This window comes from Rissa tridactyla (genome assembly GCF_028500815.1).
Source record: "Rissa tridactyla isolate bRisTri1 chromosome 24 unlocalized genomic scaffold, bRisTri1.patW.cur.20221130 SUPER_24_unloc_1, whole genome shotgun sequence".
Lineage (NCBI taxonomy): Eukaryota > Metazoa > Chordata > Aves > Charadriiformes > Laridae > Rissa > Rissa tridactyla.
Window position 1 is genome coordinate 414655 of NW_026529338.1, and position 68533 is coordinate 483187.

A 68533-nucleotide genomic window follows, 5' to 3' on the forward strand; every position below is an offset into this window, starting at 1 on the left:
TGGCGCCCCCCAGTGCCGTACAGCCGTACTGCGCATGCGCGGCGTCTTTTCCGTACAGCCGTACGGCTCATGGCGCCATCTGTGCCGTACAATTGTACGGCTCATGGCGTCCCCCAGTGCCGTACAGCCGTACTGCGCATGCGCGGCGTCTTTTCCGTACAGCCGTACGGCTCATGGCGCCCCCCAGTGCCGTACAGCCGTACTGCGCATGCGCGGCCTCTTTTCCGTACAGCCGTACGGCTCATGGCGCCCTCTGTGCCGCACAGCCGTACGGCTCATGGCGCCCCCCAGTGCCGTACAGCCGTACTGCGCATGCGCGGCGTCTTTTCCGTACAGCCGTACGGCTCATGGCGCCCTCTGTGCCGCACAGCCGTACGGCTCATGGCGCCCCCCAGTGCCGTACAGCCGTACTGCGCATGCGCGGCGTCTTTTCCGCACAGCCGTACGGCTCATGGCGCCCCCCAGTGCCGTACAGCCGTACTGCGCATGCGCGGCGTCTTTTCCGTACAGCCGTACGGCTCATGGCGCCCTCTGTGCCGCGCAGCCGTACGGCTCATGGCGCCCCCCAGTGCCGTACAGCCGTACTGCGCATGCGCGGCGTCTTTTCCGCACAGCCGTACGGCTCATGGCACCCCCCAGTGCCGTACAGCCGTACTGCGCATGCGCGGCCTCTTTTCCGTACAGCCGTACGGCTCATGGCGCCCTCTGTGCCGTACAGCCGTACGGCTCATGGCGCCCCCCAGTGCCGTACAGCCGTACTGCGCATGCGCGGCCTCTTTTCCGTACAGCCGTACGGCTCATGGCGCCCTCTGTGCCGCGCAGACGTACGGCTCATGGCGCCCCCCAGTGCCGTACAGCCGTACTGCGCATGCGCGGCCTCTTTTCCGTACAGCCGTACGGCTCATGGCGCCCTCTGTGCCGTACAATTGTACGGCTCATGGCGTCCCCCAGTGCCGTACAGCCGTACTGCGCATGCGCGGCCTCTTTTCCGTACGGCTCATGGCGCCCTCTGTGCCGCACAGCCGTACGGCTTATGGCGCCCCCCAGTGCCGTACAGCCGTACTGCGCATGCGCGGCCTCTTTTCCGTATAGCCGTACGGCTCATGGCGCCCTCTGTGCCGCGCAGACGTACGGCTCATGGCGCCCCCCAGTGCCGTACAGCCGTACTGCGCATGCGCGGCGTCTTTTCCCTACAGCTGTACTGCGCATGCGCGGCGTCTTTTCCGTACGGCTCATGGCGCCCCCTTGTGCCGTACAGCTGTACGGGTCATGCCGCCCCCCAGTGCCGTACAGACGTATAGCGCATGCGTGGCGCCTTCTGCCGTAGAGGCGTATGGTGCATGCACGGCGCCTTCTGCAGTAAAGCCGTACTGCGCATGGCGCCCCCCAATGCCATAGAGCTGTACTGCGGACGCGCGGCACTTTCTGCCTTACAGCCGTTCTGCGCATGTGCGGTGCTTTCTGTTGCCGGGAGTCCGGTGAGCTCTGTGCCACCTGGGGCACGATCAGTGCCGCCCGCCCGGCCTCTAGAGCGGCCACCGGCGCTCCAGTTTCGACTCTTACTCGTTACTGCGCCCCCGTCTGTGCCGAGCAGTTTTCTGGCTGTACACCTACATGGCCCCGCCATCCTCCAGGACCCGGGAAGTGCCCCCTCCGTCCTCCAGGGCTTGTCTCTGTGGCACTTTAGTCCTCCAGGGGCCCCCTCAGATTGCAAAAATAAAGCCACCCCTGCAGAACTCTCTTCTCCACAGCAACAACTGGACAGAAATCAAACAACAGCGGTAAGAAAATCACCAGAGATGAGTCCCAAGTGGAAATAAGCAGGAGTGGTGCCTCGCCTGCTGGGAACTTAAAGCAGGAGAAAAGGGCCCGCTGCTCCTGTGGCTGCCTTCATGTCCTCTTGGCGAAGGCGGGGGAGGTGTCGGGGAGGGGTGGCCCCGCCCCTTTCCCAGGGGACTGTGGGAAGGGCAGTGGGCAGGGCCCCAGGGTACATGAGCCACAGGCTCGCAGAGGCTCTAGTTCTGCTGCTGGGCCCCTGTGGGGTCGGGGCTCTGCTGGTTCTTCAGTTTGTTGCAGCTTTGGGGCAGGCTCAGCTGTTTGGGCAGGCGTGTTTTGGCATTTAGGGAGGCAGAGCTAAGAAGGCTGAGCTAAGACCTTCAGGACCAGTAAACCTCCAGCCACCTGTATAGTAGAAAGTTGACCGGTGTGCTGCTTTTTTGTTTCCTTTTTTTCAGGTCAGTAACTTTGTGATGAGTGTTTAGGGGTGCCCAGATGGTTTAATAGTATGCTTTTATTTATTTTAGGAGTGCTGCATTTTCCTATAATTCCTGACTGTATTGAAGAGGCAACTGTGGGTTTTTTTCATCGGTTTTGCAGTATGCTGTGTGAGTTGCTGCTATTGTTTCTCTTAATTGGGTTGATGATGAGAAAATATCTTGTAAGGGTTTGGGTGAGCATTTTGTATGCATCTGCATATGGCACTTTATCATTTCTCAAAAAAGCAGCAGGGATGTAAGGCGTAGCGTCATTCAGGGTATGGCATGGCTCATCACCTTTCCCCATCTCCTGCAGAGTGCCATGGTGTCCCTAGAGTTTTTGCAGCTTGCAGCAGGCCCCCCGTAGATTGTATCAGGACATTACTTATTTTGTGGGTCTGATGCAGAGCCCAGAGTCTGTAGAAAGAGAGAAGGTGGGAGGTGCCTGCGGAACGCAGGGCACGGCTCAGAAGAGTCCTGAGGAGCAGCTGACGCAGGGGGTTCAGGTTCGCAAATACACGATAGGAACTGTCAGGAAGAAGTAGGGGTCCTCCCCTGACAGTTGCGGAGAAGGGAAGGAGTTTCTCAAGTTTTGGTGCTGGGGGTTCGCTAGGAGAGGGAGGCGGGTTCATCAGCCTTTGTCGTATCGGTTTTGCCTTTGGATTTGGGTGTCGACAGGGTCTGGTCTGCTCTAGTCTCTTGCATTTGAGGTGAGCTGGACAGTATGGAGCAGGAGCACGGGACTGGTGATTTCACAGAAATGCAATGGTAATTTTGTGTTTGTTGGTATCTTAGGTGCCGTAAATAATTGTTGCTGCAGCCTCTGACTCTGGAATCAGCACGAAGCGGGTGAGAGGATTGCTGTGGCACCTCTGAGGATGAGGGTGTTGTGGAAGAGGTTGTCATCTACCCTCATGGCAGTTGCTGCTGGAGCTGTGGTTTCTTTGTGTTTTACAGATGAATAGGAACCTGGTGACTTCAGGAACACATCAGTTAGCAGTTTGTGGTGGTTTTTTTGTCAAGGATGAATTCAGAGCCCTGGCCGTCTGAAAGCTAAGTAGAGGGACAGGCGCTGGAGGGGGGCCAAGGTTGATGGTTTCAGGGAAGAGATTTAAAGCCGGGGTAGAGCAGAGGGCTATGTGGGAGCAGTCTCCTCTGAGTAGGTAATGGGAGCGGGTTCCTCTTCAGCACAAAGCTAGTGTGTGCTGGGCAGGGCAGTTCTGGCCTGTGTCTTCGGCCTTGTGTAGTTTGTGTGCTCTGTCTTCTGTGTCTTGGACTTTCCTTAGGTTTTCATGTCCTTGTTGCTCTCTGCACTCAAGGGGCATGGCATGTGCCTCGGGCAGCCCCATAGGATCTCGAATGCCTGTGCTAATTTGCGGAGTGCCCAATGGGCACTTTTCTTGCATAACAATTTTAAAGCGCCAATCGGACTTGCCTCTCAGACGCTTCTGGACGGTTCTCTTCTGCAGTGTCGTTCACAGTTGCATGAGCAGCTCTGTTCTCTGAGCTCTAGCAGCTCTAGCCACCTACTTTTACGCACGGGGATTTCTTCCCTGCATCCTTACGTTCTCAGGTTTTGAAGCCAGGCTTCCTGCACATATGTCATCTCTGTTTTGACAGGAACTTCTTGGAATGGGCCATTACATTTGACTCTTTTATGGCTTGGCCATAGAACCTGCTCACGTCAGCGCTGCGGCCCTGTCGGTCTTCTTGCCCAACAGCATCTCTTGTCTGAAAGTTGTTCTTGTGGAGAGTTTTCTCTCATCTTGGAATCACGTTGTCTCTAGTGCTGTGTGGTGTTGGGCTGCACGTGGGTGTGTTTGGTGTGGAGCTGCCCTGCCTGGGGGTGTAGAGTCAGGGGTAGGGGGAACAGCAATAAGAGTCTATGGGTAATATGTTGATCTGCCAAGACTGTTGAGGCAAAGGTGTTACGGTCATCTGGGATCAAGCAGCCATCAGCAGGGATGGTCATTTCCATAGTGTTTTGTGGAGATGATTGGAGCCCTCTGGGAGGCCCTGTTTGGTGGTCGTGAAGCAGCTTGAAGGTGTGAAGGCTCATATGTGTGGGGATTAAGGTTGGGTCCCATTTTTTTTAATGGCAGGCTGTAGTTGGAGCCTAGATGGTATTCCTAAATGGAAGCAAAACCCCTGGAATTGTCCAGCTACTCATCAGCCTCTGGGCGACTTGTTTACTAATTTTTTTAGCTGTGGAGGGACAAGATGGGTACCAAAGAGTGACGGACGCGGCAAGTGGGGCCCCGTAAGAAGGTGGGTCAGTGCATGGTGCTGGAGGGAAGATGTGACCGGTGGCTATGCAACTATATGACGGCTTGGTGGTGGGGTGTTTTTGTTTTTGTTTTTTTTTTAATTTTGAAGGTGTGAAGTGATGAGTAAAGCAGGATATTGGCACCGGATGTGACTCGGGCAAGGCGAGCAATGACTAGTGGGCTGAAGCAGCAATTCTTTCTCAGATGTTGTATGGTGGGTGAAGTTTTAAGTGTCCTTTGGGTCTGTTTTCCAGGTGGTCTGTAAGCCTCAAAGTGGCATCCCGAAACCATAGAGGGCAGGTGGGTGGGAGGCCAGGGTAAAGGAGCAGGAGACAGGAATGGCTGTGGGCAAGCTGAGGTTTTGGGCAGTATCTCAGCCTATGCCTTTTGGTTGGCTTTTTTTTTTTTTTTCAGGTGCAGGACACAGGCTCAGAGGGGTTAAGCCGCATGCTGATGAGCGGGCTGAGAAGGTGAGGTGGTTGTGGGCCATATTGGTGACTAATAGTGAAGTATTATATGGCAACTTGGTTAAGTATTTACCTTCTGGTTTTGCAGGCGCCCTGTGAGCCATCTTTGGAAGCGGACGAGCATTAGAGGTGAGCTGAGGCAGTAGCGAGGAGGAGCTTGGGGCTGGTGACTTCTCACACGTGCAACAGTCGTTTTGTTTCTTGGTATCTCAAGCAATGATGGCAACAGCATCTGATTCTGGAAGGAGCAGGCGAGCGGAATCCCATTGTGCTTTTGAGGAAGTGGAAGTTGTGGAAGAGGTTGGTGCTGACCTCTCTGAAACTTCTTGCTGGCACTGTTTGGTTTTCTTTAATTGCAGATGATGAAGAGGAACCCGGTGACTACAGGAATATCCCAGATGGTTGAGGTGCTGGGTTTTTTTTGCCGACAAGGGATTTAAGACCTCCAGCCCTCTGAAAGCTAAGTTGAGCAGCCAGAGCTGGGGAGGGCTTGGCAGGAGGGGAGAAGTTTGGGAGTTGCAGGAAGGCATCTTAGAGAAGGGCAGAGGGCTGGAGCAGTCCCCTTTGGGCAGGTAAAGGGAGCGGGTTAGTCTTCAGCACGATGCTAGCATGAGCCGGGCAGGGCGGTTCCAGCCTGTGTCTCTTGTGTTGTTTGTGTGGTGTGTTTTGTGTCTTAAACCTTCCTTGGGTCTCAATGTCCTCTTTAGACTTGAGGAGCACGGCCTGTACTTCAGGCACCATCCCTAGAGCCTTGAATGCCTGTACTTATTGGCATTGCCCCAGTCGGGTGCTGCTTTTCTTGCATCATAAGCTTAAAGTGTGGCTGGGTCCTGCATCTCAGAAGTTTCTGGACGGTCCTCGTTTGCAGCATTGTTCCTGGCTGCAGGAGCAGCTCTGTTCTCTAGCCATCCATTTTCAGTGATTGGGACTTCTTCCCTGCATCCTTAAGTTCTTAGGTCTGGAAGCCAGGCTTCCTGCACGTACATCTTCTCCGTTTGAGAGTCACTCGTTTTCCCGGGCCGTTACGTTGTACTCATTTCCTAGGGTTTCCCTAGAGCCTTCTCATGTTGCTGTCGTGGTCCCGCAGGTCTTCTTGCCTGACGATCACTTATGTCTGGGTGTCATCCTTCTTGCTGAGAGTTTTCTCTCATTGGTGAGGGGCATTGTTTGTAGTGTTCTGTGTAGTGTTAGTCTGTGCTTGTGTGTGTTTGGCTCGGAGCTGCTCTGCCCGGTCACGTAGAGTCAGGGGTAGGTGGAACAGCAAAAGAGTTTGTGGTTAATACGTTGATCTAACGAGACTGTTGAGGCAAAGGTGGTAGAGTCAACTCCCATCAAGTAGCCATCAGCAAGTGGTGTGGGCAGCTCTTTAATTAATGGGGTGGTTTTGGGATGAGCAGAGCTATGTGGGAGGGGCTGTTCAGCAGTAGTGAAGCAGACTGCATCTCGAAGACATTAAGGCTGCTTTGTGTGGGGTGTAATGTTTGTGTATTTTTTTTTTAATGTCAGGCTGTAATTGTACTCCAGATGGTCTTTCTAAGTCAAAAGAAGACCTTTTCAGGGGGGTGTGTAGTGTCACACTGGGTTCCCCCTAAAAGAAGCAGTTCACAGCCCAAAAATGCCTGAAAATCCATGGGGGGAATGTGTGTTTAAAAAAATAATAAAACCTGTATATATGGGTATGAGGCATTGAAATAAAGAATAATTTCTCATTTTTATACATATTGAAAAATATGAGTTTATGTATATAAAAAGGAGTTCAAAATAAAAACCTCTCTCTGCTATATTATATAAATGATGTTACCGTATTAAAAGATCTGTCCCATAGCCAATTTTTGTCTTCATGGTTCTCTCTCTGTCTGGCTCCCTCTCGCTTTCTCCTGTCTGGTCTGTAGCCCATCGCTGTCTTCTTTCCCCTGTGGCTCCCTTTGCCTGTTCCCTGCCGCCCCCGCTTCTCTGCCCTGGAGCAGATGGCTGTTGTATTGGGTTTACGTGACAAGTCTTTGCAGGGGCAGGGGCTGCAGGGGTGGGTTCTGTGAGAAGACACAAGAAGCTCTCCCCACGTTGGGCACAGCCAGCTCAGAGAGGGACCTGCTGCTGGTCAAACACCACTGTGGTCGGCAACGCTGGCCGGGAGCGGAGCAGAGAGTCCCCTGCAACCTGTGGAGGCCCCGCTGTTGGAGCAGAAAAAGAGGGCGAGGAGGAGGGAGCGGCAGAGACAATGCGAGATGAACCGACCACAGCCCTGACTCCCTGTTACCCTGCGTTGTCTGGGGGTACGATGTAGACAAGTCGTGAGTGAAGATGATCCCAGAAAAAAAGAGGGGTAGTGGGAAGGTGTTTTTTAAATTCATTTTTATTTCTCATTATTTGATTGACAATCAATTAAATGAATTTCCCCAAATTGAGTCTGTTGCTCTTGTGACTATGAGTGATCTCTTTGTCCTTGTCTCAACCTATAAGCTTTTTGATTTTAATTTCTCCCCTTGTCTCGTTGAGGAAGGGCAGCGACAGAGTGGCTGGGTGGGTACCCAGGGGCCAGCCAAGGTCAATCTACCACAGATTACTTCTACTATGCTCCCTGTCCTTGTTTTTTCATGCTTGACTATGTTTCTTGTACCCGATCTCTTTTGAAACTTAATTTCTTACTTTCCATCTCTTTCTTTCTAATTCTTGCTTATGTTTCTTGATCCCAGTTAGTTTTAAATTATTCTTGCTACCTTTCCCTCTGTCTCCCCAAAATAAATTTTAATTTCTTTCCTGTGTTCTTGTACCCTGTCGCTTTTCATAATTGTCTTCCTCCATCTCTTTCTGTGCAGTCCTGCGTACCTATCTTTTAAGTCTTGCGTATGGTTCCTGTATCCTGTGCCTTTCGAAATTTTGTGTCTACATCTCCTTCTAACCATTTCCCTGTCTATAATTCCCCATTCTTCCCTCTCTGTCCTGCACCCTGTCACTTTTTTCATTTTTTTCTACAGCTCCCTGTTATTTTTTGCTAATGTATCTTGTACCCTGTTGTTTTTCGAAGTTTTCTTTCAACGTGTACTTCTGTTGGGGTCCCTGTTTCTATTTTTTATTTCTTCATGATGTTACTTTCCCCCCGCTCCTTTGTCTTGTCTCTGTTTTCTTGTCCTGCTGGTCCCTTCCGCCTCTCTCTCCTGCTCCCAGTCTCTCTTATTTATCCTTCCATCTCTCTGTCCCTGGGCATTTTTGCACAGTCTCTCCCCTCTCCTCTCTCTGCTCTTCTTGGCGGCATCCCCTTCCCTGCCTTCCTGCCCCACACCCCTTCCCTATGTCTCTCTGTTTTTCCTCCTGCTTTTTCCTTCCCTTTTCTCCTGCTGTCCTGTCGCCTTTGGGCACTGAGCCTCGTAGCCAACTCACTGCCGGGATTTCTTGGGCGCATGAAGGAAGAAACACTTCCTGCCCCCTCTGTCCCCCTGGATGCATTTGCTGCCCCCAGGGTGCAGAGCTGGCTGTCTGGGAGAGGCTGAGGGGAGGGGGTGATGTGCTGTGGGGCTTTGGCAATGGCCCCTGTTTCCAGTGGGCTCCAGCTGGGGCTGAGGCAGCCCAGGTGGGACCCATGAGGTGAGCATGGGCTGGGCCAAGGGCTTAAAAAGGCTGCAGGTGGGGATGGGCCTGCTGTGCTGAGGGTTTCTAGCTGGGGAGGGGGGTGCCTGGGCATGGCTGCCTGCTGGAGCTGGCTGAGGAATGAAATAAAGGGGGTTCCACAGGCAGGTACCTCCAGCCAGGAAAGGACGGTCCCCGCAGCGAGGAAGGATCCCTCCCAGCCATCCCTGACCGAGGGCACCACCAGCACAGAGCACCGGGAGTTCACTGCCTCCGTCGGCTGCGCGTGTGAGCCACTGTGCCTCTGGGATGCCTTGTGGGAGAAGAGCATTGAGGCGCCCACCACCTGCTCCTAGGCAGGCAAGGGTCAGGCCGCCCGCACCACAAAGGAGGAAGGGGCAGAGAGAGAAGCCTCTGGGCAGTGAAGGTCTCCCACACGTGCCAGGAGCTGCGGTGAGTCACCTGCCCTCTCATGTGTGTCCAGGCCCTTCCCTGCCACGCTTCTCCCAATCTCTGCCTGTGTCCTTGCCTGACCCAGGCTCTGGCTCCTCAAAAGTTTTTGCTCTTCTGCCAATGCCACCCTGTACTCCGTCCCCTTCTCTGTTTCCTTTCTGTGCCTCTGCCTTCCCAGCTCCCCATCCGCTATTATTTCACTCCTCCCACACTGCCTTCTTTGCTATTGCTTGTGAAAATTGCATTTGTAGGTCTCCCTCTACCCAGCGACCCGTCTCTATTTCCAGTGACTCCCTCTGCTCCACCCTGCATCCCTCTTCCATTGTCCTCTGCCTGTAGCTGTCGGTCTGACTCCATCTCCTGCTATTTAACTTCCTACCTACCTGTATGGCCAGTACCCGTTGCTTTCCAAATTTTCTTTCTGTGTCTCCATTTACCCAGATCCCCATCTATGTTTTTTAATTCTTCTTGCTTGTCCTCTGCTATGTTACTTTTAAAATTTTGTTTCATTGTCTTTATTTATTCAGTTTGCTGACCCTATTTTTTTCTCCCTCTTTTCTTAATCTGTTTGTTTTTTAAATTTTCTTTCTATCAACTTTTATCCAGTTTGCCATCCTCACCTTTTTATTTTTCTTGTCTTTCTCTTACCACCTCCCTTTAAAAATTCTCTGCCTACTTTTATGAAGCTGCCAATACCGATTTTTGTTTCTTCTGCATTGGTCTTGTACTTCATTGCCTGTAAACATTTTTATTGAGTTCGCTGTCCCTATGTTTGTTTTTTTTTCCTTTCTTTCCATAACCACTCTCGCTTTTAAAAGGTTCTTTCTGTCCACTTTTATCTCATTCGCTGTGTGTATTTTTAATTTTTTTTCCTAATTCATTAATGCAGAGGCTTTTTAAAATTTTCTTTCCACATCTCCATTGTATTTTGATGTCCATATTTCCTAATTATTTCCTTTTGTTTCGCCAGTCCCCATCACTTCTTAAATTTCTTACTTTTATCCTGTTTATTGTCTTTATTGCTTATCTTTTCTTTTAATTATTTCTTGTCTTTACTTACTACCGTTGTATTTAAAATTTTCTTTCTACATCTGTTTTTTTTCGCCATCCCTAATTTGTAATATTTCTCTTTATTTACCCTATCGGCTAGCACTTTTTAACTGTTCTTACTATGTCTACTTTTGTTCCCTTTGCTGTCATTTTAAAATTATTTATTGTCTTTCCTTAGTGCTGTTGCTTTTTAATTTTTCCTTCTACGTCTCTGATTTAGTTTGCCATTGTTATTTTGTAATTTGTTTCCTTGCTTCTTTAATCATGGATGCTCTTAAGATTTTCTGTCTACATTTATCTCCTTTGCTGTCTTTATTTTTAATTATTTCTCATCCTTCCTTAGTGCCTTTTGTTTTTAGATTTTCTTTCTACGTGTTTTAAGTTCGCTGTTTCTATTTTTTAATTTTTTCCTTATTTTCTTAATCCCTGTTACTTACATAATTTTATGTTTGAGCTCTTTACCTCAGAAACCTGTCCTCGGGTTGGTTTGTGCCTCAGAGCCCTCTTATCATCCTCTGCGCCATCTAGGATGCTTCCATTTGGTCCCCGGCCTCCTGAGGACGTCTGTACTCTGTTCCAGTACCCCCCGGACTTCCTCCTCATGTCCCTGTACCTTCTTCGGTCTCTCTGGCCCATTCAGGACCCCTCTCGTGGTGTCACGACAGCTATAGATGCCTTCAAGGTTGCCCTTAGCACATCTTCAGCTTTGTCTTGGACCTCGCACACCCCTCTCTTTCCCTCAGAAGGCTTCCCAACTCCATACCTGTGAGCTGGTGTCCAACACTGAAGTTTTGCTTAGCGTAAGTACCTAGACTGGCGAAGCCTTACCTGCGAGATGTAACCTAGCAGCATAGCAAACTTTGTCTGAACTCCTCCTTAGTTCAAGAAGGATGGATGGTAGTTGTGTTTTACTTTGATACATTGTAACTTAACTAACACAATGAAATTCCATAAGTGACGTTAATGAAGATTATATGCTTAACATTATGAATAACAGTGACCGTTATGACCAAAGGAAAGGGAACTCTAATTCTTGGAAATGAAGAAAGGGACATTTCTATCCCGACGGTCCCCCAGGTCCCCCAGGTCTTCTTGCCTGACGGTGACCTCAGTCCGGATGTCATCCTTCTTGCTGAGAGTTTTCTCTCATCTTTGTGGTGTGTTGTTTTTAGCGTTCTGTGTAGCGTCGGTCTGTGACTGTGTGTCTGGCTCGGAGCCTTGCTGCCTGGGTGTGTAGAGTCCAGGGCAGGCAGAATAGTGATGAGAGTCTGTAGTTAATATGTGGATCTGTCAAGAAGTGGGGCTCCTTCCCTGACGGCTTGGGAGAAGAGAAGGGGTTTCTAAAGTTTTGGTGCTGGGGGATGGCTAGGAAAGGGGTGTGGGTTCATGAGTCTTTCTCGGACAGGTTTTGCAGTTGGGTTTGGGTATTGATGGGGTCTGGTCTGTTCTAGCCTCTTGCATTTGAGGTGAGCCAGATAATAGCGAGGAGGAGCACAGAACTGGTGATTTCACAGAAATGCAATGGTAACGTTGTGTTTCTTGGCATCTTAGGTGCCGTGAATAATTGTCGCTGCAGCTTTGGCCTCCAGAATCGGTGTGGAGCAGACGAGCGGAACGCCACAGCGTTTGGGAGGATGCGGGTGTTGCGGAAGAGGTTGGCATCTCCTCTCAAGGTGCTTATTGCTGGTGCTGTGGCTGCTTGTGAGATTTTTTTTTTTTCCTTTTGCAGAGGAGGAGGAGGAACTTGGTGACTGCAGGCAGATATCAGATGGCTGTTTTTTTGTGGATTGCGTCAAGGATGGATTCCAACCCCCGACCCTCCAAAAGATAAGTAGAGAGACCGATGCCGGAGAGGGGCCAAGGGGACAAGGTTGACAGCTGCAAAAAGGGGTCTTTGAAGTTAGCATAGTGGTGAGGGCTGTCCCTGGGCACAGTCTCCTTTGGGCAGGTCAAGGATGTGGCTTACTGCTCAGCGTGATGCTAGCACATCCCGGGCAGTGCGGTTCCAGCCTGTGTCTGTTGTCGTGTCGTTCGTGTGGTCCGTGTTCTGCGTTGTAGACCTTTCTCGGGTCTCGAGGTCACCTTTAAGCTCCAGGAGCATGACGTGGCGCCTCGGGCACCCTCCCTAGGGTCTCGAACGCCTGCACCTGTGGGCATAGCACCAATCGGCTGCCGCTTTTCTTGCTTTAGAAGCTTAAACCATAGATTGGTCTTGTGTCTCAGAAGCTTCTGGATGGCCCACTTCGGCAACTGGGACTTCTTCCCTATGTCATTAACATTCTTAGGTCTTGAAGCCAGGCTTCCTGCACATACATCTTATCAGTCTTGACAGTCCCTTCTTATCACAGATGGTGACGTTCTACACTTTGTTTCAGGGGCTTCCACAGAGCCTCTTCACATCACCGCCACGGTCTCCAGGTCTCCTTGCCCGACGGTGACGTCCGTCCAGGACGTCATCCTTCTTGCTGAGAGTTTTCTCTCACCCTTGAGGTGCGTTGTTTTTAGCGTTCTGTGTAGTGTTGGTCTGTGCTTGTGTGTGTGTGTCTGGCTCGGAGCCCCCCCTGCCCGGGTGTGTAGAGTCCAGGGCGGGCAGAATAGTGATGAGAGTCTATAGTTAATATGCGGATCTGTTGAGACTGAGGCAAAGGCTGTGTAGTCATCTGTAATTGATTAGCTCTCAGTAGGTTATGGGGATGGGTGTTTCATTAGTGCATGTTGGCATAAGCAGAGCAAAGTTTGGAGAGGCTGTTTATGATTAGTGAAGGAGATAATATCTCAAAGATGTTTAGGCTGCTTTGTGTGGGGTGTAATGTTTGTGGGCTGGCTTTTTTTTTTGATGGCAGGCTGTAGTTGGACCTAGTTGAACCGTGTTTCTAAGTAGAAACAAGACCTTTGGAATTAAGCTGCTGCTCTGCATCAGGGTAATGTTTGATATTGTGTGGGTTTTTTTTTTTTTTTTTAGATGCAGAAAGACGAGACGGGCAGAGCAACGCAGGGGAACCGAGAGGAGCTCCGTACGAAGGTGGCTCGGCATGAGGTATTAAAGGGAAGATCTGACCGGTGGCTCCATGAATACAATTGGGCAATTCTTCTTTTTTTTTCATGTGAAAGTGAGGTTACGTAGCCATGTGCGAATGTGCTGGACTGAGGCACAACAGAACCAGTTTTCCTTTCAGTAATTCTACTTTTCAGGTAAGTCTCTTCCAACTAACTGAACTCTCTGAAAATAATGACATATTTTTCAGGCAGTATCCATTTCCAGAGTGCTATGACCTTATGTTTACACTTAATGTGAAGGGATGCTATGCAGAGAGGCTCTTGCTTATACCTATTGCTATAACAACACAGCTCAGCTAACCTTTATATATGCCCTGTCGGAGGGTTGGATCAGAAAAGGGTAGATGGGTTGCACCCATGGTGAAGAGTAGACGGGACCGGTGACCCGAATCTGACTGATGGGCTATCGCATCCCATCCTCATCACGCTCAGTATAAAAGCGGAGGCATCGAAGGGGTCAGTACCTTTCCTTCAACGGCTGGCGTCCGAGGACTCTTCTGTCTGTTTGACATCCTTCGATCCCCATCCATGCATTTGTGCTACCAGATCCAGAATCCAGTTCCAATCTGTCGCCAAGTCCAGTCTTGGACTTTGCCCGTGCCTGCCAGAGAAGCGATGGTCATCCTGGGCGCTCAATACTGGGTTGGGTATATATTTTATCTATTTTATTGTTTTCCTGTTATTGTTGTTTCTCCTCGGTATAACTTTTCTGTTTATATTTCATTATGAAAGAGTTCAGTTTCTCTTTCAGCCCCTAAGTCTCCCTCCCATTCTTTCCTTCCTCAGGAGAGAAGTTAAAAGAAAGCATCTGTCTCTTGTTTTAATGCCCAGCCTAAGCTGCAACAGCAACGATGGTTAGGGCACCGGAGCGGACTCGGCCGAGGAAAGCGGCAGGCTAGAGCATCGGCTCTTTCTCATCATGTTGTATTACAGGCGGCACACAAGCCTCTGCTTACGCTCTGTCCGTCGGTCCTATCCAGAACGTAGTTCTGGCAGAAGTCGGGTAATACGCGGGGTCTCGATAGAAGTGACGTGTGGGATTTTCTTTACAAGGAAACTGAAGGACATTGAGTCTTGATAAAAACGTGGTTATTTGGCTTAATGATCTACTTGCCTATGGAAGTTAGGATGATGTCTTTCTCTTTCTGTCTACGCCCTGCAAAAGTTTAATTAAGTTTACGTACCTACCGGGCCCCGTTGCTGACACAATTGATGTAGTTGTGTCCTGGTTCCGGCGGGGATAGGGTTAATTTTTCCTGGTATTCCATGCCATGTGAGCCATGCCCACCCTGAGCTGCCGGGGAAGGGGGCAGGAAGTCGCCGCTGGGAGCGGGCTGGGGTGTCCCGGGTCTGGTCGGTGAGCGGCAGGGAGCGGCGGTTCCGTAATCGTGTTCGTATATTCCTCTATCCGTGTTATTGTTGTTGTTTGCCTGTTCCCTTTGCTGTTCTGTTAAACTGCCTTTGTCTCAACCCAAGAGTCTTGCCTTTTCTTCCGATTCTTCCTGTATCGGGAAGGCCCGAGCGAGCGGCACGTGGTTCTTTGTTGCCGTCTGAGGCTAAACCACGACAGTCCTTTTTGGCGCCCAACGTGGGGCACGGGGGGTTGAGATAACGACAGAATCCAACTAGAACGTGGAAAAATGGTTTTGTTTGTTTTTTTTTGTATGCATTTATTTTATTAGGTAAATAGTCACTGGTCATCAGGTTACTTGGTTTGTTCTCATGGCTGTGTTATATAAATTCCTATATGGCTTATGTACTCCCTGCAATGCTGTTTACCGTGTCTGGAAGAGGGATGAGGATTATCATTCTGCTGTCCTGTGCGATATCTGTTTATGATATGATAACATCACTGTTCAGACAGCTATTTTGGGGTGTTTATGTGGTGTTGCTGTCCTGTCCGTACATTGGACACCGTCTCTCAGAATTTATTAATAATTACACCCAGTCTGTGGGGGAAACCGGGGGGGCACTTTCCCCAGCTCTTTTGCCTCCCTTTTCTCCTTCGGGTCAGGTATGACAACTTTTGAGAATTTTGAATATCCTTGGGATACTCAAACCAGCGTGTTCCTAGTGTTATGTCTCCTGAATACGTTCCAGGTCTTGTTTAGGGTTAAGCGACTATTTAAGACTACCACCCGGAGATCTGCTCCGAGGCTGGATAGTCAGGGGTGGCATGGCATGTGGGAGAGCATGGGCAGGTACCTAGAGAACTACTCACCTCCAATGGTCTGGGACTTCACCCCTGAACAATTACAGGACCCTGATAAAGTGGTAGAATATTTGAAGGGAAAATGCTGTGGCTATTCTAGAGAGGCACAACTCACTGCATTGTGCTGGGCCCTGGCCAGTATCTACCAGGCACTGCTGAGAATTATGCAGCACCCTCAGGGGGAAGAGATGGAAACCAGACCAGCAGCCACTGCGGCTACTGCAGCCACTGCGGCGGACACTGCGGCTACTGCAGCCACTGCGGCGGACACTGCGGCTACTGCAGCCACTGCGGCGGACACTGCGGCTACTGCAACCCCTGCGGCGGACACTGCGGCTACTCCAACCCCCATAGCAGCCACTGCCACTGAACCAGGGAACCAACCCGTGCCGGTATCAGTTGCCCCCATACAGAAGAAGAAGTACACAAAGAAATCAGTTCGCTTAGTAAGAGATGATGATGAACCAGGGTCATCACGAGAGCAGGAGGAAGAGGCAGAACCAGAGGTAATTACTCGATCCCTATCCTTGAGTGAGCTGCGGGATATGCGAAAAGATTTTAGCCGACTTTCAGGCGAGCACATTGTCACCTGGCTGCTCCGGTGCTGGGATAACTGGGCCAGTAGCCTGGAATTAGAGGGTAGGGAGGCCAGGCAGCTGGGATCCCTGTCTAGGGAAGGCGGCATTGGCAAGGCAATTGGGAAAAAGACCCAAGCCCTCAGCCTCTGGAAACGACTCCTGTTAGGCGTGAGGGAGAGGTACCCCTTCAGTGAGGATGTTGTATGTCAGCCAAGTAAGTGGACTACCATGGAAAGAGGTATCCAGTACCTGAGAGAATTAGCCGTGTGGGAGATGATTTATTATGACTTTGACAATGCAGACTTACCCACAGACCCTGATGAGGTGCAATGCACAAGGCCCATGTGGCAGAAGTTTGTACGGAGCGCACCATCATCATATGCCAACTCACTGGCAGTAACGGAATGGAAAGGTGAAGAGGGACCAATGGTGGATGAGGTAGCTGGCCGGCTCCGGCGATATGAAGAAAGTCTCTCTTCCCCCCTTGTCTCAGCTGTGGAGAAACTGTCACGGAAGGTCCAGCAACTTGAAGAGAATATGTCCTACTCCCCACCTGCACGGGCCAGCGTCTCAGCTATTAGAAGCAGGCATTTCCCCACTCAAGAGAGAGAGTACAGAGGGTACACACCACGAGGCACCCTGTGGTTCTACCTGCGTGACCACGGAGAGGACATGAGGAAGTGGGATGGACAACCTACTTCGATCCTGCGGACACGGGTACAGGAGTTGCAAGGAAGGACAACCACAAAAGGGGATCCCTCCAGGAAAAGTGCCGCCCCAGTTTCCAGTGGGCCGTTCCCCAGACAAAGCAGAAGGCCTGATCTTGCTTCTGATCCTCTTGAAGGAACTTCCAAGTCATTTATGCAAGAAGTGAGTAATGGATACTATGACCAGTATTAGGGGGGCCCTGCCTCCGGCCAGGTGGAGGAAAGGGACAACCGGGTTTATTGGACGGTGTGGATTCGATGGCCTGGCACATCAGACCCACAGGAGTATAAGGCTCTAGTGGACACGGGTGCACAGTATACTTTAATACCATCAAGCTATAGAGGGGCAGAACCCATTTGTATTTCTGGGGTGACAGGGGGATCCCAAGAGTTGACTGTACTGGAGGCAGAAGTGAGCCTAACTGGGAATGAGTGGCAAAAACATCCCATTGTGACTGGCCCGGAGGCTCCATGCATCCTTGGTATAGATTACCTCAGGAGAGGGTATTTTAAGGACCCAAAAGGGTACCGCTGGGCCTTTGGCATAGCTGCCTTGGAGACAGAGGAAGTTAAACAGTTGTCTACCTTGCCTGGTCTCTCGGAGGATTCTTCTGTTGTGGGGTTGTTGAGGGTCGAAGAACAACAGGTGCCGATTGCTACCACAACAGTGCATCGGCGGCAATATCGCACTAACCGAGACACTCTGATTCCCATCCATGAGCTGATTCGTCAACTAGAGGTTCAAGGAGTGATCAGCAAGACTCGCTCCCCCTTTAACAGTCCCATATGGCCGGTGCGAAAATCTAATGGAGAGTGGAGGCTAACTGTAGACTATCGTGGTCTGAATGAAGTCACGCCACCGCTGAGTGCTGCCGTGCCGGACATGCTAGAACTCCAGTACGAACTGGAGTCCAAGGCAGCCAAGTGGTATGCCACGATTGATATAGCGAATGCATTCTTCTCAATCCCTTTGGCAGCAGAGTGCAGGCCACAGTTTGCTTTCACTTGGAGGGGCGTCCAATACACCTGGAATCGACTGCCCCAGGGGTGGAAACACAGCCCCACCATTTGCCATGGACTGATCCAGACTGCACTGGAACAGGGGGAAGCTCCAGAACATCTGCAGTACATTGATGACATCATTGTATGGGGAAACACAGCAGAAGAAGTTTTTGAGAAAGGGAGTAAAATAGTCCAAATCCTTCTGAAAGCTGATTTTGCCATAAAACGAAGTAAGGTCAAGGGACCTGCGCAGGAGATCCAGTTTTTAGGAATAAAATGGCAAGATGGACGCCGTCAGATTCCAATGGATGTGATCAACAAAATAGCAGCTATGTCTCCACCAACTAGTTAAAAGGAAACACAAGCTTTCTTAGGCATTGTGGGTTTTTGGAGAATGCATATCCCAGATTACAGTCAAATTGTAAGCCCTCTATATCAAGTAACCCGGAAGAAGAATGACTTTAAATGGGGTCCTGAGCAACGACAAGCTTTTGAACAAATCAAACAGGAAATAGTCCATGCAGTGGCCCTGGGGCCAGTCCGGGCAGGACAAGATGTTAAAAATGTGCTCTACACCGCAGCCGGGGAGAACGGCCCTACCTGGAGCCTCTGGCAGAAAGCACCAGGGGAGACTCGAGGTCGACCCCTAGGGTTTTGGAGTCGGGGATACAGAGGATCCGAAGCCCACTACACTCCAACAGAAAAAGAGATATTGGCAGCATATGAAGGGGTTCGAGCTGCTTCGGAAGTAGTTGGTACAGAAGCACAGCTCCTCTTAGCACCTCGACTGCCGGTGCTGGGTTGGATGTTCAAAGAAAGGGTCCCCACCACACATCATGCAACTGATGCTACATGGAGTAAGTGGATTGCACTGATCACGCAGCGAACTCGAATGGGAAACCCCAGTCGCCCAGGAATTCTGGAAGTGATCATGGACTGGCCAGAAGGCAAGGATTTCGGAATGTCACCGGAGGAGGAGGTGACGCGTGCAGAAGAGGCCCCACCATATAATAAACTGCCAGAAAATGAGAAGAAATATGCCCTGTTCACTGATGGGTCCTGCCGTATTGTGGGAAAGCATCGAAAGTGGAAGGCTGCTGTGTGGAGTCCTACACGACGGGTTGCAGAAGCCAGTGAGGGACAGGGTGAATCGAGCCAGTTTGCAGAGGTGAAAGCCATTCAGCTGGCTTTGGACATTGCTGAGCAAGAAAAATGGCCAGTACTTTATCTCTACACTGACTCGTGGATGGTGGCAAATGCTCTGTGGGGGTGGTTACAGCAGTGGAAGCAGGGAAATTGGCAGCGCAGAGGCAAACCCATCTGGGCTGCTGACCTATGGCAAGATATTGCTGCCCGGATAGAGAATCTGGTTGTGAAAGTACGCCATGTGGACGCCCACGTACCGAAGAATCGGGCCACGGAGGAACATCAGAACAACCAGCAGGTGGATCGGGCCGCTAGGATTGAAGTGGCTCAGGTGGATCTGGACTGGCAACATAAGGGTGAACTATTCATAGCTCGGTGGGCCCATGACTCCTCAGGCCATCAAGGGAGAGATGCAACATACAGATGGGCTCGTGACCGAGGGGTGGACTTGACCATGGACACTATTGCACAGGTCATCCATGAATGTGAGACATGCGCTGCGATCAAACAAGCCAAGCGTTTGAAGCCTCTTTGGTATGGAGGGCGATGGCGGAAATATAAATATGGGGAGGCCTGGCAGATTGATTATATCACACTGCCACAAACCCGTCAAGGCAAGCGCTATGTGCTCACAATGGTGGAAGCAACCACTGGATGGCTGGAAACATACCCTGTGCCCCATGCCACTGCCCGGAACACTATCCTGGGCCTTGAAAAGCAAGTCCTGTGGTGACATGGTACCCCAGAGAGAATTGAGTTAGACAACGGGACTCATTTCCGAAACAGCCTCATAGACACCTGGGCCAAAGAGCATGGTATCGAGTGGGTATATCACATCCCCTATCACGCACCAGCCTCTGGGAAGATAGAACGATACAATGGGCTGTTAAAAACTACACTGAGAGCAATGGGTGGTGGGACTTTAAAACACTGGGATACACATTTAGCAAAAGCTACCTGGCTAGTTAACACCAGGGGATCTAACAATCGGGCTGGCCCTGCCCAATCAAAACTTCCACGTACCGTAGAAGGGGATAAAGTCCCCGTAGTGCACATGAAGAATATGCCAGGGAAGACAGTCTGGGTTAGTCCTGCCTCAGGCAAAGGCAAACCCACCCGTGGGATTGCTTTTGCCCAAGGACCTGGGTGCACTTGGTGGGTGATGCGGAAGGATGGGGAAGTCTGATGTGTACCTCATGGGGATCTGATCTTGGGCGAGAATAGCCAATGAATCAGATTGTGTGCTGTTAATTGCTAAGTAACACTGTCACTGTATGTCCTCATTGCTTTAATTGCTATCAGTTGTACTACAAGTAAGGCACAGGGATGATGGGATAAGAACTGACCTCAGCAGCTGGCGCCCAGCAGTTTCCTCAAGATCTACATCTTCAGCCCACGGACTGTGTGCATGAGCCACGCCGGGTGCACCAGTCACAAGCCCCGAAAAATACAGCATGCAACAGACCAGCACCACCCAGCATCTCACCTGCCCTGAGAGACTGTTCTAACAGATGGAGCCCAAAGCCGTGGATTAAAAGAACTCAACGGACACTTTGGAGGGATGGCCCATAAACTAAGGGCATTATATCTGCATGAATATATATGTGTGTATATATATATGACAGGGGAAAGTGGTGGCAATTCATTGGAACCTGCTGGGCATGGCATAGATGGTATGGAATAAGGGGTGGGTAATGTCCTGGTTCCGGCGGGGATAGGGTTAATTTTTCCTGGTATTCCATGCCATGTGAGCCACGCCCACCCTGAGCTGCCGGGGGAGGGGGCAGGAAGTCGCCGCTGGGAGCGGGCTGGGGCGTCCCGGGTCCGGTCGGTGAGCGGCGGGGAGCGGCGGTTCCGTAATCGTGTTCGTATATTCCTCTATCCGTGTTATTGTTGTTGTTTGCCTGTTCCCTTTGCTGTTCTGTTAAACTGCCTTTGTCTCAACCCAAGAGTCTTGCCTTTTCTTCCGATTCTTCCTGTATCAGGAAGGCCCGAGCGAGCGGCACGTGGTTCTTTGTTGCCGTCTGAGGCTAAACCACGACAAGTTGTAATAAAAGAGCATGTATTGTCATTTCCTCTAAGGGTCGCTTTCTCTGTTTTGGTGTTTTGCATGCTGTACTTCTCAGGCCTGTGAGGAAAGGAGCAGCTGCTCCTCTGGCAGGCTCTATGCCTTGTGGTGGTTAGCCTGGTCCCTTTCCCAGGGGATGGTGGGAAGGGCGGTGGGCAGGGCCCGGGGTATATAAACCACAGCCTCTGCTGGGGCAGCTCATTCTGCTGCCGGGCATCTCCAGGGTTAGAGCTCCACTGGTCCTTCAGTCGCTCGCAACTTTGGAGGCGCCTCAGCTACTTGGGCGGAGATGTTATCCCATTTAGAGAATCGCAGGTAAGAAGCTGGAGGTGGTAAGACCTTAAGGACCAGGTGAGGTCTGGCAGCACGTATAGTAGAGAGCGGTCTTGTATGCTGCTTCTCTTCCTTGTGGTTTTTCAGGTCAGTCATGTCGTAATGAGTGTTCAGAGGTGGTGAGATGGCTTAACGGTATGGTTTTCTTTATTCCAGGTGCGGTGTGTTTTCCTGGAATCCCTGTCTGTATTGAAGATGGAACTTTGGGGTTTTTTTCCACCGGTTTTGCTGAATTCCAGGTAAATAATGATAGCACTTTTCTTAATCAGGCAGATGACGAGATTACTTCACAGGGCTTGGGTGTGCATCTTGTCTGCAGTCTTAGGTGGAGTTTTTGCATTTCTCAAGAAAGCAGCAGGGACATAAGGTATAATGTCTTTCAGGGTGTGGGACGCCTCATCGCCTTCCCCCATGGTGTTCAGGGTTTCGCTGTGTCCCTGGAGCCTTTGCGGCTTGCGGCAGGCCCCTGGTGTAGGTCGGGTCAGGGCTTCGCTGACTCTGTGTGTCTTTAGCAGGGCCCAGAGTCTGTGGGAAGATGGGAGATAGGAGGTGCCTGGCGAAGGCGGGGCTCGGAAGAGCAGCTTCCAAGGAACAGCCAATGCCGGGGAGTCGGGCCGGCAAATACAGGGTGGGAGCTGTGGGGAAGAAGTGGGGCTCCTTCCCTCATGGCTCAGGGAGAAGAGAGGGGCTTTCTAAAGTTTTGGTACTGAGGGATGGTTAGGAAAGGGGTGTGCGTTCACAAGTCTCTCGGACAGGTTTTGCCGTTGGGTTTGGGTGTCGACGGAGCCTGGTCTGTTCTAGGCTCTTGCATTTGAGGCGAGCTGGATAGTATCGAGGAGAAGCATGGGACTGGTGGTTTGGCAGAAGCGCAATGGTAATGTTGTGTTTCTTAGTATCTTAAGTGCCGTGAATAACTATCACGGCAGCCTCGGACTCTGGAATCGTCACGGAGCAGGCGAGCGGAACGCCAAGGTGTTGGTGAGGCTGAGGGTGTTGTGGGAGAGGTTGGTATCTCCTCTGAGGATGCTTATGGCTGGTGCTGTGGCTACTTTTGGGATTTTTTTTTTCTTTTCCTTTTGCAGAGGAAGAGGAGGGACCTGGTGACAGCGGGAATGTATTGGATGGCTGGTTTTGCTGGACAGCACCAGGGAAGGATTCAGATGTCCGGCCCTCCGAAAGCTAAGTTGAGAGTCAGGCACTGGAGAGGGGCGGAGGTGGACAATTGCCAAATGGGAGCTTTGATGTTAGCGTAGTGAGGAGGGCTGTCCCGGGGCACGGTCTCCTTTGGGCAGGTCAAGGATGTTGTTTACTGTTCGGCATGATGTTAGCGCATCCTGGGCGGGGCAGTTCCAGCCTGTGTCTGTTGTCGTGTCGTTCATATGGTCCGTGTTTTGCATCTTAGCCCTTTTTTGGGTCTCGAGATCATCTTTAAGGTCCAGGAGCCTGACGTGGGGCATCGGGTTTCATCCTTAGGGTCTTGAACGCTCGGACCTGTGGGCGTAGCTCCATTTGGCTGCCGCTCTTCTTGCGTTAGAAACTTAAAGCGTGCATCAGTCTTGCATCTTGGAAGTTTCCGCACGGCCCACTTCCACGACTGGGACTTCTTCCCTGCATCGTTACGTTCTTAGGTCTTGAAGCCGGGCTTCCTGCACGTCTATCTTATTGGGGTTGACAGTCCCTTCTTATTATGTACTATCACGTTCTACACTTTGTTTCAGGGGGTTCCGTAGAGCATCTTCACGTTGACATTGTCACGATCCCCCAGATTTTCTTGCACGATGCTGACTTTGGTCCCGTTGTCATCTTTCTTGATGAGAGTTTTCTCTCATCTTTGAGTGGCATCATTTGCAGTGTTCTGTGTAGCATCTGTCTGCAGCTGTGAGTGTTTGGCTCGGGGCTGCCCTGCCCGGGCGCGTAGTGTCCAGGGTGGGTGGAATCGTGTGGAGAGTCTATATGTATTATATGAATCTATGTAGATCGGGTCAAAGGTGTTAGAGTTATCTCAGGGTAGCCATCAGGACGTTGTGTGGACAGCTCTTGCATTTTTGTTGTTTGGGAAGATCAGAGGCATGTTGGAAATGCAATACAGCAGTAATGAAGAGGAGTTCATGTCGAAGAGGGTATGGCTGCTTTTTGTTTGGATTTTTTTTTTTGTAATTTTCTTCATGTAAGGTTGTATTTGGATCTTAGGTGGTATTTGTAAAAGGTGCAAGACTTTGTTATTATGACCCTATTGCTCTGCCTCAAGGTGATTTCTTTGATGTTCTTGCAGATGCAGCGGGACAAGCTTGGCAGGGCAGCATAGGAGAGGGGAGCAATGTAAGAAGGTGAATCAGCACATGGTATTAGAGAGAAGATGTGGCTTTGAGTACTGTATGTATTGGTTCTTTTCAATTTGAAGTTTTGAAGCAATGAATGACACGGGATGTGGGGACGGGGATGAGTCAGTCAAGGTCAGCAGCGGCGGGTGGGCTGAAGTATCACATCTTCCTCAGATGGAGTAACTTTCAAGTTTTAAGGAACCCATGTCAGTTGGGTTTTACAGGTGGTTTGCAAGCCTTCAGGTTGCATGCCTCAGGGGAGGATGGGCGGGCAAGGTGAGGGAGCGGGAGATGGGAATTTAGTAGGGCTTTGGGCGGTATCTCAGCATGAGTTTCTTCAGTTGGCGTGACACGCAGGGTCAGAGGGGTGATGCTGCACGCCCACTGAGCAGTCCCAGCAAGTGAGGCGGTTGTGGACACGTTGGTGTCTAATAGCTCAGTACTATATTGCAGCTCACTGGAGTGTTTGTCTTTGGTTTTGCAGGTGCTGCACGCCTCTGGAGCCGGACGAGCGTTTGAGGTAAGCTGGGTAGTAGAGAGGTAACGCATGGGGGTGGTGGTTTCCTGTAAGCTCAACAGTAATATTGTGTGTCTAGCTGTCTTAGGTGCCAGAACCAGGGAGCGCCGCATCGTCCGAATCTGGAATCTGTGTGGAGCAGGTGAGCAGAAGGGTACGGTGCATCTGATGTGGGGGATATTGCAGTACAACTTAGTGTTGACGGATGCGATGGTGCCTGATGGCACCATTTTGTGGAAATTGGGGTTCCCTTGTTTGTTTTTGCAGATGATGAAGAAGAAACCCAGTGACTCCAGGATGCATCGATTTGACATATGGTAATCTTTTTTTTTTTTCTTGTCGAGCAGGTCTCCAGAGTCCTGCCCCTCAGAAAGGGAAGTTGAGGTACTGGCAGTGGAGCTTCCTGGGGGAGGGGAGGGGACAGGGTTGGAAATAGCAGTGAGGCATTTAAAAGTGAGCGCAGCGCTCCAGGCTGTCCAGGAGCGGTCCCCTTCAGGCACGCAAGCGGAGCGGTAATTGTCCTGACAGTATGTGACACTATCTTGCATTGTACTGCCTTGTATTGTGTTTTGTCTGGAATTGTATCGCTCTGTAGTTTTCCCGTCTGCTGTCTCAGACGGTTTGGCATGGTAACGCCTGTATTCCATTACGTCTTACACTGTATTGCTCATTCATTGTCTTGACTGCAATCTGAGTCTGTCACGTTGTACCGTTCGCTACGTTGTTACTTTGATGGATTGTTCTGCATCTGACTGTACTGCATTGCTGGGCTCTGTGTTGTTTTTGCATTGCTCTGTAACTGTCTTGGCTGCTGTCTGAGACTGTCTCGCATTGTCTGCTTAGGTATTTTTTGTTTTGTATTGTATTTTGTATTTGAAATAGTATTGCATTGCCCAGCTCCGTATCGGTTTTGCATCATAGCGCCCCGTAGTTGTTCTGACTGCCAGGTCGGACTGTGTTGCGTCATATAGTTCTGTATTTTGTTTGGCGTTGCATCGTTCTGTACTATAAATTGTATCACTTTGCCTACCCATATCTCGGTTTTGCGTCGTATCGCTTCGTCATTGTCTTGACTGCTATCTGAGACGATCAGGCACGGTACCCTTCCATATTTTGTTTTGAATTGCATTGTTGCATATTTGAAATCTGTTGCCTCGCCTGGCCATGTTTTGGTTTTGCAGCGTCTCGCTTGGTCATCGTCTTGACTGCAATATGATATATTGTCACCGTACCGCACAGTATGGTAGATTTTTTTATTTGGTTGTTCTTCCTTTGACCTCGCCTTGCGTTGTTCTGCCCTGTATCACGGTACGTCTCGAATCGTTTTGGTCTGTCACTGTTTTGACTGTCACGTGAGACACTCTAGCATTGTATCCTTAGGTATTTTGTTTTGTATTTGAAGGTTGTGTATTTGAAATTGTATTGCATTTTTTGGTGCTATTTAGGTTTTGCATTGCATCACTCTATTTTCCTTAATCGCCATCTGAAACCATCTCGCACGGTATTGTTCCATACGTTGTTTCTTTAACGGATTGTTTTGTATGTGACCGTATATTGTGTTGTCGGGCAGGGCGTTGTTTTTGCCTTATATTGCTCTAATTTTCCGTGATCGCCATCGGGGATGGTTTTGCAGGGTACCGCCCCATATCGTGTTTCGTCTTGCGTTGTATTGCCCTGTAATTGTCTCGACCGCCATCTGAGATCGTCTGCCATTGTAAGCACTGTATTACGGGTTTTTTGATTCATTTTTAAGTTACCCTATGTATTTTATCGTATTGCCCTGTATTGTGTTACGTCTTGCATGGTATTGCTCTGTATATGTCTTGACTGCCATCTGAGACTGTGGAGTTGTACTGTTCGATATGTTGTTTCTGGAACGGATTGTTCTGTATCTGACCACATATTGCATTGCCGGGCAGCGTGTTGTTTTTGCATTACGTTGCTCAGTAATTTCCTCGACTGCCATTTGAGATGGTCTTGCGTCGTACACTTAAGAATTCGGTTCCGTATTATGTTCTTGTGTATTTGAAGTAGTATTGCTCTGCCTGGCTCAGTTATCGGTTTCGCATCGTGTTGCCCCATCATGCTCTTGACTGCTATGTGACGTATTCTGGCATCGTACCACACTGTATTGTGTTTTTTTTAAGTGGTTGTTTTTTGACTGTGTAATGCCTTGTACCGCCCTCTATTGTGTTACATCTCACGTTATATTGCCCCATTTTAGTCTTGACTGCCTTCTGATCTATTCTAGTATTACACTTCAACATATTCTGGGTTTTTTAATCGGTTGTTCTTTATCTGGCTGTGTATTGCCTTGTTACTGCCTCGTATTGTGTTGTGTCTTGCATTGTATTGCTCTGTCACTGTCTTGACGGTCATGTTACACGTTCTGCCCTAGGACTGCACTGTATTGTGACTTCTTTAATGGGTTGTTGTTTCTTTGACTGTGTATTGCCTGGTAGCGCCCCATATCGAGTTACGTCTTGCCTTGTATCGCTCTGTCATTGTGTTGACTGACCTCTGATATATTCTACCATTGTATGGCGCTCTACTGTCAATTCCTTCATTGGCTGTTCTTTATTTGATTGTATGTTGCCTTGTACCGCCCTGTGTAATGTTAGGTCTTGCATTGTATTGCCCTGTCGTTGTCTTGCCGGTTATTTTAGACTGTCTGGCACTGTATTGTGCAATATCTAACCAGTTGTTTGTTATTTGACCACTGTTGCGATGTGACCCCCCCTTTTTCCTCCAGGCTGCTGCTCAAGCTATAACGACCAGCGAGAGTTGCTACAAGTGTCACTTGAACTTTGTGGGATGGCTGGCAACAGAGTCAAAGCACTATAAGTCAGTTAGCTTCCTATATAACTAGTGGACAGACCAAGAGCCCTTTGAGCTCTCTTGCAACGCAGCGGCCTGTTCGCCAGCATCTCCCCTTGAGCGGGGACACTCACTTAAGGTTCTGGTCTTCAAGGCTGAGAGACGACTTGCCATAACAGATTCTGGGTAAGTGACTAATAGCATGCCAAACTTCGCGATTTAGCTCAGTGATATAATGGATTGATGCCGCAGCTAAAATCCTTTAGAGGTAAATGGTTGCCCAAGTCCGGGGCAAGGATTAGATCCAGCCGCGCCTAGACTCCTCCCCGAGAAGGAGTTTAGAAAGCAAGGGGGTCCTTTCCGAGCCTTGTGACTCAACGGGAGGGTTTCCCTAACAGCTAGTGTGACCCTGGCTTCTATGCTGTAAATAATCTGGTGAAGCGCCGTCACATGCGCTGCTGCCTTTGTTGAATCACTGTGTTGATGTTCCTAAATGTTTCTCTACTTTTCTCTTAAGAGTAAAGTTAATTGCTCCGCCTGCCACAACCGTGTATTGCCTTGTCTGGCCCCATATTGTGTTATGTCTTGCATTGTATTGCCCTGTCGTCTTGACGGTCACTTGAGAGATTCTGTCCTAGGACTGGACTGTATTGTGATGTCTTTCATGGGTTGTTGTTTCGTTGCGTATTGCCTTGTAGTGCTCCATATGGTGTTACGTCTTGCGTTGTACCGCTCTGTTGTTGTCTCGACGGTCATCTGATCTATTCTGCCATTGTATGCCACCGTATTGTCACTTCCTTCATCAGCTGTTTTTTATTTGACGGTGTATTGCATTGTACTGCCATGTACACTGTTACGTCTCGCATTGTATTGTCCTGTCATTGTCGTGTTTGTGATTTTAGACTTTGTGTTTAAAAATTTCACAGTCCACTGCAGTCCTACAACTGGCTGTTGTTTATTTAACTGTGTATTCGTTGAACAATTCTCAATCCCGTGCAGTCCTATAATTGTTTGCTGTTTATTTGACTGGGTATTGGGTTGTACTGACCCGTATGGTGGCCAGTAGGTCGAGGGAGGTCATTCTCCCCCTCTACTCTGCACTGGTGAGGCCACAACTGGAGTACTGTGTCCAGTTTTGGGCTCCCCAGTTCAAGAGGGACAGGGAACTACTGGAGCGAGTCCAGCGTAGGGCAACCAAGATGATTATGGGACTGGAGCACCTCCCTTATGAGGAAAGGCTGAAAGAGCTGGGACTCTTTAGCCTGGAGAAGAGAAGGTTGAGGGGGGACCTGATTAATGTTTACAAGTATCTAAAGGGTGGGTTTAAGGAGGACGGAGCCAGGCTCTTTTCAATGGTTCCCAGCGACAGGACAAGGGGCAATGGGCACAAGCTAGAACATAGGAAGTTCCGTTCAAATACACGGAAAAACTTCTTTACGGTGAGAGTGACAGAGCACTGGAACAGGCTGCCCAGGGAGGTTGTGGAGTCCCCTTCTCTGGAGATTTTCAAGACCTGCCTGGATGCAGCCCTGAGGGATGTGCTTTAGGCAATCCTGCTCTAGCAGGGGAGTTGGACTAGATGATCTCTAGAGGTCCCTTCCAACTCTGAAGATTCCGTGATTCCGTATAGTGCTATGTCTTGTGTTGTGTTACCCTGTCATTGTTTTGATTGTCATTTCAGCCATTGTGTTAAAAAATTCTCAAGACCGTGCAGTTCTAGAGTCGTTTTCTTTTTATTTCACCGTGTATCGGATTGTACCGCCCGGTATACTGTTAGGTCTTGCAGTGTATTGCTCTGGAACCGTCTTGATTGATATATTCTCTCATTGTAGTGCACTGTCTCGTCAGTTTTGTAATGGGTTGTTCTCTGTTTGACTGCATATTGCATTCTACTGCCCCCTATAATGTTATGTCTTGGATTCTGTTGCTCAGTCATTTTATCGAGTGCCATCTGCGACCGGGATTGCAGCGCACTCGTCCGTGGGTTTTCGATCGGCGGTTCATTATTTGACTACCTATTGCCTCGTCCTGCCCCGTGTTGTGTTTTGTCTTGCATTGTATTGCCCTGTAATCACCCTGACTGCCATCTTATCCGTTCCGGCGTGTACCGCTTGGTCTTCTGTTTTTTCTAAACATTTGTTCTTTATTTGGCTGCGTATTGCCTTGTAGTGCCCTGTATGGTGTTCTATCTTGCGTTGTATTGCGCTGTTGTTCTCTTCATCGTCATTGTAGACGCTCTGGGATAGTAGCGATCTGTATTGTGGCAGTTTTACCGGGTGTTCTTTTTTTGACCGTGTATTGCCGTGCTACCGCCTTTGTGTTGGGTCTCGAGTTGTATTGCTGCATCATTGTTTTCACTGCCATCTGATGCGTCTTAGCATTATACTGTCCTCTATTGTCTTACGTTGTGCATTGTATTGCTCTGTCGTTATCTTGCCTGCTGTCTCACATCTAGTGGTGTTGTAACGCACAGTATTGTGGGTCCCTTCCTCGGTTGTTTATTTGACTGACTATTGCACTGTACTGCGCTGTCTAACGTTACGTCTCGGATTCTGTTGTCCTGTAACTGTCTCGACCGCCACCTGATGCTCCGTGGGATAGTACTGCCCTGTATGTTGGGGTTTTGACAGGTTGTTCTTTCTTTAATTCTGTTTTGCATGGTACTGCCCCGTGTTGTGTTACGTTTGGCATTGTGTTGCCATGTAATTGTCCTCAGTGACACGTGATATATTCTGGCAGGGTGCTGCACTGTATTGTGGGGTTTTTTTTAAGGGGTTGTTGTTTATCTGAGTGTGTTTTGCCTTGTAGTGCCCTGTGTTTTCTCTTGGGTTGTATTGCCCTGTCATTGTCTAGACGGTCATTTTATACGTTCTGTCATAGGACTGCACTGTATTGTGACATCTTTAATAGGTTGTTGCTTCTTTGACTGTGTAGTGTCTTGTAGCGCCCCGTATCCTGTTACATGTTGCGTTGTATTGCTCTGTCGTTGTCTCGACTGACATCTGATAGATAGTCTGCCATTGTATGGCACTGTACTGTGAATTCTTTCATTGGCTTTTATTTGATTGTGTATGGCGCTGTACTGCCCTGGATAACTTTGTCTTGCATTGTATTGCCCTGACGATGTTGTCTCGCTTGTTATTTTAGATTGTCTGGGATTGTACTGCACTGTATTGTGAGTTTCTGATTAGTTCTTTGGTTGTGTGTTCCATCGTACGGTCCTGCAGTGTGTTATGCATTGCATTGCATTGCCCCATCGTTGTTTTGACGGTCACTGTAAACATTCTGTCGTAGGACGGCACTGTATCATGGGTGTGTTGATCGGTTGTTCTTAATTTGGCTGCGTGTTGCCTTGTGCTGCCGTGTGTTGTGTTACATCTTGCATTTTATTGGTCTACTGTTGTTTTAGACTGTCTGGGGTTGTACTGCACTGTATTGTGAATTATTGAACTGGCTGTTCTTTGTTTGATCGGTGTGGTGGTGCGGTCCCCTCCTCCTGCCCTGTTTCCCACCCCCTCACCCCCCAGCCCCCTTTTCTCCCCTCCCCGCAGGCAACAGAATCAACACACCGTCTGGAGTGGGGACTGAGACATTTTTTTCCCAGGCTGATATGACTACAAGTCAATTAGCTGCCTCTATAAATAGTGGACAGGACAAGAGCCCTTGGAGCCTTCCTGCCCGGCAGCGGCCTGTTTGCCACCACCTCCGCTTGAGCGGGGACGCTCTCGTAAGGTTCCGCTCCTCGAGGCTGAGAGATGCCTTGCTGCAGCAGAATCTGGGTAAGTGACTAATAGCATGCAGAACTTTGCAATCTTAGCTGAGCGATATAAAGGGTTGATTGCACAGATATAATCCTTTAGAGGGAAATGGTTGCCCAAGTCCGGGGCTAGGAATTGGATCCAGCCGCACCTAGACTCCTCTCGGAGAAGGAGTTTAGAAAGCAAGGGGGTCCTTTCTGAGCCTCGTGACTCAAGGGGAGGGTCTCCCCGACAGCTCGTCTGACCCTGGCCCCTAGGCAATAAATAATCCGGGGTACGTGGCCGTGGAATCTGGTGAAGCGCTGTCACGTGCACTGCTACCTTTGTTGAATCACTGTGTGCGTGTTTCTAAATGCGCTCTCTTCTCTAGCCATCCATTTTCAGTGACTGGGACTTCTTCTCTGCATCCTTAAGATCTTAGGTCTTGATGCCAGGCGTCCTGTGCATTCATCTTCTCAGTTCGAGTGTTATTTTGTGTGGGGTGTAAAGTTTGTGGTTTTGTGGTTTTTTTGTGTTGTTGTTGTGTGGTGTTTTTTTTTTTTTTTTTTAACAGCAGGTTGTAGTGTTACTCTGGAAGGTATTTCTATGTCAAAACAAGACCTTGTTGTGGGGTGGGTAGTGTGTGTCACATGGCGTTCCCCCTAAAAGTGGAGGGAGAGCATCTAGGAAGAAGATGCAGAGCTGGTGGTCAGGGAGAGGCTCAGGGGAGGGGGTGATGTGCTGTGGGGCTTTGGCAATGGCCCCTCTTCCCAGCAAGCTCCAGCTGGGGCTGAGGCAGCCTAGGTGGGACCCATGAGGTGAGCATGGGCTGGGCCAAGGGCTCAAAAAGAAAGGCTGCCCTGGGGATGGGTCTGCTTTGCCAAGGGCCTCTAGCTTCCAAGGGGGCTGCCTGGGCGCAGCTGCCTGCCAGTGCTGGCTGAGGAGTCAAACGAAGGGGGTTCTGACAGGCAGGTGCCTCCAGCCAGGAAGGGACGGTCCCCGCAGCAAGGAAGGATCCCTCCCAGCCATCCCTGACCAAAGGTACCACCAGCACAGAGTGCTGGGGGCTCGCTGCCTTCGTCGGCTGCCCTCATGAGCCTCACGGGACAAGAGCATCAAGGCACCCCCTGCCCACTCCTAGGCAGGCAAGGGTCAGGCCACCAGCACCACAGAGGACGAAGGGGCAGAGAGAGAAGCCTGTGAGCAGCAAAGGTCTCCCACGCGTGCCAGGAGCTGCGGTGAGTTGTGTGCCCTCTTGTGCATGTCCAGGCCTTTCCCTGCCATGCCTCTTCTGATCTCTGCCTGCCGCCTTGCTTGTCCCGGCTTCTGGCTCCCCAAAGCTTTTTGCTCTTTTGCTTAATGCCAGCATGTTCTTTCTCCCCTTCTCCGTTTCCTTTCTGTGCCTCTGCATTTCCAGCTCCTCATCCGCTATTATTTCATTCTTCCCACACTGCCTTCTTCGCTGTTCCTTGTGAAAATTGCATTTGTAGGTCTCCCTCTACCCAGCAACCTGTCTCTATTTCCAGTGACTCCCTCTGCTCCACCCCGCATCCCTCTTCCAGTGTCCTTTCTCTGTGGCTGTCAGTCTGACTCCACCTCCTGCTATTTAAATTGCTACCTACCTGTATGGCCAGTACCCCATTGCTTTCCAAATCTTCTTTCTGTGTTTCCATTTACCCAGATCCCCATCTATGTTTTTTAATTCTTCTTGCTTGTCCTCTACTTTGTTACTTTTCCAGTTTTGTTTCTTTGTCTTTATTTATTCAGTTTGACCCTATTTTTTTTTTGCTCCCTGTTTTCTTAATCTGTTTGTCTTTTAAATTTTCTTTCTATCAACTTTTATCTAGTTTGCCATTTTCACCTTTTAATTTTTCCTGTCTTTCTCTTACCCCCTCGCTTTAAAAATTGTGTCTACTTTTATGAAGCTGCCAGTATCAATTTTTGCTTGTTCTGTATCGGTCTTGTACTCCTTTGCGTTTACACTTTTTTATTTATTTTGCTCTTGCTATGTTTTTAATTTTTTTCCTTTCTTTCTGTAATCAGTCTTGCTTTTAAAAGGTTCTTTTTGTCCATTTTTATCTGGTGCGCTGGGTATATTTTTAACTGTTTTCTTATTTCTTTAATGCAGAGGCTTTTTAAAATTTTCTTTCTACATCTCCGTTGCAGTTTGCCGTCCGTGTTTCCTAATTATTTTGTTTTGTTTCCCCAATCCCGATCACTTCTTAAATTTTGGTTTTTTTGTCTTGTGTTTGTTGTCTTTATGGCTTATCTTTTCATTGAATCATTGCTTGTCTTTCCTTTCTGCTGTTGCATTTAAAATTGTCTTTCTACATCTGTCTTTGTTCGCCGTCCCTATTTTGGAATATTTCTCTTTATTTACTCTACCAGCTACCGCTTTTTCAGTGTTCTTGCTATGTATACCTTTGTTCTCTTTGCTGTCACTTTAAAATTATTTACTGTCTTTCCTTAACGCTGTTGCTTTTTAATTTTTTTTCTACGTCTCTGATTTAGTTTGCCATTGTTATTCTGTAATTTGTTTCCTTGCTCCTTTAATCACGGACACTTTTAAGATTTTCTCTTTACACTTATCTCCTTTGCTGTCTTTATTTTTAATTGTTTCTTGTCTTTCCTTAATGCCCTCTGTTTTTTGATTTTCTTTCTGTTTTGAGTTCACCATTTCTATTCTCTAGTTTTTTCTTATTTTCTTAATTCCTGTGACTTATAAAATTTTATGTCTGAGCTCCTTCTCTCAGAAACCTGTCCTCAGCTGTGTTTGTGCCTCAGAGCCACGTTATCACCCTCTGCGCCATCTAGGATGCTTCCATTTGGTCCCCAGCCTCCTTAGGACATCTGCACTCCGTTCCACCACCCCCCTCCACTTTCCTCCTCGTGTCCCTGTACCTTCTTCCGTCCCTATGGCCCATTCAGGACCCTGAACCCACAACAGCTATAGATGCCTCCGAGGTTACCCTTAGCACATATTCAGTTTTGTCATGGACTTCGCACACCCCTCTCTTTCCCTCGGAAGGCTTCCCAAGTCCGTATACGTGACACAGTGTCACACACCGAAGTCTTGCTTAGACCTGCGGAGCCTTGGGCTGCAATATGTAACCTGGCAGCATAGCAGACTTTGGCTGAACTCCTCCTTAGTCCAAGAAGGGTGGATAGTGGTTGTGTTTGAATTTGATATACTGGAACTTAACTAACACAATGAAATTGTATAAGTAATATTAATGAAGAGCGTATGCTTAACATTACAAATTTAAGCGACCGTTATGATCAAAGGAAAGGGAACTCTAATTCTTGGAAACTAAGAAAAGGGACCTTTCTATCCTGAGTCAGCAGAAGGATGAGATACAGGTGCGAGATGGGACAAAGAGATTAGAAAACCAAGTAAGAGGGTAAAAGCCCTTGCATCAAAACTCCAGTCCTCAAAGAGGACATGTAAGGGCTGAACAATTCAATCGGAGAAGAGACACGCGCTTGTCACGTGAACACGGGCACGAATAGCTTATGTCATAGATTGTGAGACTTCACAAAGCACAGGAAAAGTATCGAGGGGGTCCCTCGGCTCGAGCCATATTAAACCAAGTCTGTGACAAACTTATTGCAGAACCGTTCTTTACAGTCGGAGGCTAAGACTGGATCCAGCCGCACCTAGACTCCTCCCTGAGAAGGAGTTCAGGAAGCAAGGCGTTCCAGTCTGAATGTCACTGGAAGGCAGGAGGGTCTTCTGGGCTGTTCTTCAACACCCAACCCTGTTCTTCTGTCCTCTCCTCCTTATAGCCATGCAGCTATTAGTTCCCTGGCCTCCAAGGCAACATTTACTCAGTCTAGATCCCCTCCAGATTTAATCATCACGTTCCTTGTCATTTTTATGTCTCTCTGGCTCCATAGGGACTCTTCTTCTCCCAGTCACGATGCCCCTCGGGAGTTTCCCGGCAACCGGCATGCATCTCATAGCATTTTAGGTGGGTCCATCTTTGAGATGTAGCACACTCATGTGTTTCTCTATGTTACCTAGGATTCCCGTATTTCGTCTCCAGCCACCCGGGAACATCCGTACTCCCCTCAGGTGATCATCCGAGTTCTTCCTAGTCCTCCCCCCAGCCTTCTTTTGTCTATCAGCACCCCTCAATGCCCCTTTTTTTCACCCTCACCAAGCCTCCTGAGACCTTTCTCGAACTCCACAGTTCCTCATAGCATTTTATCTCCCTTTCGCTCTCTTTTGTTCCATCAGAGCCTCCCGTGTTTCTTTGCTACGTGGCACCCCTTCATCTTTCTCTCTACCATCGAGGGCGTCTCCATTGAGTTCTGCTCTCACTCATTCATCTGTAGTTTGTCCATACCCGCTCCTGAGGCTCCTAAACCCTTGCTGCGTGTCCGAGCCTTTTTTCCTACCCTACCCCCTCAGAATGCCTCCGCTTCTTAAAGCCTTGTCTTCTGAGTCTTTTCTTATACTCCACAGCACTTCAGCTCCCTTTTGATTTTGGCTTTTTGTGCTCTTCAGAGCACCCTTAACTTCTTCTTTGATGTTTAGGATGTCTTTATTCTGTCCCCTGACGTCATCTGTACTTTGTCAAAATTCCCTTCAGAGTTCTGTCTCGTTATCTGTGAGGCTTATTCGGTCTCTCGGGCGGGGACTTGTCCTCTACCATCGCCGAGCTCTCGCAAGACATCCCTGTCCTGGTTTGAGGTAAAACAGAACCAATTTTCTGATTTGTCATTTTACTTTTTAGCTGGGCCTCTTCTAACTGACTAAAGTCTGAAATTAACAGCATGTTGTTCAGACACTGGTCAGTCTCAGAGTGATAAGACCTGATTATACCAAGGAATGGTGCGCACAGAGGCTCTTGCTTATACTTATTGCTATAACAACCATGGTCAGCTAACTTCGCTGCTTGCCCCATTAGAGGGTTGGAAGCCGAGAAGCATAGAGGGGTCACACCTGCAGGGAGGAGCAGAGGGGACAGGTGACCCAAAACTGACCAATAGGGTATTCCATTCCATCTGTATCACGCTCAGTATAAAAGCTGAGGGATCAAAGGGGCAATGCTGCTCTGGCTCGCTCTTTCTTCAATGGCCAACATCTGAGGAGGACCCTGTCTGTTCGTCTGCCTTTGATCCCGATTCAAGCACTCCTGACTCTAGTTGCGGAATTCATCTCCTGTCCATCGCTGACTCCAGTCTGGGACTTTCCCTGTGTCTGCTGGTGATGCGATTGTCATCCTGGGAGCTGGATACGGTTTTATATATATTGTATACTTTTTTCTTTAATTTTTATTGTTCTATTATTATTTACTATTCTCTTATTTATTATTATTTTCATTGAAGTAGGTTAGTTCTTTTTCTAAACTTGTAAATCTCCTTATCTCTTCCTCTCTTCTCTGAGGAGAGAGGGGGGAAGTGCCATCTGTTGTTCTGATTGGCCAATCCAGTCAAAACCATGACAATCCCTTACGCACCAGAATCTCATTTTAGCTCTGGAGCACACTTTGCACCCCTTTTTTCCCTTCAGAACCTTTCCCGAGTTCGCAACTGTTAACCCCATCAGTCTTTCTGTTCTTTCTTCCTTTTGGTGCACCTAAAGTCAGTTCCCTGAGGACAGTCATACTTTGCTCGATTCCCTGTTGATCTCATCGCATACTAAGATATACTTAGTTTCTCTGGCTCCTTCACGACCTCTCTAATCTATGCGATAACGCCTCTTTCTGCGAGAACTTTTTCCAAAGTCATCTATGCGCTCTTGAGCCTTGTGTTTGGTTTCTGTGTTATAATATCTTTCTACTTTGTATTGGGTTTCCTAGAGATGTCTACCGTAGTCTCAGATCTCCTCGCCTTCCTCTACTTCTATCAATATGTCCGCTATAATGATTTTTGCTGCCTTTTACTATTTGTTTTTGTTCTAGCTACTTAGATGTTAATTAGGGTGCTTTATGCAGGTTCAGGAAATACATGACTTGTATTTCCATGCTTTTTTATTGCTTTCTGTATTTTGGGACTCAAGTAGCGCTGTTGAGTAAAAAGTCAAAAAGATCATCAATATGACTTTAAATTGCCAGCAATTTACAGTAAATAACTTATTTCACAGAGGAAAATGTTTTTGAGAAGGTTTTCTTATAGATTCCATTTTGTTATTTGCTCCCATCCAAAAAGGGGTTCTGGCAGGAGTTCGGTAGTACACACGGTCTCGCTAGAAATAAGGAATGACCCCATAGTAATATATTGTGTTTGGGTTTGTATTTTTTTTTTGAAGGACACTCAAGTACATAAGTTTTAACAATAATGTTGTTATTGCATTGAATAAACTACTTTGCTATAGAGATAAGTCTGATGTTTATTTTTTTCTATCTACATTCCATAAAAAAATAATTAAATTGCTTACCTGGACACATTGTTGATGCGATAGATGTAGCTGCAAAGGAGGAACAGATAATGCTTTTTCTAGCAAGGGTTATTCTTACTCTTCACTACTTCATAGATGGTAAAATTAAAGCAAATAACACCACCTGCTGCACCTTCAGCTGCTTTTATGCCTCTGGGGTTTCGCCCCACCCTTTACCCAGGGGATTGTGGGAAAGGTGGTGGGCGGGGCCTGAGGGCCACAGGCGGGGCCTGGGGTATATGAGCCACAGCTTCAGGTCAGGAGCTCATTCTGCTGCTGGTCTTTTCCAGGGTTAGAGCTCTGGAGCTTCTTAAGTGTTGTTTTGGAGCTGGTTCAGCTGTTCGGGAAGGCTTGTTTTAGCGTTTAAACTAGTATAGGTAAGACATCAGAGGTAAGACTTTTCAATGTAAGGGTGGTTGCCATACAAAGTGTAGTTATATGTTGTTTCTCTTTTTTTTTTTTCATATTTTTAGTTTTGTAGGGAGCATTTAGTTTGTTTAAATGGTTTAATAGTATGTGTTGGGTTTTTTTGCTTATGGCAGGTGATGTGTGTTTTACTATAACTTCTGACTTCATTGAAGATAAAATTTTGTATTTTTTTCCAATTTTGAAGTACACTATGTTAGTTGGTGTTTTTATTAGTCTTAATCGGGTGTGTTACAAGATATGGGAGCAGGATTTAGGGTGAGTGTCTTATATGTATCTATATATTGAGTTTATTTGTTTTGAGAAAGCAGCAGGGATGTAACAGTAGGGATGGCTCATCATTCCCCCCCAGAGCACGCAGGGTATCACGGTGGCCCTGAACCTTTTGCAAATTGCAGGAGGCTACTGGTAGTTTCTGTAACAGTTTTCCTGGCTTTCCAGGTCTGTAGCAGAGCCCGGAGTCTCTGTGAAGGCAGAAGACAGGAGGTGCCTGCCAAACACAGGGCAGGGCTCAGAAGAGTAGGTCCCGAGGAGCAGTTGGAAAATAGGGGGCAGGAGTTGTGGGGAAGCAGTGGGCCTCCTTCCCTGACGGTTCAGGAGAAGGGAGGGAGTCTCTAAAGTTTTGGCATTAGGGGATGGCTTGGAAAGGGAGGCGGGTTCATGTGTCTTTCTCAAACAGTTTTGTAATTGGGTTTGGTTGTTGATGGTATCTAGTCTGCTCTAGGCTCTCGCATTTGAGGCAAGACAGATAGCATCGAGGAGGAGCACGGGACTGGTGGTTTGGCAGAAGCGTAGTGCAGATGTTGCGTTTCTTGGTATCTTAGGTGCTGTGAATAACTGTTGCTGCAGCATCTGACTCTAGAATCGGTGCAGAGCAGGCAATCAGGCTGTGTCAGCGTTCAGGAGGCTGAGGGGTTTTGTGGAGGAGGTCGGCATCTCCTCTCGGGATGCTTATTGCTGGTGTTGTGGCTGCTTTTGTGATTACTTTTTCTCTTCCTTTTGCAGAGGAAGAGGAGTAAGCCGGTGACCGCAGGAACGTGTCGGATGGTTGTGTTTTGTGGACTATGTCAAGGATGGAATCAGATGCTAGCCCTCCAAAAGCTAAGTTGAGAGACCAGCACCGGAGAGGGGTGGAGGCTGACAATTGTGTAATGTGGTCTTTGATGTTAGTGCAGTGGGGAGGGCTGTTCTGGGGCACAGTGTCCTTTGGGCGGGTAAATGAAGTAGCTAACTGACCAGTGTGATGTTAGCGCATCCTGGGCAGGGCAGTTCCAGCCTGTGTGTGTGGTTGTGTCGTTTGTGTTGTCTGTGTCTTGCATCCTAGACCTTTTTTTGGGTCTCGAGATCATCTTTAAGCTTCAGGAGCACGGAATGTGCATCGGGCGCCATCCTTACGGTATCGAACGCCTGCACCTGTGGGCGTAGCACCAACTGTCTGCCTCTCCTCTTGCATTAGCATCTTAAAGCGTGCATCGGTCTTGCGTCTTGGAACTTTCCGGATGGCCCACTTCAGCGACTGGGGCTTCTTCCCTGTGTCGTTACGTTCTTAGGTCTTGAAGCTAGGCTTCCTGCGCATCCATCTTGTCAGGCTCAACAGTCCCTTCTCAGGAACGGTGAAGTTCTTCACTTTGTTTCAGGGGGTTCTGTGGAGCCTCTTCACATTGTCACCATCACAGTGCCGCAGGCCGTCTTGCCCAACGGTGACTTTGGTCCCAGTGTCATCCTTCTTGCTGAGAGTTTTCTCTCATCCTTGAGGCGTGTCATTCGTAGTGTTCTGTGTAGCATCAGTCTGTGTTTGTTTGGCTTGGGGCTACCCTGCCCAGGTGTGTAGTGTCCAGGGTAGGCAGAATCACAACGGCAGTCTGTAGTGAATATGACAGTCTGTCTACAACCAGGCAAAGGTTGCTCAGTTGTCTCAAAATGATTAGCTCTCGAGAGGCTGCGTGGACGGGCGTTTCATTAGTGGGCGCTGGCATAAGCGGAGCCAAATTGGAGAGGGTGTTCGCGGCTAGTGAAGGGGACAGTATCTGAAAGATGTTCAGGCTGCTTTGTGTGGGGTATAATGTTTGCAGGCTTCTCTTTTTTGGATGACAGGCTGTAGTTGGACTTATGTGAACAGGGCTCCTAAGTAGAAAGAAGACCTTTGGAATTAAGCTACTGCTCCGCATTAGGGTAATGTTTGATGTTGGTGTGTTGCTTTTTTTTCAGGTGCAGAGAGATGAGGTGGCCAGGGATATGCAGGGGAGCTGACGGGAATGCAGGACAAAGGTGGGTCAGCCCGAGGTATTAAAGGGAAGATGTGACCGGCGGCTCCATGAATACGTTTGGCTACTTCTTTTTTTTCATGTGAATGTGAGGTTACGTAGCCATGTGTGGAAGTGCTGGTCTGATGTACGACAGAACCAGTGTTGTTCTCAGTCACTTTACTTTGCAGGTAAGTCTCTTCCAATGAACTGAACTCTCTGAAAATAATGATGTATTTTTCAGGTAGTGTCCACCTTCAGAGCGCCAAGACCTTGTATTTGCACTTAATGCGAAGGGATGCTGTGCAGAGAAGCTCTTGCTTATATTTATTGCTGTAACAGCACAGTGCAGCTAACTTTTATATATGCCCTGTCGGAGGGTCGGAAGCAGAAAAGCGTAGAGGGGTAGCACCCACGGTGAAGAGAAGACAGGACCGGTGACCCAAATCTGACCGATGGGGTATCGCATCCCATCCTCATCGCGCTCAGTATAAAAGCGGAGGGATCGAAGGGGTTGGTACCTGTCATCTGGCCTTTGAGGACTCCTCTGTCTGTTCATTGTCCTTTGACCCCAATCCGTGCACTTATGCGACCAGGTCTGGAATCTGGTTCCAGTCTGTCACCGAGTCTGGTCCCAGACTTTCCCTGTGCCAGCCAGTAATGCGGTGGTCATCCTGGGAGCTCCGTATTGGGTTGTGTATGTCCTGTATATATTTAATTGTTTTCTTGTTACTGTTGTCTTTTCTCAGTATTATTTTGCTGTTAAGATTTCATTACAGTTCAGTTTATCTTTCAGTCCCTAAGTCCCTCTCTCTTGTTCTTCTCTCTCTCAGGAGAGAAGTTAAAAGGGAGCACTTGTCACTTGTTTTACTGCATGGCCTAAGGCACAACAGCAACGACAGACAGGGCACCGGAGCGGACTCGGCCGAGGAGAGCGGCGGCCCCAAGCCTCGGTTCTTTCTCAGCCACTGCATTACAGGCAGCGTACAAGCACCTGCTTGTGCACTGTCTGTCGGTCTGATCCGGAACACAGTTCTGGCAGAAGTCGGGTTATATGCGTTGTCTTGCTAGAAATGCTGTATGACTCATGGGGTTTCTTTTACGAGGAAACTAAAGCACATTGAGTCTTGATAAAAATATTGTTGTTGTGATTAATGATCTTCTTGCCTATTTAGGTCAGGATGACATCTTTCTCTTTGTCTACACCCTGCAAAAGTTTAAGTTTACTTACCTACTGGGCCCCGTTGCTGACACAACTGATGTAGTTGTAATAAAAGAGCACGTATTGTCATTTCCTCTAAGGGTCGCTTTCTCCGTTTTGGTGTTTTGCATGCTGTACTTCTCAGGCCTGTGAGGGAAGGAGCAGCCGCTCCTCTTGCAGGTTCTATGCCTTCTGGAGGTCAGCCAGGCCCCTTTCCTAGGAGATGGTGGGAAGGACGGTGGGCAGGGCCCAGACTATATAACCCACAGCCTCTGCTGGGGAAGCTCATTCTGCTGCCAGGAGTCTCCATGGTCAGAGCTCTGCCTGTCCTTCAGTCGATTGCAGCTTTGGAGGCGGCTCAGCTCCTTGGGTGGAGATGTCATCCCATTTAGAGAATCACAAGTAAGAAGCTGGAGGTGGTACTACCTTGAGGACCAGGTGAGGTTTGGCAGCACATTGTCCTGGTTCCGGTGGGGATAGGGTTAACTTCTCCTGGTATTCCATGCCATGTGAGCCACGCCCACCCTGAGCTGCCGGGGGAGGGGGCAGGAAGTTGCTGCTTAAAAGCGGGCTGGGGCGGCCTGGGTGCGAGCGGCGAGCGGCGGGGGAGCGGCGGTTCCGTAATCGCGTTTGTATATTCCCCTATCCGTGTTGTTGTTGTTATTGTTTGCCTGTTCCCTTTGCTGTTTTGTTAAACTGCCTTTATCTCAACCCAAGAGTCTTGCCTTTTCTTACGATTCTTCCTGTGTTAGGAAGGCACGAGCGAGCGGCACGTGGTTCTTTGTTGCCGTCTGAGGCTAAACCACGACACACATATAGTAGAGAGCGGCCTTGTATGCTGCTTTTCATCCTTGTGGTTTTTCAGGTGAGTCACGTTGTAATGAGCATTTTGGGGCGGTGAGATGGTTTAAGGGTATGGTTTTCTCTCTTCCAGGCCCGGCCATTTTTCTGGAATCCCTGTTTGTATTGAAGATGGAACTTTCTTGGTGTTTTTTTTTACTGGTTTTGCTGTATCCCAGGTAAGATGCCGATAACACTTGTATCAATTGGGCAGATGAGATTACTTTGCAAGACTGGGTGTGCATCTTGTCTCAAGAAAGCAGCAGGGACCTAAGGTATAACGTCTTTCAGGGTGTGGGGCAGCTCATTGCCTTCCCCCACGGTGTGTAGTGTTCCGGCGTGTCCCTGGAGCATTCGTGGCTTGCGGCAGGCCCCTGGTGTAGGTCGGGTCAGGGCTTTGCGGACTCTGTGGGTCTGCAGCAGAGCCCACAGTCCATGGGAAGACAGAAGATAGGAGGTGGTGGTGGGACTCGGGGAGAGGCTGGGAAGAGTGGCTCCCGAGAAGTGTCCAACGCCGGGTGTTTGGGCTGGCAAATAAAGGGTGGGAGCTGTGGGGAAGAAGTGGGGCTCCTTCCCTGGCAGCTCAGGGAGAAGAGAAGGGGTTTCTAAGGTTTTGGCAAAGGGGGAGGGCTAGAAAATGGAGCTGGGTTCCTGAGTCCTTCTCAGACAGGTTTTGCAGATGGGTTCAGGTATCATCGGAGCCTGGTGTGTTCTAGGCTCTTGCATTTGAGGCAAGCTGGATAGTATTGAGGAGGAGCACGGGACTGGTGGTTTGGCAGTAGCACAATGGTAATGTTGTGTTTCTTGGTATCTTAGGTGCTGTGAATAACTGTTGCCGCAGTGTCAGACTCTGGAACTGGCGCTGAGCGCGTGAGCAGAATGCCTTGGTGTTCATGAGGCTGAGGGTGTTGTGGAAGAGGTTGGTATCTCCTCTGAGGATGATTATTGCTCGTGCTGTGGCTGCTTTTGGGATAACTTTTTTTTTTCTTTTCCTTTTGCAGAGGAAGAGGAGGAAGCTGGTGACCACAGGAACGTATTGGATGGCTGTTTTCTGTGGACTGCCTCCAGGATGGATTTGGACCCCTGGCCCTCCAAAAGCTAAGTTGAGAGACTGACGCCCGAGAGGGGACGAGGTTGAGAATTGCAAAAAGGTGTCTTTGAAGTTGGCATAGGGGAGAGGTTTGTCCTGGAGCGCAGTCTCCTTTAGGCACGTAAGGGATGCGGCTTACTGTTCGGCATTCCCGGGCAGGGCGGTTCCAGCCTGTGTGTGTTGTCGTGTCTCTCGTGTGGTCCGTGTTCTGTGTCTTAGACCTTTCTCGGGTCTCGAGGTCATCTTTAAGCTCCAGGAGCACGGCATGGCGCCTCAGGCGCCATCCCTAGGGTCTCGAACACCTGCACCCATGGGCATAGCACCATTCGGCTGCTGGTCTTCTTGCGTTAGAAGCTTAAAGCTTGCATCGGTCTTGCGTCTTGGAAGTTTCCGGATGGCCCGCTTCTACAACTGGGACTTCTTCCCTATGTCATTACGTTCTTAGGTCTTGAAGCCAGGCTTCCTGCGCATACATCTTATCAGTCTTGACAGTCCCTTCTTATCACAGACGATGATGTCCTACACTCTGTTTCAGGGGCTTCCATAGAGCTTCTTCGCATCACCACCACGGTCTCCAGGTCTTCTTGCCCGATGGTGACTTCCGTCCGGGTGTCATCCTTCTTGCTGAGAGTTTTCTCTCATCCTTGAGACGCGTTGTTTTTAACGTTCTGTGTAGTGTTGGTCTGTGCTTGTGTGTGTGTGTCTGGCTTGGAGCCCCCCTGCCCGGGTGTGTAGAGTCCAGGGCAGGCAGAATAGTGACGAGAGTCTACGGTTAATATGTGGATCTGTGGAGACCGAGGCAAAGGTTGGGTAGTCATCTGGAATTAATTTGCTCTCAGTAGGTTGGGTGCGGGGGTGTTTCATTAGTGGGTGTTGGCATAAGCAGAGCCAAGTTGGAGAGGCTGTTCACAGCCAGTGAAGGACGCAGTATCTCAAAGACGTTCAGGCTGCTTTGTGTGGGGTGTAATGTTTGTGGGCTTTTTCTGTGTTTTTTTTCTTTTTTTTGGCGACAGGCTGTAGTTGGATCTAATTGAACAGTGTTCCGAAGTAGAAACAAGACCTTTGGAATTAAGCTATCGCTCTGCCATCAGGGTAATGCTTGATTTTTTTTTTTTCTCTCTTTTTAGATGCTGAGAGACGAGATGTGCAGGGTGACGCAGGGGAGCCGAGAGGAGCGCTGTACGGAGGTGGCTTGGCATGTGGTATTAGAGGGAAGATGTGACTGGCGCCTCTATGAATACAATTGGGTGCTTTTTTTTCTCATGTGAATGAAGACAGAAGATAGGAGTCGATGGTGTGGCGGTTTGGCAGAAGCGCAGTGGTAATGTTGTGTTTCTTGGTCTCTTAGGTGCTGTGAATAACTATCACCGCAGCCTTGGACTCCGGAATCGGCGCGGAGCGGGCAAGCAGAACGCCACGGCATTCGGGAGGCTGAGGGTGTCGTGGAAGAGGTTGGCGTCTCCTCTCAGGATGCTTATTGCTGGTGCTGTGGTGGCCTCTGGGGTTATTTTTTATTTTCCTTTTGCAGAGGAAGAGGAGGAACCTGGTGACTGCGGAAATGTATCGGATGGCTGGTTTTTGCAGACGGCATCGAAGAAGGATCCAGATGCCTGGCCCTCCAAAAGCTAAGTTGACAGTCAGGTGCCGGAGAGGGGCCGAGTTGGACAATTGCAAAATGGGGTCTTTGACGTTAGCGTAGTGGCGAGGGCTGTCCCGGGGCACAGTCATATTTAGGAAGGTAAAGGATGTTGCTTACTGCTCAGTGTGATGCTAGCGCGTCCCGGGCAGGGCAGTTCCAGCCTGTGCATGTTGTCATGTCATTCATGTGGTCTGTGTTGTGTATCTTCGCCCCTTCTTGGGTCTCGAGGTCATCTTTGAGCTCCAGGAGCACGATGTGGGGCCCTGGGCGTCATCCTTAGGGTCTTGAATGCTTGGGCCTGTGGGCGTAGCATCATTCATCTGATGCTCTTCTTGCGTTAGCATCTTAAAGCGTGCATCAGTCTTGCCTCTCGGAAGTTTCTGGACGGCCCACTTCCACGTCTGGGAGTTCTTCCCTGCATCGTTACCTTCTTAGGTCTTGAAGCCAGGCTTCCTGCACGTCCATCTTATCGGGCTCAACAGTCCGTTCTTATTACGTACCATCACGTTCTACGGTTTGCTTCAGGGGGTTCCGTAGACCGTCTTCACATTGACATCATCACGATCCCACAGATTTTCTTGCACGATGGTGACTTTGGTCCCCGTGTCATCTTTCTTGCTGAGAGTTTTCTCTCGTCTTTGAGGCGCGTCGTTCATAGCATTCCGTGTAGTGTCTGTCTGTAACCGTGAGTGTTTGGCTCGGGGCTGCCCTGCCCAGGCGCGTAGTGTCCAGGGTGGGTGGAATCCTGTGGAGAGTCTGTATGTAGTACATGAATCCCTGTAGATCGGGGCAAAGGTGTTAGAGTCATCTCAGGGTAGCCATCGGGAGGCTGTGTAGACACCTCTTCTGTTTTGTTTGGGAAGAGCAGAGGCGTGTTGGGAAGGCAATACAGCAGCAGTGAAGAAGAGTTCATCTCCAAGAGGGTATGGCTGGTTTTGGTGCGGATTTTTTTTCTGCAATTTTCTTTGTGTACGGTTGTATTTGGACCTTAGATGGTATTTGTGAAAAGGTGCAAGACCTTTTGTTGTTATGACTCTATTGCTCTGCCTCAGGGTGACTTCTCTGATGTCGTTCTTGCAGATGCAGCGGGACAAGCTTGGCGGGGCAGCGTAGAGGAGGAGAGCGATGTAAGAAGGTGGGTCAGCACGTGGTGTTAGAGAGAAGATGTGGCTCTGAGTACTGTATGTATTGGCTCTTTCCAATTTGAAGTTTTGAAGCAATGAATGACATGGGATGTGGGGATGGGGATGAGTCAGTCAAGGTCAGCAGCGGCGGGTGGGCTGAAGTATCACATCTGCCTCAGAGGGAGCAACTTTCAAGTTTTAAAGCAACCCGTGTCGGTTGGGTTTTATGGGTGGTTTGTGAGCCTTCAGGTTGCACGCCTCGGGGGAGGACGGGCGGGCAAGGTGAGGGAGCGGGAGATGGGGAATTTGGTAGGGTTTTGGGCGGTATCTCGGCGTGCGTTTTTTCGGTTGGTGTGACACGCAGGGTCAGAGGGGTGATGCTGCACGCCCACTGAGTAGTCCCAGCAAGTGAGGCGGTTGTGGACACGTTGGGGAGCTCAGTGGAGTGTTTGTCTTTGGTTTTGCAGGCGCCGCAGGCATCCGGAGCCGGACGAGCGTTGGAGGTGAGCTGGGTAGCAGAGAGGTAGCGCATGGGGGTGGTGGTTTCCCGTAAGCTCAACAGTAATATTGTGTGTCTTAGGTGTTTTAGGTGCCAGAACCAGAGAGTGCCACGAAGTCCGAATCTGGAATCCATGCAGAGCAGGTGAGCAGGAGGGTACGGCGCGTGTGATGCGGGGGATATTGCAGTACAACTTAGTGTTGACCGATGCGATGGTGCCTGATGGCACCATTTTGTGCAAATCGGGATTACGTTGCTCAGGAACTTCCTTGACTGCCATTTGAGATGGTCTTGCGTCGTATGCATAAGAATTTGGTTCCGTACTGTGTTCTTGTATATTTGAAATAGTATTGCTCCGCCTCACTCAGTATCGGTTTCGTGTCGTGTTGCCCCGTCATGCTCTTGACTGCTCTGTGATCTATTCTGGCATCGTACCACACCGTGTTGCGTGTTTTTTTTAATCGGTTGTTCTTTGACTGTGTAATGCCTTGTACCACCCTCTATTGCGTTACGTCTAGTGTTATATTGCCCCGTTGTAGCCTTGACTGCCTTCTGATCTGTTCGGGCCTCGTACCACACTGTATTGCAGGTTTTTTTAATTGGCTGTTCTTCATTTGGGGTTGTTCTTCATCTGGCTTTCTAATGCCTTGTACCGCCCTGTATTGTGTAACATCTCGCATTATATTGCCCCGTCGTAGTCTCGACTGCCTTCTGATCTACTCTGGCATCGCACCGCACTGTATTGTGTGGTTTTTAGTGGGTTCTTCTTTATTTGACTGTGTAATGCCTTGTACTGCCCTGTATTGTGTTACTTCTCGCGTTATAGTGCGCTGTCATTGTCTTGACTGCCTTCTGATCTTTTCTGGTATTACAGTTGAACGTATACTGGGTTTCTTAATCGGTTGTTCTTCGTTTGGCTGCATGTTGCCTTGTTACCACCTGGTATGGTGTTGCGTCTTGCATTGTATTGCCCTGTCATTGTCTCGATGGTCATTTTACATGTTCTGTCCTAGGACCATGCTGTATTGTGAATTCTTTCATGGGTTGTTGTTTCCTTGACTGTGTTGCCTGGTAGGGCCCCGTATCGCGTTACGTCTTGCCTTGTATTGCTCTGTCATTGTGGTGACTGACATCTGATATATTCTACCGTTGTATGGCACTGTACCGTCAATTCTTTCATTGTCTGCTCTGCATTTGATTGTACGTTGCCTTGTACTGCCCTGTGTAAGGTTAGATCTTGCATGGTGTTGCCCTGTCGTTGTCTTGCCAGTTATTTTAGAGTCTCTGGCACTGTATTGTGCAATTTTTAACCGGTTGTTCTGTATTTGACCGCTGTTGCGATGTCACCCCCCTTTTTCCCCCGGGCTGCTGCTCGAGCTATAACGACCAGGAGGAGTCGCTACGAGTGGCACTTGAACTTTGTGGGATGGCTGGCACCAGAGTCAAGACACTGTGAGTCAGTTATATATATAACTAGCGGACAGACCAAGAGCCCTTGGAGCTTTCTCGCAAGGCAGCGGCCTGTTCACCAGCATTTCCTGGGGACACTCACTTAAGGTTCTGCTCCTCGAGGCTGAGAGAAGCCTTGCCGCAACAGATTCTGGGTCAGTGACTAACAGCATGCCAGACTTTGCCATCTTAGCTGAGCGATGCAAAGGGTTTGATCACGCAGATATGATCCTTTAGAGGTGAACCGTTGCCCAAGTCCGGGGCGAGGATGGGATCCAGCCGCACCTAGACTCCTCTCCGAGAAGGAGTTTAGAAAGCAAGGGGGTCCTTTCCGAGCCTCGTGACTCAAGGGGAGGGTCTCCCTGACAGCTCGTCTGACCCTGGCCCCTAGGCAGTAAATGACCCAGGGTGCGTGGCCGTGCAATCTGGTAAAGTGCCATCACGTGCGCTGCTACCTTTGGTGAATCACTGCTGTTATGTTTGTTAATGTTTCTCTGCCTCTCTCTTAGTGAATTTTATCACTGCACCCGCCACAACTGCATATGGCCTGTGTTACATCTTGCGTTGTATTGCCCTGTCGTCTTGACGGTCACGTTAGAGAATCTGTCCTAGGTCTGGACTGTAGTGTGATGTCTCTCATGCGTTCTGATGTGGCTGTGTATTGCCTTGTCCGGCCCCGTGTGGTGTTACGTCTTCTATTGTATCACTCGGTTGTTGTCTTGATTGTCATCTGATCTATTCTGCTGTTGTAGGCCACCATATTGCCACTTCCTTCATCAGCTGTTTTTTATGAGCCACGTAAAGGGTTGACGGCACAGACATAATCCTTTAGAGGTGAACCGTTGCCCAAGTCCAGGGCTAGGAATTGGATCCAGCCGCACCTAGACTCCTCTCGGAGAAGGAGTTTAGAAAGCAAGGGGGTCCTTTCCGAGCTAGGAATTGGATCCAGCCGCACCTAGACTCCTCTCCGAGAAGGAGTTTAGAAAGCAAGGGGGTCCTTTCCGAGCCTCGTGACTCAAGGGGAGGGTCTCCCTGACAGCTCGTCTGACCCTGGCCCCTAGGCAGGAAATAATCCAGGGTACGTGGCCATGGAACCTGATAAAGCGCCGTCACGTGCACTGCTGCCTTTGGAGAATCACTGTGTTGATGTTTCTGAATGTTTCTCTACTTTTCTCTTAGGAGTGAAGTGAATCGCTCCACCCGCCACAACAGCATATTGCCTTGTCCGGCCCCGTATTGGGTTACGTCTTGCCTTGTATTGCCCTGTCGTTGTCATGATTGCCGCCTGACCCATGGTGTCATAGTAGTGCACTGCACTGTGAATTTTTTGACTGTCTGTTATTTATTTGACTGAGTATTGGCTGGCAGTGGCCTGTATTGTGTTATCTTGCACTGTATTGCCCTGTATTTGCTGTGACTGCCCTCTGAGGCTTCCTGAGATTGTAGGGCGTTCTGTTGTGGGTTTTTTAATTGGCTGTTCTTTGTGTGACTGTGTATTGCCTTGTGCTGCCCTGTATTGTGTTACGGCTCGTGTTGCATTACTCTGTCGTTGTTTTGACTGTGTTTTGGGACAGTGTCATAGTGCTGCACTGGATTATGGGTATTTTAACTGTTCTTGACTTGGCTGCGCGTTGCCTTTTACTGCTCTGTATGATGTTAGGTCTTGCACTGTAGTGGTCTGTCATTGTCTTGGCTGTTACTTTAGACTGTCTGGGATTGTACTTATTTATTGTGAAAGTTCCATTGGCTGTTCCTTATTTGACTGCTGGGGTGGTGTGGGTGCCCCTTCGTTTTGGCACCCCAATCATCCATGGAGTTGTTCTGAGTGGTACTTGAAGTTGGGGGATGGTTGGCAACACAGTGGGGACCTAGATATTGTGTTCCTGTGCTGATGTGACTATAAGTCAATTGGCTTACCCCATAAATAGTGGACAGCCCAAGAGCCTTTTGACTACTTCTGCATGGCAGGGGCCTCCGTGCCAGGATCTCCCTTTGAGCAGGGACGCTCGATTAAGGTTCTGCTCCTCGAGACTGAGATATACCTTGCCGCAACAGATTCTCGGTAAGTCACTAATAGCATGCAAAACCTTGTAGCCTTAGCTCAGTGATATAAAGGGTCGATGGCGCAGATACAATCCTTTAGAGGTGAACCATTGCCTAAGTTCGGGGCTAGGAATTGGATCCAGCCGCACCTAGACTCCTCTCTGAGAAGGAGTTTAGAAAGCAAGGGGGTCCTTTCCGAGCTAGGAATTGGATCCAGCCGCACCTAGACTCCTCTCAGAGAAGGAGTTTAGAAAGCAAGGGGGTCCTTTCTGAGCCTCGTGACTCAATGGGAGGGTCTCCCAGACAGCTTGTCTGACCCTGGCCCCTAGGCAGTAAATAATCCGGGGTGCGTGGCCATATGGAATCTGGTAAAGCGCTGTCACGTGCACTGCTGCCTTTGGAGAATCACTGTGTTGATGGTTCTGAATGTTTCACCGCTTCTCTCTTAGAAGCGAAGTTAGCCGCTCGGCCTGCCACAACAGCATATTGCCTTGTCCGGCCCCGTATGGCGTCACGTTTGGCATTGTATTGCCCTCTGTTTGCCCGGACTGCCATCTGATCTGTTCCGGCATTGTACTGGTGTGTATTGTGGGTTTTTAAATCGGTTTTGTGTTATTTGAATGTGTATTGCCCTGTCTAGTGTTGTATCTTGCATTGTACTGCCCTGTCATTCCGTTCACTGTCACTTTAGACATTCTGGGATTGCAGCGATCCGTATTGTGCAGGTTTTATTCGTTGTTCTGTGTTTGACCCATGTATTGCCTTGTTACCACCTTGTATTGTGTTGCGGCTTGCGTTGTATCGCCATGTTGTTGTTCTGAGTGCCATCTGATACGTTTCGGTGTTGTACAGCCCTGCGTTATGTCTTCCATTGTATAGCTCTGTCACTGCCTCGACTGCAGTCTCACACGTTTTGGCATTGCATCGCATGGTATTGCGGGATACTTAATCAGTTATTTATTTGACCGTGTATTTCACTGTACTGCCCTGTATTGCGTTATTTCTTGCCTTGTATTGCTCTGTCATTGTCTTGACTGGCATCTCCACTTAATTTTGTTTTCTCCCGCACTGTACTGCGGTTCTTCTAATCGGTTGGTATTTAGTTGACTGCGTCTTCCGTTCTGCTCTGTCGTGTAATGTTGCATCTTGGATCGCGTCGCCCTATAGTTGTTTTGACTGCCACCCGAGACCGTGTGGGATCGTACTGCACCGTATTGTGGTGTTTTGGTCGGTTGTTTATTATTCTGTATTGCATTGTAGCAACCTGTATTGTGTTACGTTGTGCGTTGTGTTGCCATGAAATAGTCTTAACTGTCCTTTTACACTCTCTGGGGTTGTACCACACCGAACTGAGGGTGTTTTTGATTGGCTGTTCTATATTTGACCACGTATTGCTTTGTACTGCCCTGTATTTTCCTAAGTCTTGCGTCGTATTGCCCTCTCACCGTGCCGCGAGCCATCTGATGTATTCTGGCGTTGACAGGCACTGTATTGAGAGCTTCTTAGGCTGTTGTACTCTATTTGACCGTGCATCAATTCTGGGATCGGTCGTTCCCTATTTGACTGTGTATTTGCCTTGTACTGCCCTGTGTAAAGTTACGTCTTGCATTGTATTGCCCTGTCATAGTATTGCCTGTCGTAATCTGTCATAGCACCAGGATGTGCCCTTGAGCGGGGATGCTTGCTTCAGGTTCTGCTCCTCAAGGCTGAGAGATCCCTTGCCGCAACAGAGTCTCGGTAAGTGACTAATACCACGCTAAACCTCGTAGCCTTAGCACAGTGATATAAAGGGTTGATGGCGCAGACACAATCCTTTAGAGGTGAACCGTTGCCCAAGTCCAGGGCTAGGAATTGGATCCAGCCGCACTTAGACTGCCCTTCAAGAAGGAGTTTAGAAAGCAAGGGGGTTGCGGCTCAACGGGAGGGTCTGTGCAATAAATTATCCGGGGGACGTGGCCACGGAACCTGGTAAAGGGATGTTCCATTCACTGCTGCCTTTGTCGAATCACTGTGTTGATGTTTCTAAATGTTTCTCTACTTCTCTCAGGACTGAAGTGAATCGCTCCACCCGCCACAACTGCATATTGCCTTGTCCGGCCCCGTATTGGGTTACCTCTCGCCTTGTATTGCCCTGTCCTTCTTCTGGTTGCCATCTGACCCATGGAGTCATAGTAGTGCACTGCACTGTGAATTTTTTGACTGTCTGTTATTTATTTGACTGAGTATTGCCTTGTACTGCCTTGTGTACTGCGACGTAGTGCTTTGTATTGCCCTGTAATTGCCTTGACTGCCATCCGAGATGTCTTGAGATCGTACGGCAGCGTAGCGCGGGTTTTCTGGTCAGCTGTTCTTTATTTGACTGTGTACTGCCTTGTGCTGCCCTGCATGGTGTTCCGTCTCACGTTGTCATTGTCTCGACCGACATGTGTGATTGTTTGCCATTGTACTGCAGTGTGGTTTGGGTATTGTAGTTTACTGTTCTTCATTTGACTGCGTATTGCCTTGTACTGACCTGTATAATGTTATGTCTTGCACTGCGTTGCCCTGGCATTGTCTTGATCGACATCTGAGACTGTCTGGCATTGTACTGTACTGTATTGGGAATCTTCTAATTTGCTCTAATTTATTTGTCTGCAAATCGGGTTGTACTGCCCTGTATACTGTAACGTGTGGCATTGTACCGCCTGTCACTGGCTTAACGGTGGTTTGAGAGATTCTGTCGTAAGACTGCACTCCGTTGTGAATTTCTCTATTGGTGATTCTGTGACGGCATAGTGCCTGGCACTGCCCCGTACTGTGTTACGCTTCACGTTGTAGCGCTCTGTCATTGTCTTCAATGACATCTGACACTTTGTAACATACGATGCCACTGTACTGCCAATTATTCCATTGGCTGTTCTTTATTTGAGCATGTATTGATGTGTAGCGCTCTGTATAACGTAAAGTCATGCACTGTCTTGACATTAAAAAAGAAATTCTAGAGGCTGGCGGAGCACCAAGTGGGAAAGAGTGGTGGTGAGATTGTGAAAGCAGCAGGAAAGCCCGCAGCCCCACATGGTGCCGCCGCGCCAGCCTCGAAACCATTTTCGGGTAGGGCCGCGGCTCTGGCGACAGCTCCCACGCCCGAAGAGCCAGGAGGGAACGCCGTGCCTCGTTGGAAAGCTCTTTGGCAGCCGCTGGCGTGGCCCCACAGCCCGTGGGGCTGCGGGCTTTCCGGCGGCCGTCAGCCTCGGCGCCACCGGCGCCCATGTGGCGCCGCCGCACCAGCCTGTGAAGCATTTTCCGGTAGGGCCGCGGCTCTGGCGACAGCTCCCACGCCCGAAGAGCCAGGAGGGAAAGCCGTGCCTCGTTGGAAAGCTCTTTGGCAGCCGCTCGCGTGGCCCCACAGCCCGTGGGGCTGCGGGCTTTCCGGCAGCCGTCAGCCTCGGCGCCCACGTGGCGCCGCCGCGCCAGCTTGCGAAGCATTTTCCGGTAGGGCCGTGGCTCTGGCGACAGCTCCCATGCCCGAAGAGCCAGGAGGGAAAGCCATGCCTCGTTGGAAAGCTCTTTGGCAGCCGTTCGAGTGGCCCCACAGCCCCTGGGGCTGCCGGCTTTCCGGCGGCCGTCAGCCTCGGCAACACCGGCGCCCAGGTGGCGCTGCCGCGCCAGCCTGCGAAGCATTTTCCGGTAGGGCCGCGGCTGTGGCAACAGCTACCACACCCGAAGAGCCAGGAGGGAAAGCCGTGCCTCGTTGGAAAGCTCTTTGGCAGGCGCTCACGTGGCCCCACAGCCCGTGGGGCTGCGGGCATTCCGGCAGCTGTCAGACTCGGTGCCACCTGCGCCAACGTGGCGCCGCCGCGCCAGCCTGCGAAGCATTTTCCAGTAGGGCCGCGGCTCTGGCGACAGCTCCCACGCCCGAAGAGCCAGGAGGGAAAGCCGTGCCTCGTTGGAAAGCTCTTTGGCAGCCGCTCGCGTGGCCCCACAGCCCGTGGGGCTGCGGGCTTTCCGGCGGCCGTCAGCCTCGGTGACACCAGTGCCCACGTGGCGCCGCCGCGCCAGCCTGCGAAGCATTTTCCGGTAGGGCCGCGGCTCTGGCGACAGCTCCCACGCCCAAAGAGCCAGGAGGGAAAGCCGTGCCTCGTTGGAAAGCTCTTTGGCAGCCGCTCGCGTGGCCCCACAGCCCGTGGGGCTGCGGGCTTTCCGGCGGCCGTCAGCCTCGGCGACACCAGTGCCCACGTGGCGCCGCTGCGCCAGCCTGCGAAGCATTTTCCGGTAGGGCCGCGGCTCTGGCGACAGCTCCCACGCCCAAAGATCCAGGAGGGAAAGCCGTGCCTCGTTGGAAAGCTCTTTGGCAGCCGCTCGCGTGGCCCCACAGCCCGTGGGGCTGCGGGCTTTCTGGCAGCCGTCAGCCTCGGTGCCACCTGCGCCCACGTGGCGCCGCCGCGCCAGCCTGCGAAGCATTTTCCGGTAGGGCCACGTCTCTGGCGACAGCTCCCATGCCCGAAGAGCCAGGAGGGAAAGCCATGCCTCCTTGGAAAGCTCTTTGGCAGCCGCTCGCGTGGCCCCACAGCCCGTGGGGCTGCGGGCTTTCCGGCGGCCGTCAGCCTCGGCAACACCGGCGCCCACGTGTCGCCGCCGCGCCAGCCTGCGAAGCATTTTCGGGTAGGGCCGCGGCTCTGGCGACAGCTCCCACGCCCGAAGAGCCAGGAGGGAAAGCCGTGCCTCGTTGGAAAGCTCTTTGGCAGCCGCTCGCGTGGCCCCACAGCCCGTGGGGCTGCGGGCTTTCCGGCGGCCGTCAGCCTCGATGCCACCGGCGCCCACGTGGCGCCGCCGCGCCAGCCTGCAAAGCATTTTCCGGTAGGGCCGCGGCTCTGGCGACAGCTCCCACGCCCGAAGATCCAGGAGGGAAAGCCGTGCCTCGTTGGAAAGCTCTTTGGCAGCCGCTCGCGTGGCCCCACAGCCCGTGGGACTGCGGGCTTTCCGGCGGCCGTCAGTCTCGGCGACACCGGCGCCCACGTGGCGCCGCCGCGCCAGCCTGCGAAGCATTTTCCGGTAGGGCCGCGTCTCTGGTGACAGCTCCCACGCCCGAAGAGCCAGGAGGGAAAGCCGTGCCTCCTTGGAAAGCTCTTTGGCAGCCGCTCACGTGGCCCCACAGCCCGTGGGGCTGCGGGCTTTCCGGCGGCCGTCAGTCTCGGCGACACCGGCGCCCACGTGGCGCCGCCGCGCCAGCCTGCGAAGCATTTTCCGGTAGGGCCGCGGCTCTGGCGACAGCTCCCATGCCCGAAGAGCCAGGAGGGAAAGCCGTGCCTCGTTGGAAAGCTCTTTGGCAGCCGCTCGCGTGGCCCCACAGCCCGTGGGGCTGCGGGCATTCCGGCAGCCGTCAGCATCGGCGACACCGGCGCCTCCGTGGCGCCACCGCGCCAACCTGTGAAGCATTTTCCGGTAGGGGCGCGGCTCTGGCGACAGCTCCCACGCCCGAAGATCCAGGAGGGAAAGCCATGCCTCCTTGGAAAGCTCTTTAGCAGCCGCTCGCGTGGCCCCACAGCCCGTGGGGCTGCGGGCTTTCCGGCGGCCGTCAGCCTCGGTGCCACCTGCGCCCACGTGGCGCTGCCGCCCCAGCTTGCGAAGCATTTTCCGGTAGGGCCGCGACTCTGGCGACAGCTCTCACGCCCGAAGAGCTAGGAGGGAAAGCCGTGCCTCTTTGGAAAGCTCTTTGGCAGCCGCTCGCATGGCCCCACAGACCGTGGGGCTGCGGGCTTTCCGGCGGCCGTCAGCCTCGGCACTACCTGCGCCCCTGTGTCGCCGCCGCCCCAGCCTGCGAAGCATTTTCCGGTAGGGCCGCGGCTCTGGCGACAGCTCCCACGCCCGAAGAGCCAGGAGGGAAAGCCGTGCCTCGTTGGAAAGCTCTTTAGCAGCCGCTCGCGTGGCCCCACAGCCCGTGGGGCTGCGGGCTTTCCGGCGGCCGTCAGCCTCGGTGCCACCTGCGCCCACGTGGCGCTGCCGCCCCAGCCTGCGAAGCATTTTCCGGTAGGGCCGCGACTCTGGCGACAGCTCCCACGCCCGAAGAGCCAGGAGGGAAAGCCGTGCCTCTTTGGAAAGCTCTTTGGCAGCCGCTCGCGTGGCCCCACAGACCGTGGGGCTGCGGGCTTTCCGGCGGCCGTCAGCCTCGGCACTACCTGCGCCCACGTGTCGCCGCCGCCCCAGCCTGCGAAGCATTTTCCGGTAGGGCCGCGGCTCTGGTGACAGCTCCCACGCCCGAAGAGCCAGGAGGGAAAGCCGTGCCTCCTTGGAAAGCTCTTTGGCAGCCGCTCGCTTGGCCCCACAGCCCGTGGGGCTGCAGGCTTTCCGGCGGCCGTCAGCCTCGGCGCCACCTGCACCCACATGGCGCCCCCGCGTCAGCATGCGAAGCATTTTCCGGTAGGGCCGCGGCTCTGGCGACAGCTCCCACGCCCGAAGAGCCAGGAGGCAAAGCCGTGCCTCGTTGGAAAGCTCTTTGGCAGCCGCTCGCGTGGCCCCACAGCCCGTGGGGCTGCGGGCTTTCCGGCGGCCGTCAGCCTCGGCGACACCGGTGCCCACGTGGCGCCGCTGCGCCAGCCTGCGAAGCATTTTCTGGTAGGGCCGCGGGTCTGGTAATAGCTCCCACGCCCGAAGAGCCAGGAGGGAAAGCCGTGCCTCCTTGGAAAGCTCTTTGGCAGGCGCTCGCGTGGCCCCACAGCCCGTGGGGCTGCGGGCTTTCCGGCAGCCGTCAGCCTCGGCGACACCAGCGCCCACGTGGCGCCGCCGCGCCAGCCTGCGAAGCATTTTCCGGTAGGGCCGCCGCTCTGGCGACAGCTCCCACGCCCGAAGAGCCAGGAGGGAAAGCCGTGCCTCGTTGGAAAGCTCTTTGGCAGCCGCTCACGTGGCCCCACAGCCCGTGGGGCTGCGGGCTTTCCGGCGGCCGTCAGCCTCGGCGACACCAGCGCCCACGTGACGCCGCCGCGCCAGCCTGCGAAGCATTTTCCGGTAGGGCCGCGGCTCTGGCGACAGCTCCCACGCCCGAAGAGCCAGGAGGGAAAGCCGTGCCTCCTTGGAAAGCTCTTTCGCAGCCACTCGCATGGCCCCACAGCCCGTGGGGCTGCGGGCTTTCCGGCGGCCGTCAGCCTCGGCGACACCTGCGCCCACGTGGCGCCGCCGCGCCAGCCTGCGAAGCATTTTCCGGTAGGGCCGGTGCTCTGGCGACAGCTCCCACGCCCGAAGAGCCAGGAGGGAAAGCCGTGCCTCGTTGGAAAGCTCTTTGGCAGCCGCTCGCGTGGCCCCACAGTGCGTTGGGCTGCGGGCTTTCCGGCGGCCGTCAGCCTCGGCGACACCGGCGCCCACGTGGCGCCGCCGCGCCATCTTGCGAAGCATTTTCCGGTAGGGCCGCGGCTCTGGCGACAGCTCCCACGCCCGAAGAGCCAGGAGGGAAAGCCGTGCCTCGTTGGAAAGCTCTTTGGCAGCCGCTCGCTTGGCCCCACAGCCCGTGGGGCTGCAGGCTTTCCGGCGGCCGTCAGCCTCGGCGCCACCTGCACCCACATGGCGCCCCCGCGCCAGCCTGTGAAGCATTTTCCGGTAGGGACGCGGCTCTGGCGACAGCTCCCACGCCCGAAGAGCCAGGAGGGAAAGCCGTGCCTCGTTGGAAAGCTCTTTGGCAGCCGCTCGCGTGGCCCCACAGCCCGTGGGGCTGCGGGCTTTCCGGCGGCCGTCAGCCTCGGCGACACCGGTGCCCACGTGGCGCCGCTGCGCCAGCCTGCGAAGCATTTTCTGGTAGGGCCGCGGGTCTGGCGACAGCTCCCACGCCCGAAGAGCCAGGAGGGAAAGCCGTGCCTCCTTGGAAAGCTCTTTGGCAGCCACTCGCATGGCCCCACAGCCCGTGGGGCTGCGGGCTTTCCGGCGGCCGTCAGCCTCGGCGCCACCTGCGCCCCCGTGGCGCCACCGCGCCAGCCTGCGAAGCATTTTCCGGTAGGGCCGCGGCTCTGGCGACAGCTCCCACGCCCGAAGATCCAGGAGGGAAAGCCGTGCCTCCTTGGAAAGCTCTTTAGCAGCCGCTCGCGTGGCCCCACAGCCCGTGGGGCTGCGGGCTTTCCGGCGGCCGTCAGCCTCGGTGCCACCTGCGCCCACGTGGCGCTGCCGCCCCAGCCTGCGAAGCATTTTCCGGTAGGGCCGCGACTCTGGCGACAGCTCCCACGCCCGAAGAGCCAGGAGGGAAAGCCGTGCCTCTTTGGAAAGCTCTTTGGCAGCCGCTCGCGTGGCCCCACAGACCGTGGGGCTGCGGGCTTTCCGGCGGCCGTCAGCCTCGGCACTACCTGCGCCCACGTGTCGCCGCCGCCCCAGCCTGCGAAGCATTTTCCGGTAGGGCCGCGGCTCTGGCGACAGCTCCCACGCCCGAAGAGCCAGGAGGGAAAGCCGTGCCTCGTTGGAAAGCTCTTTGGCAGCCGCTCGCGTGGCCCCACAGCCCGTGGGGCTGCGGGCTTTCCGGCGGCCGTCAGCCTCGGTGCCACCTGTGCCCACGTGGTGCCGACGCGCCAGCCTGCGAAGCATTATCCAGTAGGGCCGCGGCTCTGGCGACAGCTCCCACGCCCGAAGAGCCAGGAGGGAAAGCCGTGCCTCCTTGGAAAGCTCTTTCGCAGCCACTCGCATGGCCCCACAGCCCGTGGGGCTGCGGGCTTTTCGGCGGCCGTCAGCCTCAGCGACACCAGCGCCCACGTGACGCCGCCGCGCCAGCCTGCAAAGCATTTTCCGGTAGGGCCGCGGCTCTGGCGACAGCTCCCACGCCCGAAGAGCCAGGAGGGAAAGCCGTGCCTCGTTGGAAAGCTCTTTGGCAGCCGCTCGCGTGGCCCCACAGCCCGTGGGGCTGCGGGCTTTTCGGCGGCCGTCAGCCTCGGCGACACCAGTGCCCACGTGGCGCCGCCACTCCAGCCTGCGAAGCATTTTCCGGTAGGGCCGCGGCTCTGGCGACAGCTCCCACACCCAAAGAGCCAGGAGGGAAAGCCGTGCCTCGTTGGAAAGCTCTTTGGCAGCCGCTCGCGTGGCCCCACAGCCCGTGGGGCTGCGGGCTTTCCGGCAGCCGTCAGCCTCGGTGACACCTGCGCCCACGTGGCGCCGCCGCGCCAGCCTGCGAAGCATTTTCTGGTAGGGCCGGTGCTCTGGCGACAGCTCCCACGCCCGAAGAGCCAGGAGGGAAAGCCGTGCCTCGTTGGAAAGCTCTTTGGCAGCCGCTCGCGTGGCCCCACAGTGCGTTGGGCTGCGGGCTTTCCGGCGGCCGTCAGCCTCGGCGACACCGGCGCCCACGTGGCGCCGCCGCGCCATCCTGCGAAGCATTTTCCGGTAGGGCCGCGGCTCTGGCGACAGCTCCCACGCCCGAAGAGCCAGGAGGGAAAGCCGTGCCTCCTTGGAAAGCTCTTTGGCAGCCGCTCGCTTGGCCCCACAGCCCGTGGGGCTGCGGGCTTTCCGGCGGCCGTCAGCCTCGGCGCCACCTGCACCCACATGGCGCCCCCGCGTCAGCCTGCGAAGCATTTTCCGGTAGGGCCGCGGCTCTGGCGACAGCTCCCACGCCCGAAGAGCCAGGAGGGAAAGCCGTGCCTCGTTGGAAAGCTCTTTGGCAGGCGCTCGCGTGGCCCCACAGCCCGTGGGGCTGCGGGCTTTCCGGCGGCCGTCAGCCTCGGCGACACCGGTGCCCACGTGGCGCCGCTGCGCCAGCCTGCGAAGCATTTTCTGGTAGGGCCGCGGGTCTGGTAATAGCTCCCACGCCCGAAGAGCCAGGAGGGAAAGCCGTGCCTCCTTGGAAAGCTCTTTGGCAGGCGCTCGCGTGGCCCCACAGCCCGTGGGGCTGCGGGCTTTCCGGCAGCCGTCAGCCTCGGCGACACCAGCGCCCACGTGGCGCCGCCGCGCCAGCCTGTGAAGCATTTTCCGGTAGGGCCGCCGCTCTGGCGACAGCTCCCACGCCTGAAGAGCCAGGAGGGAAAGCCGTGCCTCGTTGGAAAGCTCTTTGGCAGCCGCTCACGTGGCCCCACAGCCCGTGGGGCTGCGGGCTTTCCGGCGGCCGTCAGCCTCGGCGACACCAGCGCCCACGTGACGCCGCCGCGCCAGCCTGCGAAGCATTTTCCGGTAGGGCCGCGGCTCTGGCGACAGCTCCCACGCCCGAAGAGCCAGGAGGGAAAGCCGCGCCTCCTTGGAAAGCTCTTTGGTAGCCGCTCGCGTGGCCCCACAGCCCGTGGGGCTGCGGGCTTTTCGGCGGCCGTCAGCCTCGGCGACACCAGTGCCCACGTGGCGCCGCCACTCCAGCCTGCGAAGCATTTTCCGGTAGGGCCGCGGCTCTGGCGACAGCTCCCACACCCGAAGAGCCAGGAGGGAAAGCCGTGCCTCGTTGGAAAGCTCTTTGGCAGACGCTCGCGTGGCCCCACAGCCCGTGGGGCTGCGGGCTTTCCGGCAGCCGTCAGCCTCGGTGCCACCTGCGCCCACGTGGCGCCGCTGCGCCAGCCTGCGAAGCATTTTCCGGTAGGGCCGCGGCTCTGGCGACAGCTCCCACGCCCGAAGAGCCAGGAGGGAAAGCCGTGCCTCCTTGGAAAGCTCTTTGGCAGCCGCTCGCGTGGCCCCACAGCCCGTGGGGCTGCGGGCTTTCTGGCGGCCGTCAGCCTCGGCGACACCGGTGCCCACGTGGCACCGCCGCGCCAGCCTGCGAAGCATTTTCCGGTAGGGCCGCGGCTCTGGCGACAGCTCCCACGCCCGAAGAGCCAGGAGGGAAAGCCGTGCCTCGTTGGAAAGCTCTTTGGCAGCCGCTCGCGTGGCCCCACAGCCCGTGGGGCTGCGGGCTTTCCGGCGGCCGTCAGCCTCGGCGCCACCTGCGCCCCCGTGGCGCCGCCGCGCCAGCCTGCGAAGCTTTTTCCGGTAGGGCCGCGGCTCTGGCGACAGCTCCCACGCCCGAAGATCCAGGAGGGAAAGCCGTGCCTCGTTGGAAAGCTCTTTACCAGCCGCTGGCGTGGCCCCACAGCCCGTGGGGCTGCGGGCTTTCCGGCAGCCGTCAGCCTCGGTGCCACCTGCGCCCACGTGGCGCTGCCGCCCCAGCCTGCGAAGCATTTTCCGGTAGGGCCGCGGCTCTGGCGACAGCTCCCACGCCCGAAGAGCCAGGAGGGAAAGCCGTGCCTCGTTGGAAAGCTCTTTGGCAGCTGCTCGCGTGGCCCCACAGCCCGTGGGGCTGCGGGCTTTCCGGCGGCCGTCAGCCTCGGCACTACCGGCGCCCACGTGGCGCCGCCGCCCCAGCCTGCGAAGCATTTTCCGGTAGGGCCGCGGCTCTGGCAACAGCTCCCACGCCCGAAGAGCCAGGAGGGAAAGCCGTGCCTCCTTGGAAAGCTCTTTGGCAGCCGCTCGCGTGGCCCCACAGCCCGTGGGGCTGCGGGCTTTCCGGCAGCCGTCAGCCTCGGAAGCACCTGCGGCCACGTGGCGCCGCCGCGCCAGCCTGCGAAGCATTTTCCGGTAGGGCCGCGACTCTGGCGAAAGCTCCCACGCCCAAAGAGCCAGGAGGGAAAGCCGTGCCTCGTTGGAAAGCTCTTTGGCAGGCGCTCACGTGGCACCACAGCCCGTGGGGCTGCGGGCTTTCCGGCGGCCGTCAGCCTCGGCGACAGCTGCGCCCACGTGGCGCCGCTGCGCCAGCCTGCGAAGCATTTTCTGGTAGGGCCGCGACTCTGGCGACAGCTCCCACGCCCGAAGAGCCAGGAGGGAAAGCCGTGCCTCGTTGGAAAGCTCTTTGGCAGCCGCTCGCGTGGCCCCACAGCCCGTGGGGCTGCAGGCTTTCCGGCGGCCGTCAGCCTCGGTGACACCTGCGCTCACGTGGCGCCGCCGCGCCAGCCTGCGAAGCATTTTCCGGTAGGGCCGCGGCTCTGGCGACAGCTCCCACGCCCGAAGAGCCAGGAGGGAAAGCCGTGCCTCGTTGGAAAGCTCTTTGGTTTCCGCTCGCGTGGCCCCACAGCCCGTGGGGCTGCGGGCTTTCCGGCGGCCGTCAGCCTCGGCGACACCGGCGCCCACGTGGCGCTGCCGCGCCAGCCTGCGAAGCATTTTCCGGTAGGGCCGCGGCTCTGGCGACAGCTCCCACGCCCGAAAAGCCAGGAGGGAAAGCCGTGCCTCGTTGGAAAGCTCTTTGGCAGCCGCTCGCGTGGCCCCACAGCCCGTGGGGCTGCGGGCTTTCCGGCAGCCGTCAGCCTCGGCGACACCGGAGCCCACGTGGCGCCGTCGCGCCAGCCTGCGAAGCATTTTCCGGTAGGGCCGCGGCTCTGGCGACAGCTCCCACGGCCGAAGAGCCAGGAGGGAGAGCCGTGCCTCCTTGGAAAGCTCTTTGGCAACGGCTCGCGTGGCCCCACAGCCCGTGGGGCTGCGGGCTTTCTGGCGGCCGTCAGCCTCGGCGCCACCGGCGCCCACGTGGCGCCACCGCGCCAGCCTGCGAAGCATTTTCCGGTAGGGCCGCGGCTCTGGCGACAGCTCCCACGCCCGAAGAGCCAGGAGGGAAAGCCGTGCCTCGTTGGAAAGCTCTTTGGCAGCCGCTCGCGTGGCCCCACAGCCCGTGGGGCTGCGGGCTTTCCGGAGGCCGTCAGCCTCGGCGCCACCTGCGCCCCCGTGGCACCGCCGCGCCAGCCTGCGAAGCATTTTCCGGTACGGCCGCGGCTCTGGCGACAGCTCCCACGCCCGAAGATCCAGGAGGGAAAGCCGTGCCTCGTTGGAAAGCTCTTTACCAGCCGCTGGCGTGGCCCCACAGCCCGTGGGGCTGCGGGCTTTCCGGCAGCCGTCAGCCTCGGTGCCACCTGCGCCCACGTGGCGCTGCCGCCGCAGCCTGCGAAGCATTTTCCGGTAGGGCCGCGGCTCTGGCGACAGCTCCCACGCCCGAAGAGCCAGGAGGGAAAGCCGTGCCTCGTTGGAAAGCTCTTTGGCAGCTGCTCGCGTGGCCCCACAGACCGTGGGGCTGCGGGCTTTCCGGCGGCCGTCAGCCTCGGCACTACCGGCGCCCACGTGGCGCCGCCGCCCCAGCCTGCGAAGCATTTTCCGGTAGGGCCGCGGCTCTGGCAACAGCTCCCACGCCCGAAGAGCCAGGAGGGAAAGCCGTGCCTCGTTGGAAAGCTCTTTGGCAGCCGCTCGCGTGGCCCCACAGCCCGTGGGGCTGCGGGCTTTCCGGCGGCCGTCAGCCTCGGAAGCACCTGCGCCCACGTGGCGCCGCCGCGCCAGCCTGCGAAGCATTTTCCGGTAGGGCCGCGACTCTGGCGAAAGCTCCCACGCCCGAAGAGCCAGGAGGGAAAGCTTTGCCTCGTTGGAAAGCTCTTTGGCAGGCGCTCACGTGGCCCCACAGCCCGTGGGGCTGCGGGCTTTCCGGCGGCCGTCAGCCTCGGCGACACCTGCGCCCACGTGGCGCCGCTGCGCCAGCCTGCGAAGCATTTTCCGGTAGGGCCGCGACTCTGGCAATAGCTCCCACGCCCGAAGAGCCAGGAGGGAAAGCCGTGCCTCGTTGGAAAGCTCTTTGGCAGACGCTCGCGTGGCCCCACAGCCCGTGGGGCTGCGGGCTTTCCGGCAGCCGTCAGCCTCGGTGCCACCTGCGCCCACGTGGCGCCGCTGCGCCAGCCTGCGAAGCATTTTCCGGTAGGGCCGCGGCTCTGGCGACAGCTCCCACGCCCGAAGAGCCAGGAGGGAAAGCCGTGCCTCCTTGGAAAGCTCTTTGGCAGCCGCTCGCGTGGCCCCACAGCCCGTGGGGCTGCGGGCTTTCTGGCGGCCGTCAGCCTCGGCGACACCGGTGCCCACGTGGCACCGCCGCGCCAGCCTGCGAAGCATTTTCCGGTAGGGCCGCGGCTCTGGCGACAGCTCCCACGCCCGAAGAGCCAGGAGGGAAAGCCGTGCCTCGTTGGAAAGCTCTTTGGCAGCCGCTCGCGTGGCCCCACAGCCCGTGGGGCTGCGGGCTTTCCGGCGGCCGTCAGCCTCGGCGCCACCTGCGCCCCCGTGGCGCCGCCGCGCCAGCCTGCGAAGCTTTTTCCGGTAGGGCCGCGGCTCTGGCGACAGCTCCCACGCCCGAAGATCCAGGAGGGAAAGCCGTGCCTCGTTGGAAAGCTCTTTACCAGCCGCTGGCGTGGCCCCACAGCCCGTGGGGCTGCGGGCTTTCCGGCAGCCGTCAGCCTCGGTGCCACCTGCGCCCACGTGGCGCTGCCGCCCCAGCCTGCGAAGCATTTTCCGGTAGGGCCGCGGCTCTGGCGACAGCTCCCACGCCCGAAGAGCCAGGAGGGAAAGCCGTGCCTCGTTGGAAAGCTCTTTGGCAGCTGCTCGCGTGGCCCCACAGACCGTGGGGCTGCGGGCTTTCCGGCGGCCGTCAGCCTCGGCACTACCGGCGCCCACGTGGCGCCGCCGCCCCAGCCTGCAAAGCATTTTCCGGTAGGGCCGCGGCTCTGGCAACAGCTCCCACGCCCGAAGAGCCAGGAGGGAAAGCCGTGCCTCCTTGGAAAGCTCTTTGGCAGCCGCTCGCGTGGCCCCACAGCCCGTGGGGCTGCGGGCTTTCCGGCGGCCGTCAGCCTCGGAAGCACCTGCGGCCACGTGGCGCCGCCGCGCCAGCCTGCGAAGCATTTTCCGGTAGGGCCGCGACTCTGGCGAAAGCTCCCACGCCCGAAGAGCCAGGAGGGAAAGCCGTGCCTCGTTGGAAAGCTCTTTGGCAGGCGCTCACGTGGCACCACAGCCCGTGGGGCTGCGGGCTTTCCGGCGGCCGTCAGCCTCGGCGACACCTGCGCCCACGTGGCGCCGCTGCGCCAGCCTGCGAAGCATTTTCTGGTAGGGCCGCGACTCTGGCGACAGCTCCCACGCCCGAAGAGCCAGGAGGGAAAGCCGTGCCTCGTTGGAAAGCTCTTTGGCAGCCGCTCGCGTGGCCCCACAGCCCGTGGGGCTGCAGGCTTTCCGGCGGCCGTCAGCCTCGGCGCCACCTGCGCCCCCGTGGCGCCGCCGCGCCAGCCTGCGAAGCATTTTCCGGTACGGCCGCGGCTCTGGCGACAGCTCCCACGCCCGAAGATCCAGGAGGGAAAGCCGTGCCTCGTTGGAAAGCTCTTTACCAGCCGCTGGCGTGGCCCCACAGCCCGTGGGGCTGCGGGCTTTCCGGCAGCCGTCAGCCTCGGTGCCACCTGCGCCCACGTGGCGCTGCCGCCGCAGCCTGCGAAGCATTTTCCGGTAGGGCCGCGGCTCTGGCGACAGCTCCCACGCCCGAAGAGCCAGGAGGGAAAGCCGTGCCTCGTTGGAAAGCTCTTTGGCAGCTGCTCGCGTGGCCCCACAGACCGTGGGGCCGCGGGCTTTCCGGCGGCCGTCAGCCTCGGCACTACCGGCGCCCACGTGGCGCCGCCGCCCCAGCCTGCGAAGCATTTTCCGGTAGGGCCGCGGCTCTGGCAACAGCTCCCACGCCCGAAGAGCCAGGAGGGAAAGCCGTGCCTCGTTGGAAAGCTCTTTGGCAGCCGCTCGCGTGGCCCCACAGCCCGTGGGGCTGCGGGCTTTCCGGCGGCCGTCAGCCTCGGTGCCACCTGCGCCCACGTGGCGCCGCCGCGCCAGCCTGCGAAGCATTTTCCGGTAGGGCCGCGACTCTGGCGAAAGCTCCCACGCCCGAAGAGCCAGGAGGGAAAGCTTTGCCTCGTTGGAAAGCTCTTTGGCAGGCGCTCACGTGGCCCCACAGCCCGTGGGGCTGCGGGCTTTCCGGCGGCCGTCAGCCTCGGCGACACCTGCGCCCACGTGGCGCCGCTGCGCCAGCCTGCGAAGCATTTTCCGGTAGGGCCGCGACTCTGGCAATAGCTCCCACGCCCGAAGAGCCAGGAGGGAAAGCCGTGCCTCGTTGGAAAGCTCTTTGGCAGACGCTCGCGTGGCCCCACAGCCCGTGGGGCTGCGGGCTTTCCGGCAGCCGTCAGCCTCGGTGCCACCTGCGCCCACGTGGCGCCGCTGCGCCAGCCTGCGAAGCATTTTCCGGTAGGGCCGCGGCTCTGGCGACAGCTCCCACGCCCGAAGAGCCAGGAGGGAAAGCCGTGCCTCCTTGGAAAGCTCTTTGGCAGCCGCTCGCGTGGCCCCACAGCCCGTGGGGCTGCGGGCTTTCTGGCGGCCGTCAGCCTCGGCGACACCGGTGCCCACGTGGCACCGCCGCGCCAGCCTGCGAAGCATTTTCCGGTAGGGCCGTGGCTCTGGCGACAGCTCCCACGCCCGAAGAGCCAGGAGGGAAAGCCGTGCCTCGTTGGAAAGCTCTTTGGCAGCCGCTCGCGTGGCCCCACAGCCCGTGGGGCTGCGGGCTTTCCGGCGGCCGTCAGCCTCGGCGCCACCTGCGCCCCCCGTGGCGCCGCCGCGCCAGCCTGCGAAGCTTTTTCCGGTAGGGCCGCGGCTCTGGCGACAGCTCCCACGCCCGAAGATCCAGGACGGAAAGCCGTGCCTCGTTGGAAAGCTCTTTACCAGCCGCTGGCGTGGCCCCACAGCCCGTGGGGCTGCGGGCTTTCCGGCAGCCGTCAGCCTCGGTGCCACCTGCGCCCACGTGGCGCTGCCGCCCCAGCCTGCGAAGCATTTTCCGGTAGGGCCGCGGCTCTGGCGACAGCTCCCACGCCCGAAGAGCCAGGAGGGAAAGCCGTGCCTCGTTGGAAAGCTCTTTGGCAGCTGCTCGCGTGGCCCCACAGACCGTGGGGCTGCGGGCTTTCCGGCGGCCGTCAGCCTCGGCACTACCGGCGCCCACGTGGCGCCGCCGCCCCAGCCTGCAAAGCATTTTCCGGTAGGGCCGCGGCTCTGGCAACAGCTCCCACGCCCGAAGAGCCAGGAGGGAAAGCCGTGCCTCCTTGGAAAGCTCTTTGGCAGCCGCTCGCGTGGCCCCACAGCCCGTGGGGCTGCGGGCTTTCCGGCGGCCGTCAGCCTCGGAAGCACCTGCGGCCACGTGGCGCCGCCGCGCCAGCCTGCGAAGCATTTTCCGGTAGGGCCGCGACTCTGGCGAAAGCTCCCACGCCCGAAGAGCCAGGAGGGAAAGCCGTGCCTCGTTGGAAAGCTCTTTGGCAGGCGCTCACGTGGCACCACAGCCCGTGGGGCTGCGGGCTTTCCGGCGGCCGTCAGCCTCGGCGACACCTGCGCCCACGTGGCGCCGCTGCGCCAGCCTGCGAAGCATTTTCTGGTAGGGCCGCGACTCTGGCGACAGCTCCCACGCCCGAAGAGCCAGGAGGGAAAGCCGTGCCTCGTTGGAAAGCTCTTTGGCAGCCGCTCGCGTGGCCCCACAGCCCGTGGGGCTGCAGGCTTTCCGGCGGCCGTCAGCCTCGGTGACACCTGCGCTCACGTGGCGCCGCCGCGCCAGCCTGCAAAGCATTTTCCGGTAGGGCCGCGACTCTGGCGACAGCTCCCACGCCCGAAGAGCCAGGAGGGAAAGCCGTGCCTCGTTGGAAAGCTCTTTGGCAGCCGCTCGCGTGGCCCCACAGCCCGTGGGGCTGCGGGTTTTCCAGCGTCCATCAGCCTCGGCGACACCGGTGCCCACGTGGTGCCGCCCCGCCAGCCTGTGAAGCATTTTCCGGTAGGGCCGCGGCTCTGGCGACAGCTCCCACGCCCAAAGAGCCAGGAGGGAAAGCCGTGCCTTGTTGGAAAGCTCTTTGGCAGCCGCTCGCGTGGCCCCACAGCCCGTGGGGCTGCGGGCTTTCCGGCGGCCGTCAGCCTCGGCGCCACCGGCGCCCACGTGGCGCCACCGCGCCAGCCTGCGAAGCATTTTCCGGTAGGGCCGCCGCTCTGGCGACAGCTCCCACGCCCGAAGAGCCAGGAGGGAAAGCCGTGCCTCGTTGGAAAGCTCTTTGGTTTCCGCTCGCGTGGCCCCACAGCCCGTGGGGCTGCGGGCTTTCCGGCGGCCGTCAGCCTCGGCGACACCGGCGCCCACGTGGCGCTGCCGCGCCAGCCTGCGAAGCATTTTCCGGTAGGGCCGCGGCTCTGGCGACAGCTCCCACGCCCGAAAAGCCAGGAGGGAAAGCCGTGCCTCGTTGGAAAGCTCTTTGGCAGCCGCTCGCGTGGCCCCACAGCCCGTGGGGCTGCGGGCTTTCCGGCAGCCGTCAGCCTCGGCGACACCGGAGCCCACGTGGCGCCGTCGCGCCAGCCTGCGAAGCATTTTCCGGTAGGGCCGCGGCTCTGGCGACAGCTCCCACGCCCGAAGAGCCAGGAGGGAAAGCCGTGCCTCGTTGGAAAGCTCTTTGGCAGCCGCTCGCGTGGCCCCACAGCCCGTGGGGCTGCGGGCTTTCCGGAGGCCGTCAGCCTCGGCGCCACCTGCGCCCCCGTGGCGCCGCCGCGCCAGCCTGCGAAGCATTTTCCGGTACGGCCGCGGCTCTGGCGACAGCTCCCACGCCCGAAGATCCAGGAGGGAAAGCCGTGCCTCGTTGGAAAGCTCTTTACCAGCCGCTGGCGTGGCCCCACAGCCCGTGGGGCTGCGGGCTTTCCGGCAGCCGTCAGCCTCGGTGCCACCTGCGCCCACGTGGCGCTGCCGCCGCAGCCTGCGAAGCATTTTCCGGTAGGGCCGCGGCTCTGGCGATAGCTCCACGCCCGAAGAGCCAGGAGGGAAAGCGTGCCTCGTTGGAAAGCTCTTTGGCAGCTGCTCGCGTGGCCCCACAGACCGTGGGGCTGCGGGCTTTCCGGCGGCCGTCAGCCTCGGCACTACCGGCGCCCACGTGGCGCCGCCGCCCCAGCCTGCGAAGCATTTTCCGGTAGGGCCGCGGCTCTGGCAACAGCTCCCACGCCCGAAGAGCCAGGAGGGAAAGCCGTGCCTCGTTGGAAAGCTCTTTGGCAGCCGCTCGCGTGGCCCCACAGCCCGTGGGGCTGCGGGCTTTCCGGCGGCCGTCAGCCTCGGAAGCACCTGCGCCCACGTGGCGCCGCCGCGCAGCCTGCGAAGCATTTTCCGGTAGGGCCGCGACTCTGGCGAAAGCTCCCACGCCCGAAGAGCAGGAGGGAAAGCCGTGCCTCGTTGGAAAGCTCTTTGGCAGGCGCTCACGTGGCCCCACAGCCCGTGGGGCTGCGGGCTTTCCGGTGGCCGTCAGCCTCGGCGACACCTGCGCCCACGTGGCGCCACC

General features: G+C 54.1%; 1 protein-coding gene and 3 long non-coding RNA genes across 4 annotated transcripts; all 4 read left to right on the plus strand.

Annotated features, from left to right (window-relative positions):
* The first annotated feature begins 1277 nt into the window (after positions 1–1277).
* On the plus strand, positions 1278–7025 carry LOC128903156 (uncharacterized). Its single transcript, XM_054187101.1, has 5 exons — positions 1278–1781; positions 4937–4992; positions 5078–5118; positions 5204–5289; positions 6882–7025. Exons 1-5 carry the CDS (start codon positions 1305–1307, stop codon positions 7023–7025), a joined length of 804 nt encoding a protein of 267 aa, XP_054043076.1. The 5' UTR covers positions 1278–1304.
* On the plus strand, positions 1992–4625 carry LOC128903190 (uncharacterized). Its single transcript, XR_008464040.1, has 4 exons — positions 1992–2203; positions 2304–2384; positions 3051–3104; positions 3213–4625. It is a non-coding gene; the product is annotated as an uncharacterized LOC128903190 (long non-coding RNA).
* Positions 7026–7135: 110 nt separating the features above from the next.
* LOC128903191 (uncharacterized) lies at positions 7136–10803 on the plus strand. The gene is made up of 3 exons (XR_008464041.1): positions 7136–7262; positions 8718–9006; positions 10585–10803. It is a non-coding gene; the product is annotated as an uncharacterized LOC128903191 (long non-coding RNA).
* A 2509-nt stretch (positions 10804–13312) lies between these two features.
* On the plus strand, positions 13313–31727 carry LOC128903189 (uncharacterized). Its single transcript, XR_008464039.1, has 11 exons — positions 13313–13760; positions 13900–14116; positions 21316–21398; positions 22242–22342; positions 23432–23532; positions 23965–24000; positions 24077–24139; positions 24345–24524; positions 26750–27000; positions 30366–30593; positions 31520–31727. It is a non-coding gene; the product is annotated as an uncharacterized LOC128903189 (long non-coding RNA).
* The last annotated feature ends 36806 nt before the right edge of the window (positions 31728–68533 follow it).

What these genes read in the sequence shown, in the direction of transcription:
- LOC128903156 (XM_054187101.1), top strand. Translation starts at nt 1,305, where the DNA reads ATGCGTGGCGCCTTCTGCCGTAGAGGCGTATGGTGCATGCACGGCGCC. An exon ending in CTGATGAGCGGGCTGAGAAG is followed by an intron (nt 4,993 to 5,077) that starts GTGAGGTGGTTG and finishes CTGGTTTTGCAG; the next exon opens with GCGCCCTGTGAGCCATCTTT. An exon ending in AAGTGGAAGTTGTGGAAGAG is followed by an intron (nt 5,290 to 6,881) that starts GTTGGTGCTGAC and finishes TCTGGTCTGTAG; the next exon opens with CCCATCGCTGTCTTCTTTCC.